General features: G+C 36.0%; 3 protein-coding genes across 10 annotated transcripts in view; 1 reads left to right on the top strand and 2 right to left on the bottom strand.

Annotated features, from left to right (window-relative positions):
• The first annotated feature begins 1102 nt into the window (after nucleotides 1-1102).
• LOC310936018 (zinc finger protein 706) lies at nucleotides 1103-31647 on the top strand. Its single transcript, XM_083900039.1, has 4 exons — nucleotides 1103-1157; nucleotides 2779-2928; nucleotides 3911-4037; nucleotides 30835-31647. Exons 2-3 carry the CDS (start codon nucleotides 2794-2796, stop codon nucleotides 4004-4006), a joined length of 231 nt encoding a protein of 76 aa, XP_083756165.1. The 5' UTR covers nucleotides 1103-1157; nucleotides 2779-2793; the 3' UTR covers nucleotides 4007-4037; nucleotides 30835-31647.
• Nucleotides 31648-32230: 583 nt separating this feature from the next.
• bmp8a (bone morphogenetic protein 8a) lies at nucleotides 32231-40814 on the bottom strand (the record flags this gene model as incomplete). Its single annotated transcript, XM_083899573.1, has 7 exons — nucleotides 32231-32380; nucleotides 32471-32581; nucleotides 33210-33289; nucleotides 33473-33652; nucleotides 33814-33962; nucleotides 34755-34947; nucleotides 40292-40814. 7 exons carry the CDS (start codon nucleotides 40812-40814, stop codon nucleotides 32231-32233), a joined length of 1386 nt encoding a protein of 461 aa, XP_083755699.1.
• A 4719-nt stretch (nucleotides 40815-45533) lies between these two features.
• The window catches only part of macf1a (microtubule actin crosslinking factor 1a), a gene marked incomplete at its 5' end in the record, with an annotated part of 197578 nt that continues 182163 nt past the window's right edge, over nucleotides 45534-60948 (bottom strand). For 5 of the 8 annotated variants that reach the window (XM_083899806.1, XM_083899807.1, XM_083899810.1 and 2 more), the window contains 21 exons: nucleotides 45534-47574; nucleotides 47908-48016; nucleotides 50172-50389; nucleotides 52807-52839; nucleotides 53251-53313; nucleotides 54012-54129; nucleotides 54802-54819; nucleotides 56083-56157; nucleotides 56271-56425; nucleotides 56530-56692; nucleotides 57132-57482; nucleotides 57582-57770; nucleotides 57858-58130; nucleotides 58214-58408; nucleotides 58632-58791; nucleotides 58876-59045; nucleotides 59140-59259; nucleotides 59387-59593; nucleotides 59677-59832; nucleotides 60144-60326; nucleotides 60659-60787. In XM_083899806.1, coding sequence (XP_083755932.1) covers nucleotides 47336-47574; nucleotides 47908-48016; nucleotides 50172-50389; nucleotides 52807-52839; nucleotides 53251-53313; nucleotides 54012-54129; nucleotides 54802-54819; nucleotides 56083-56157; nucleotides 56271-56425; nucleotides 56530-56692; nucleotides 57132-57482; nucleotides 57582-57770; nucleotides 57858-58130; nucleotides 58214-58408; nucleotides 58632-58791; nucleotides 58876-59045; nucleotides 59140-59259; nucleotides 59387-59593; nucleotides 59677-59832; nucleotides 60144-60326; nucleotides 60659-60787 — 3324 coding nt within the window. In that variant the 3' untranslated portion in view covers nucleotides 45534-47335. The remainder of the gene's footprint in view (nucleotides 47575-47907; nucleotides 48017-50171; nucleotides 50390-52806; nucleotides 52840-53250; nucleotides 53314-54011; nucleotides 54130-54801; nucleotides 54820-56082; nucleotides 56158-56270; nucleotides 56426-56529; nucleotides 56693-57131; nucleotides 57483-57581; nucleotides 57771-57857; nucleotides 58131-58213; nucleotides 58409-58631; nucleotides 58792-58875; nucleotides 59046-59139; nucleotides 59260-59386; nucleotides 59594-59676; nucleotides 59833-60143; nucleotides 60327-60658; nucleotides 60788-60948) is intronic. The other 3 variants (XM_083899808.1, XM_083899809.1, XM_083899812.1) reach the window with 3 other exon arrangements.

Here is a 60948-nt window from a genome sequence, read left to right as displayed (position 1 = left end):
ATCATGAGCAGCGTGATCTGAGCTTTAAAATAGAGACTGTTTCGCTGACATCTTGCATTTCGCAGACACAGAATCTTAAACCTGTATTAACTCACAGATATCTACAAAATGTCTCTTTTGATTCATTTTGCCACAGCAGCTCAATTGGCAATGTCTTAAGGATGGATTCATGCACAATACTGTGTTAGAATCTGATCCTAATAACTCTTGGTGTCTTGTAATATTAGGAATTACATTTAATGCACTTTTCCTTGTGCTTTTATACTTTTTTTTTCACTAGTTGTTCTTTTCTGCCTCTAGGTGGCGCATGTGAGACTTGGAAGTTCAAGGCCAAAGCAGCAGGTGTATGTTTTTGAAACAATACTTTCTGTTGTTGTTGTCGTTGTTGTCGTTGTCGTCGTCGTTCTTGTCGTCGTCGTCACTCAGCTGCAGAGGTCGCTGGTGTCCTCAGATTGAGTGTGACCTTTGACCTGAGTGATGTCAGTCATGTAATGTTTGTGACATGCAGAATTTAAATGAAATGCACTGTGAACGCAGGTGTGTGTGTGTGTGTGTGTGTGTGTGTGTGTGAATGTGTTCAAGTGTCATAAATTGTATTTTTGTTTTTAAATAACTGAATGACGTCACTTCTTTATGTCATTTTTAATTAAAAACATTTTTGTACTCTGATGCTGTTGACCTCGGTGAACTCGTGTGAGTCAGTTAACGGAGAGATTTTTTTTTAAGGAGAAAGAGAGAAAGGAACGCAAACCTGTCTGTCTCTTCTGTGTGTGTGTGTGTGTGTGTGTGTGTACGATTATGGACACATATAATGTAATAAAGTGATGAAACTGTGTTCACATTGTGTTCTCTTTGCGTTAAAGGTTACTTCAGCTTTATTTATAGTCCTGTAAATTTCAGCTGACAATAGTTTCAAGTGTTTATATACTGTATATGTATATGTATAAATATATATAATAGAAAGTGTGAAATAATATCTCAAAGTTGTGATAAAATGAACAGAAAACAAATGCGATTGACCATTGGCTGCAGTATTCCAGTCCAGCGGGGGGCGCTGTTCGTTCCACTGTCAGATTTTATGGTTTTGGAGTTTCCTCTGCATGTAAAAAAAGAAAAAAAATACATCGGCAAAAGCGTGAGAGTGTGAAACCTCGAAGGTAAATCTTCCTGAAATTATGTGTTGTTGTCATTAGTTACCAGCTTTTTCCTCAACGCGGTGTCAGATAACGATGGTTTATACGCGAAACTGTTCTCTTTATCCCGCGACAACATTTAAACGCGTAGTATCTCGGCCACATGTAATCTTAGCTCACGGCTAACAACGTTAGCAAGGCGGCGCCGGTTGGCGAAAGGCCTGTTTGGGAAAGCGTTGATGTTTTTAATTTAACTGCCCTTTACTATGAATCATATTTACGTGTTTGTATATATTTTATAGAGAAAAGGGGTTAAAGTTAATGTTACGTATTTAAATGTTTTAAACGTCACCATCACAGCGAATCACTAACAAATACTTGGGTCCAACAGGCTTTTAAAAGTTAAAATACGTTTGCTTTAAATCACAGTTAATACGAAGTCCTCTAGTTTGTAATTATACTTGTACAAATATATAAAGCAGTCGACTGTGGTCAGCAATGTTGTTATTTCCCTGATATAGCGATGCCTGGCAGAATTGTAGCTGAAGCCACAGTTGATATAATTTCGTCAGATTTGTTTTATAGTAGTTGTTTATGATGAGTTTGTTGTGTTAGTTCATGTTGAGATGTTAATTGTCAACTATTTATAATATGATTAAACAGAATATATTTCTGGGCTTTTTGTTTTGATCTGAAATCACACAGTTTTACTACACTTAATAGAGCTGCAACTGACGATGATTTGATTCTATAAAATCTTTTTGTAAAACATTTTACAGACATTATTTGATGAGTTTTTCCAATGTAAACTGAATTAATCATGAAAGTTTGACTAATTAGAAAATACTGGTATTTGCACTTAACACTCATGAAAATGTTTCTCTTTACAAAAAAGTAACTTTTCTGTAAAGTGTCAGAAAATGTTGATCATTGTTTTTGAAACCTGGAAATGATGGTCACGTTTTGTACACAAACTAGAATAAATATTTTAGAAGGTGAAAAACCTTGAAAATGTGTTAATTTTGTTAAAATAAACAAAATAAAAAAAACACACAAACAAACTGGTCTTCTGGTTTCTTTGCTCCATATGACAACGAAATCTATAAAAGTAAATCCTTTTGGTTTTTGGACAAAACAAGGCATTTGAAAATATCATTTCCAGGTTTGAGAAACACTGATCAATATTTTCTGACATTTTATGGACAATTATGAAAATTATCATTAGTTGCAGCCCTGGTTGATATTATTTAACTCTATGATGTTGGGATTATTTTAGTCTGCACTGTATCCAGATTTCAAGGTTTGTGTGTTCAAATCCTTTTTTTTGACAGTATATGTGTTGTGGAACTAATGGAAAGTTGTAAAAAAGTTATCTGCCTGCACACAAAGAAATTTCCAGTTAACACCTCAAACTTCAAGTCTTTTTTGTGCTGTGGCATAGTTAATAATGTTTTGAGTAATTGTTGACTTGACATCCGTCAGTGGTCAGTCAACAGATTTGTTTATTAACTACACCGACATTTAGTTCCAGTCCTGCATATTAGTCGTTACAAGAGGAAAACAGCTTTGGTAGTAGATTTTCCTCATGGGAAATATGCAGCGATTATTCTTTGTCCTTTTATTTATTTACTTTTTGTTCCTGCAGGTAAAGTGGAGGGCCATGGCTCGTGGGCAGCAGAAGATTCAGTCCCAGCAAAAGAATGCAAAAAAGGCAGCAGATAAGAAGAAAGGTCAAGGGGCCGACCAGAAGACGGCAGCTAAAGCTGCTCTGGTCCACACCTGTCCTATCTGCCGGGTAAGAACCAGCATAGCACACATTTAAGCAATGTTTCTAAAGAGGGATGTTTTGTTTCAGGCTTTTAGCTAGGAGGGCGTCCGGGCGTCCTGGGGACACCCTGTACTGAAAATAATAAGAAATTAGCCGCCCTATTTTTTCCTCCCGTTTCCCCGGTAACCACCGAAACGTTGTTGTGATGATGCACGGTTATAGACAGGCACGTGCTGGCCGCGCATGTCTATACCCGCTTAGTCTGTCCAAGATCAGTTTGGAACACCAATAAAACAATTCCAACAACATGTGAGGACACTGTGGAACAGCACCTATTAAATGCTGCAAAGTCTCTTTGCGCCAAAGCGAAACTTGCCTGCAGTGCAAATTATGAACTTCCCGCGATAGAACTCTCTTCTCTCTCTCTTTGAGCAGTTAACTAAAGAAATCAGCTCACCTGATGCATCTGTTATTCCCTTAATTGCAGCACTAAAGCGTCTACTATACAAAGATTAAGACCACGGAGTGAAAACAATGAAAAGTGCGCTCTTGAGAATCTGTCAATATATTTTACTAAGATCTACTTGGATCCCCTGTATTTCTTCGCGACTCGACCCTCGCCATGAAGATCATTATTTATGTGTCATATATGGATGTGTGGATAAACCTGTGAATAGAGAAATTATCCATTCTGCGTTGGATAGGGAGCCCCAGCTTGTTGCTGCGCACAATGCAGGAGAGGGAGAAGAACAGTCAGCAGAAAAAAAGGCCCGCACCAGATGAGGGGCACCCTCTATAATTGCAATGCTTGACTTTAGTGAGGCAAGTACACACAGTCCCAGCCATGGTCATGGACCATGTATCTCGTATTGTGAAGTTCCTTGTCGTTCCCGTCTCTAGTCTTGAAGTCCAGTGCATTAAACATATTATTAAACATCACATAGTTTGTCACTTCCAGTTGAGAGAGCTCTTGTTGCCACGTGACGAAAAGCTTTTCTTTTTCTTTCAGACTCAGATGCCTGACCCCAAGACTTTCAAACAGCACTTTGAGAGCAAACACCCAAAGTCCCCCATGCCTCCTGAGCTGGAAGATGTTCAGGCATAAAAACAACAGGCTGGAGTGGACCTGAACCTCGGTAAGAGCAAGACAAGACAGTTTCTCTACTACCATGACATTTTTGTGACATTCTGGAGGCCTTATTGTACTAAGACATTTTGGTCACATTTTGGAAGACAAACTATACTATGACGTTTTTGGTCAAATTTTGGACAACATACTATACTATGATGTTTTTGACGACAAACTATACTGTGACGTTTTTGACCAATTTTTACCATTTTTGGACGACATACTATACGATGACGTTTTTGACCATTTTTGGACCATATACTATACTTTGATGTTTTTGACCATTTTTGGACGTCATACTATACTAAGTCGTCCAAAACTGAAAAAAAAAATGTTTTTTTTTAGCCAAAAGTGTTACCAATACGTCATACTATACTATGTCGTAGATCTCTATGTCATACTACACTATTTCATCCAAAATTTGACAATTTTTTCAAAAAAATAATATGGTCCAAAATTTGACAAAAAGGTCATACTATACTATGTCGTCCAAAATTGAAAAACAAAATTATTATTTTTAGCCTAAAGTGTTACCAATACGTCATACTATACTATGTCGTCGATCTCAATGTCATACTACACTATTTCATCCAAAATCTGACCATTTTTTTGAGAAAAAAATTTAGGTCCAAAATTTGACAAAAAGGTCATACTATACTATGTCGTCCAAAATTGAAAAACATTTTTTTTATTTTTTCCGCCTAAAGTGTTACCAATACGTCATACTATACTACGTCGTTGATCTCAATGTCATACTACACTATTTCATTCAAAATCTGACCATTTTTCTGAAAAAAAAATTGGGTCCAAAATTTGACAAAAAGGTCATACTATACTATGTCGTCCAAAATTGAAAAAAAATAATTATCTTCTTTTTTTAGCCTAAAGTGTTACCAATACGTCATACTATACTATGTCGTCGATCTCAATGTCATACTACACTATTTCATTCAAAATTTGACAATTTTTCTGAAAAATAATTGGGGTCCAAAATTTGAGAAAAAGGTCATACTATACTATGTCGTCCAAAATTGAAAAAAATTAATTATCTTCTTTTTTTAGCCCAAAGTGTTACCAATACATCATACTCTACTATGTCGTCGATCTCAATGTCATACTACACTATTTCATTCAAAATCTGACAATTTTTCAGAAAAATAATTTGGGTCCAAAATTTGACAAAAAGGTCATACTATACTATGTCGTCCAAAATTGAAAAAAAAAAGTATCTTCTTTTTTTAGCCTAAAGTGTCACCAATACGTCATACTACACTATTTCATTCAAAATCTGACCATTTTTCTGAAAAATAATTTGGGTCCAAAATTTGACAAAAAGGTCATACTATACTATGTCGTCCAAAATTGAAGAAAAAAAAAATCTTCTTTTTTTAGCCTAAAGTGTCACCAATATGTCATACTACACTATTTCATTCAAAATCTGACCATTTTTCTGAAAAATAATTTGGGTCCAAAATTTGACAAAAAGGTCATACTATACTATGTCGTCCAAAATTGAAGAAAAAAAAAATCTTCTTTTTTTAGCCTAAAGTGTTACCAATACGTCATACTATACTATGTCGTCGATCTCAATGTCATACTACACTATTTCATTCAAAATTTGACAATTTTTCTGAAAAATAATTTGGGTCCAAAATTTGAGAAAAAGGTCATACTATACTATGTCGTCCAAAATTGAAAAAAATTAATTATCTTCTTTTTTTAGCCCAAAGTGTTACCAATACATCATACTCTACTATGTCGTCGATCTCAATGTCATATTACACTATTTCATTCAAAATTTGACCATTTTTCTGAAAAAAAAATTGGGTCCAAAATTTGACAAAAAGGTCATACTATACTATGTCGTCCAAAATTGAAAAAAAAAAGTATCTTCTTTTTTTAGCCTAAAGTGTCACCAATACGTCATACTACACTATTTCATTCAAAATCTGACCATTTTTCTGAAAAATAATTTGGGTCCAAAATTTGACAAAAAGGTCATACTATACTATGTCGTCCAAAATTGAAGAAAAAAAAAATTTTTTTTAGCCTTAAGTGTTACCAATACGTCATACTATACTATGTCGTCGATCTCAATGTCATACTACACTATCTCATTCAAAATTTGACCATTTTTATGGAAAAAAATTTGGGTCCAAAATTTGACAAAAAGGTCATACTATACTATGTCGTCCAAAATTGAAAAAAAAAATTATCTTCTTTTTTTAGCCTAAAGTGTTACCAATACGTCATACTATACTATGTCGTCGATCTCAATGTCATACTACACTATTTCATTCAAAATTTGACCATTTTTCTGAAAAATAATTTGGGTCCAAAATTTGACAAAAAGGTCATACTATACTATCGTCAAAAATTGAAAAAAAAAGTATCTTCTTTTTTTAGCTTAAAGTGTTACCAATACGTCATACTATACTATGTCGTCGATCTCAATGTCATACTACACTATTTCATTCAAAATTTGACCATTTTTCTGGAAAAAAAATTGGGTCCAAAATTTGACAAAAAGGTCATACTATACTATGTCGTCCAAAATTGAAGAAAAAAATCTTCTTTTTTTAGCCTAAAGTGTTACCAATACGTCATGCTATACTATGTCGTCGATCTCAATGTCATACTACACTATCTCATTCAAAATTTGACCATTTTTATGGAAAAAAATTTGGGTCCAAAATTTGACAAAAAGGTCATACTATACTATGTCGTCCAAAATTGAAAAAAATAAATTATCTTCTTTTTTTAGCCTAAAGTGTTACCAATACATCATACTATACTATGTCGTCGATCTCAATGTCATACTACACTATTTCATTCAAAATTTGACCATTTTCTGAAAAAAAAATTGGGTCCAAAATTTGACAAAAAGGTCATACTATACTATGTCGTCCAAAATTGAAAAAAAAAAAGTATCTTCTTTTTTTAGACTAAAGTGTTACCAATACGTCATACTATACTATGTCGTCGATCTCAATGTCATACTACACTATTACATTCAAAATTTGACAATTTTTCTGAAAAAAAAATTGGGTCCAAAATTTGACAAAAAGGTCATACTAAACTATGTCGTCCAAAATTGAAAAAAAAAAAGTATCTTCTTTTTTTAGACTAAAGTGTTACCAATACGTCATGCTATACTATGTCGTCGATCTCAATGTCATACTACACTATTTCATTCAAAATCTGACCATTTTTCTGAAAAATAATTTGGGTCCAAAATTTGACAAAAAGGTCAGGTCATACTGTATATACTATGTCGTCCAAAATTGAAGAAAAAAAAAATCTTCTTTTTTTAGCCTAAAGTGTTACCAATACGTCATACTATACTATGTCGTCGATCTCAATGTAATACTACACTATTTCATTCAAAATTTGACCATTTTTATGGAAAAAATATTGGGTCCAAAATTTGACGAAAAGGTCATACTATACTATGTCGTCCAAAATTGGAAAAAATGAATTATCTTCTTTTTTTAGCCTAAAGTGTTACCAATACGTCATACTATACTATGTCGTCAATCTCAATGTCATACTACACTATTTCATTCAAAATCTGACCATTTTTCTGAAAAATAATTGGGGTCCAAAATTTGACAAGAAGGTCATACTATACTATGTCGTCCAAAATTGAAAAAAAAAATTATCTTCTTTTTTTAGCCTAAAGTGTGACCAATACGTCATACTATACTATGTCGTCGATCTCAATGTCATACTACACTATTTCATTCAAAATTTGACAATTTTTCTGAAAAATAACTTGGGTCCAAAATTTGACAAAAAGGTCATACTATACTATGTCGTCCAAAATTGGAAAAAAAAAATTATCTTCTTTTTTTAGCCTAAAGTGTTACCAATACGTCATACTATACTATGTCGTCGATCTCAATGTCATACTACACTATTTCATTCAAAATTTGACAATTTTTCTGAAAAATAATTTGGGTCCAAAATTTGACAAAAAGGTCATACTATACTATGTCGTCCAAAATTGGAAAAAATAAATTATCTTCTTTTTTTAGCCTAAAGTGTTACCAATACGTCATTCTATACTATGTCGTCGATCTCAATGTCATACTACACTATTTCATTCAAAATTTGACCATTTTTCTGAAAAATAATTTGGGTCCAAAATTTGACAAAAAGGTCATACTATACTATGTCGTCCAAAATAAAAAAAAAAAAAAGATCTTCTTTTTTTAGCCGAAAGTGTTACCAATACGTCATACTATACTATGTCGTCAATCTCAATGTCATACTACACTATTTCATTCAAAATTTGACCATTTTTCTGAAAAATAATTTGGGTCCAAAATTTGACAAAAAGGTCATACTATACTATGTCGTCCAAAATTAAAAAAAAAAGTATCTTCTTTTTTTAGACTAAAGTGTTACCAATACGTCATACTATACTATGTCGTCGATCTCAATGTCATACTACACTATTACATTCAAAATTTGACAATTTTTCTGAAAAAAAAATTGGGTCCAAAATTTGACAAAAAGGTCATACTAAACTATGTCGTCCAAAATTGAAAAAAAAAAAGTATCTTCTTTTTTTAGACTAAAGTGTTACCAATACGTCATGCTATACTATGTCGTCGATCTCAATGTCATACTACACTATTTCATTCAAAATCTGACCATTTTTCTGAAAAATAATTTGGGTCCAAAATTTGACAAAAAGGTCATACTGTATATACTATGTCGTCCAAAATTGAAGAAAAAAAAAATCTTCTTTTTTTAGCCTAAAGTGTTACCAATACGTCATACTATACTATGTCGTCGATCTCAATGTAATACTACACTATTTCATTCAAAATTTGACCATTTTTATGGAAAAAATATTGGGTCCAAAATTTGACAAAAAGGTCATACTATACTATGTCGTCCAAAATTGGAAAAAATTAATTATCTTCTTTTTTTAGCCTAAAGTGTTACCAATACGTCATACTATACTATGTCGTCGATCTCAATGTCATACTACACTATTTCATTCAAAATCTGACAATTTTTCTGAAAAATAATTGGGGTCCAAAATTTGACAAGAAGGTCATACTATACTATGTCGTCCAAAATTGAAAAAAAAAATTATCTTCTTTTTTTAGCCTAAAGTGTTACCAATACGTCATACTATACTATGTCGTCGATCTCAATGTCATACTACACTATTTCATTCAAAATTTGACAATTTTTCTGAAAAATAACTTGGGTCCAAAATTTGACAAAAAGGTCATACTATACTATGTCGTCCAAAATTGGAAAAAAAAAATTATCTTCTTTTTTTAGCCTAAAGTGTTACCAATACGTCATACTATACTATGTCGTCGATCTCAATGTCATACTACACTATTTCATTCAAAATTTGACCATTTTTCTGAAAAATAATTTGGGTCCAAAATTTGACAAAAAGGTCATACTATACTATGTCGTCCAAAATTAAAAAAAAAATTATCTTCTTTTTTTAGCCTAAAGTGTTACCAATACGTCATACTATACTATGTCGTCGATCTCAATGTCATACTACACTATTTCATTCAAAATTTGACAATTTTTCTGAAAAATAATTTGGGTCCAAAATTTGACAAAAAGGTCATACTATACTATGTCGTCCAAAATTGAAAAAAAAAAAAGTATCTTCTTTTTTAAGCCTAAAGTGTTACCAATACGTCATACTATACTATGTCGTCGATCTCAATGTCATACTACACTATTTCATTCAAAATCTGACAATTTTTCTGAAAAATAATTTGGGTCCAAAATTTGACAAAAAGGTCATACTATACTGTCGTCCAAAATTGAAAAAAAAAATTATCTTCTTTTTTTAGCCTAAAGTGTTACCAATACGTCATACTATACTATGTCGTCGATCTCAATGTCATACTACACTATTTCATTCAAAATTTGACCATTTTTCTGAAAAATAATTTGGTTCCAAAATTTGACAAAAAGGTCATACTATACTATGTCGTCCAAAATTGAAGAAAAAAAACAACTTCTTTTTTTAGCCTAAAGTGTTACCAATACGTCATACTATACTATGTCGTCGATCTCAATGTCATACTACAGTATTTCATTCAAAATCTGACAATTTTTCTGAAAAATAATTTGGCTCCAAAATTTGACAAAAAGGTCAAACTATATATACTATGTCGTCCAAAATTGAAAAAAAAAATTATCTTCTTTTTTTAGCCTAAAGTGTTACCAATACGTCATACTATACTATGTCGTCGATCTCAATGTCATACTACACTATTTCATTCAAAATCTGACCATTTTTCTGAAAAATAATTGGGGTCCAAAATTTGACAAAAAGGTCATACTATACTATGTCGTCCAAAATTGGAAAAAATAAATTATCTTCTTTATTTAGCCTAAAGTGTTACCAATACGTCATACTATACTATGTCGTTGATCTCAATGTCATACTACACTATTTCATTCAAAATTTGACAATTTTTCTGAAAAAAAATTGGGTCCAAAATTTGATAAAAAGGTCATACTATACTGTCGTCCAAAATTGAAAAAAAAAAGTATCTTCTTTTTTAAGCCTAAAGTGTTACCAATACGTCATACTATACTATGTCGTCGATCTCAATGTCATACTACACTATTTCATTCAAAATTTGACCATTTTTCTGAAAAATAATTGGGGTCCAAAATTTGACAAAAAGGTCATACTAAACTATGTCGTTCAAAATTGAAAAAAAAAAGTATCTTCTTTTTTTAGCCTAAAGTGTTACCAATACGTCATACTATACTATGTCGTCGATCTCAATGTCATACTACACTATTTCATTCAAAATTTGACCATTTTTCTGAAAAATAATTTGGGTCCAAAATTTGACAAAAAGGTCATACTATACTATGTCGTCCAAAATTGAAAAAAAAAATGATCTTCTTTTTTTAGCCTGAAGTGTTACCAATACGTCATACTATACTATGTCGTTGATCTCAATGTCATACTACACTATTTCATTCAAAATCTGACCATTTTTCTGAAAAATAATTGGGGTCCAAAATTTGACAAAAAGGTCATACTATACTATGTCGTCCAAAATTGGAAAAAATAAATTATCTTCTTTATTTAGCCTAAAGTGTTACCAATACGTCATACTATACTATGTCGTTGATCTCAATGTCATACTACACTATTTCATTCAAAATTTGACAATTTTTCTGAAAAAAAATTGGGTCCAAAATTTGATAAAAAGGTCATACTATACTATGTCGTCCAAAATTGAAAAAAAAAAAGTATCTTCTTTTTTAAGCCTAAAGTGTTACCAATACGTCATACTATACTATGTCGTCGATCTCAATGTCATACTACACTATTTCATTCAAAATTTGACAATTTTTCTGAAAAATAATTGGGGTCCAAAATTTGACAAAAAGGTCATACTAAACTATGTCGTTCAAAATTGAAAAAAAAAAGTATCTTCTTTTTTTAGCCTAAAGTGTTACCAATACGTCATACTATACTATGTCGTCGATCTCAATGTCATACTACACTATTTCATTCAAAATCTGACCATTTTTCTGAAAAATAATTTGGGTCCAAAATTTGACAAAAAGGTCATACTATACTATGTCGTCCAAAATTGAAAAAAAATTATCTTCTTTTTTTAGCCTAAAGTGTTACCAATACGTCATACTATACTATGTCGTCGATCTCAATGTCATACTACACTATTTCATTCAAAATTTGACCATTTTTCTGAAAAATAATTTGGGTCCAAAATTTGACAAAAAGGTCATACTATACTATGTCGTCCAAAATTGAAAAAAAAATTATCTTCTTTTTTTAGCCTAAAGTGTTAACAATACGTCATACTATACTATGTCGTCGATCTCAATGTCATACTACACTATTTCATTCAAAATCTGACAATTTTTCTGAAAAAAAAATTGGGTCCAAAATTTGACAAAAAGGTCATACTATACTATGTCGTCCAAAATTGAAAAAAAAAATATCTTCTTTTTTTAGCCTTAAGTGTTACCAATACGTCATACTATACTATGTCGTCGATCTCAATGTCATACTACACTATTTCATTCAAAATCTGACCATTTTTCTGAAAAATAATTTGGGTCCAAAATTTGACAAAAAGGTCATACTATACTATGTCGTCCAAAATTTAAAAAAAAAAAGATCTTCTTTTTTTAGCCTAAAGTGTTACTAATACATCATACTATACTATGTCGTTGATCTCAATGTCATACTACACTATTTCATTCAAAATCTGACCATTTTTCTGAAAAATAATTGGGGTCCAAAATTTGACAAAGTCATACTATACTATGTCGTCCAAAATTGAAGAAAAAAAAATCTTCTTTTTTTAGCCTAAAGTGTTACCAATACGTCATACTATACTATGTCGTCGATCTCAATGTCATACTACACTATTTCATTCAAAATTTGACAATTTTTCTGAAAAATAATTTGGGTCCAAAATTTGACAAAAAGGTCATACTATACTATGTCGTCCAAAATTGGAAAAAATAAATTATCTTCTTTTTTTAGCCTAAAGTGTTACCAATACGTCATACTATACTATGTCGTCGATCTCAATGTCATACTACACTATTTCATTCAAAATCTGACAATTTTTCTGAAAAAAAAATTGGGTCCAAAATTTGACAAAAAGGTCATACTATACTATGTCGTCCAAAATTGAAAAAAAAAAGTATCTTCTTTTTTTAGCCTAAAGTGTTACCAATACGTCATACTATACTATGTCGTCGATCTCAATGTCATACTACACTATTTCATTCAAAATCTGACCATTTTTCTGAAAAAAAAATTGGGTCCAAAATTTGACAAAAAGGTCATACTATACTATGTCGTCCAAAATTGAAAAAAAAAATATCTTCTTTTTTTAGCCTTAAGTGTTACCAATACGTCATACTATACTATGTCGTCGATCTCAATGTCATACTACACTATTTCATTCAAAATCTGACCATTTTTCTGAAAAATAATTTGGGTCCAAAATTTGACAAAAAGGTCATACTATACTATGTCGTCCAAAATTTTAAAAAAAAAGATCTTCTTTTTTTAGCCTAAAGTGTTACTAATACATCATACTATACTATGTCGTTGATCTCAATGTCATACTACACTATTTCATTCAAAATCTGACCATTTTTCTGAAAAATAATTGGGGTCCAAAATTTGACAAAGTCATACTATACTATGTCGTCCAAAATTGAAGAAAAAAAAATCTTCTTTTTTTAGCCTAAAGTGTTACCAATACGTCATACTATACTATGTCGTCGATCTCAATGTCATACTACACAATTTCATTCAAAATTTGACAATTTTTCTGAAAAATAATTTGGGTCCAAAATTTGACAAAAAGGTCATACTATACTATGTCGTCCAAAATTGGAAAAAATAAATTATCTTCTTTTTTTAGCCTAAAGTGTTACCAATACGTCATACTATACTATGTCGTCGATCTCAATGTCATACTACACTATTTCATTCAAAATCTGACAATTTTTCTGAAAAAAAAATTGGGTCCAAAATTTGACAAAAAGGTCATACTATACTATGTCGTCCAAAATTGAAAAAAAAAAGTATCTTCTTTTTTTAGCCTAAAGTGTTACCAATACGTCATACTATACTATGTCGTCGATCTCAATGTCATACTACACTATTTCATTCAAAATCTGACCATTTTTCTGAAAAAAAATTGGGTCCAAAATTTGACAAAAAGGTCATACTATACTATGTCGTCCAAAATTGAAAAAAAAAAGTATCTTCTTTTTTTAGCCTAAAGTGTTACCAATACGTCATACTATACTATGTCGTCGATCTCAATGTCAGACTACACTATTTCATTCAAAATTTGACCATTTTTCTGAAAAATAATTTGGGTCCAAAATTTGACAAAAAGGTCATACTATACTATGTCGTCCAAAATTGAAGAAAAAAAAATCTTCTTTTTTAAGCCTAAAGTGTTACCAATACGTCATACTATACTATGTCGTCGATCTCAATGTCATACTACACTATTTCATTCAAAATCTGACAATTTTTCTGAAAAATAATTTGGGTCCAAAATTTGACAAAAAGGTCATACTATACTATGTCGTCCAAAATTGGAAAAAATAATTATCTTCTTTTTTTAGCCTAAAGTGTTACCAATACGTCATACTATACTATGTCGTCGATCTCAATGTCATACTACACTATTTCATTCAAAATTTGACAATTTTTCTGAAAAAAAATTGGGTCCAAAATTTGACAAAAAGGTCATACTATACTATGTCGTCCAAAATTGAAAAAAAAAATTATCTTCTTTTTTTAGCCTAAAGTGTTACCAATACGTTATACTATACTATGTCGTCGATCTCAATGTCATACTACACAATTTCATTCAAAATTTGACAATTTTTCTGAAATATAATTTGGGTCCAAAATTTGACAAAAAGGTCATACAATACTATGTTGTCCAAAATTGGAAAAAATAAATTATCTTCTTTTTTTAGCCTAAAGTGTTACCAATACGTCATACTATACTATGTCATCGATCTCAATGTCATACTACACTATTTCATTCAAAATTTGACCATTTTTCTGAAAAATAATTTGGTTCCAAAATTTGACAAAAAGGTCATACTATACTATGTCGTCCAAAATTGAAGAAAAAAAACAACTTCTTTTTTTAGCCTAAAGTGTTACCAATACGTCATACTATACTATGTCGTCGATCTCAATGTCATACTACAGTATTTCATTCAAAATCTGACCATTTTTCTGAAAAATAATTTGGCTCCAAAATTTGACAAAAAGGTCAAACTATATATACTATGTCGTCCAAAATTGAAAAAAAAAATTATCTTCTTTTTTTAGCCTAAAGTGTTACCAATACGTCATACTATACTATGTCGTCGATCTCAATGTCATACTACACTATTTCATTCAAAATCTGACCATTTTTCTGAAAAATAATTGGGGTCCAAAATTTGACAAAAAGGTCATACTATACTATGTCGTCCAAAATTGGAAAAAATAAATTATCTTCTTTATTTAGCCTAAAGTGTTACCAATACGTCATACTATACTATGTCGTTGATCTCAATGTCATACTACACTATTTCATTCAAAATTTGACAATTTTTCTGAAAAAAAATTGGGTCCAAAATTTGATAAAAAGGTCATACTATACTGTCGTCCAAAATTGAAAAAAAAAAAGTATCTTCTTTTTTAAGCCTAAAGTGTTACCAATACGTCATACTATACTATGTCGTCGATCTCAATGTCATACTACACTATTTCATTCAAAATTTGACCATTTTTCTGAAAAATAATTGGGGTCCAAAATTTGACAAAAAGGTCATACTAAACTATGTCGTTCAAAATTGAAAAAAAAAAGTATCTTCTTTTTTTAGCCTAAAGTGTTACCAATACGTCATACTATACTATGTCGTCGATCTCAATGTCATACTACACTATTTCATTCAAAATTTGACCATTTTTCTGAAAAATAATTTGGGTCCAAAATTTGACAAAAAGGTCATACTATACTATGTCGTCCAAAATTGAAAAAAAAAATGATCTTCTTTTTTTAGCCTGAAGTGTTACCAATACGTCATACTATACTATGTCGTTGATCTCAATGTCATACTACACTATTTCATTCAAAATCTGACCATTTTTCTGAAAAATAATTGGGGTCCAAAATTTGACAAAAAGGTCATACTATACTATGTCGTCCAAAATTGGAAAAAATAAATTATCTTCTTTATTTAGCCTAAAGTGTTACCAATACGTCATACTATACTATGTCGTTGATCTCAATGTCATACTACACTATTTCATTCAAAATCTGACAATTTTTCTGAAAAAAAATTGGGTCCAAAATTTGATAAAAAGGTCATACTATACTATGTCGTCCAAAATTGAAAAAAAAAAAGTATCTTCTTTTTTAAGCCTAAAGTGTTACCAATACGTCATACTATACTATGTCGTCGATCTCAATGTCATACTACACTATTTCATTCAAAATCTGACCATTTTTCTGAAAAATAATTTGGGTCCAAAATTTGACAAAAAGGTCATACTATACTATGTCGTCCAAAATTGAAAAAAAATTATCTTCTTTTTTTAGCCTAAAGTGTTACCAATACGTCATACTATACTATGTCGTCAATCTCAATGTCATACTACACTATTTCATTCAAAATCTGACCATTTTTCTGAAAAATAATTTGGGTCCAAAATTTGACAAAAAGGTCATACTATACTATGTCGTCCAAAATTGAAAAAAAATTATCTTCTTTTTTTAGCCTAAAGTGTTACCAATACGTCATACTATACTATGTCGTTGATCTCAATGTCATACTACACTATTTCATTCAAAATTTGACCATTTTTCTGAAAAATAATTTGGGTCCAAAATTTGACAAAAAGGTCATACTATACTATGTCGTCCAAAATTGAAAAAAAAATTATCTTCTTTTTTTTGCCTAAAGTGTTAACAATACGTCATACTATACTATGTCGTCGATCTCAATGTCATACTACACTATTTCATTCAAAATTTGACCATTTTTCTGAAAAATAATTGGGGTCCAAAATTTGACAAAAAGGTCATACTAAACTATGTCGTTCAAAATTGAAAAAAAAAAGTATCTTCTTTTTTTAGCCTAAAGTGTTACCAATACGTCATACTATACTATGTCGTCGATCTCAATGTCATACTACACTATTTCATTCAAAATTTGACCATTTTTCTGAAAAATAATTTGGGTCCAAAATTTGACAAAAAGGTCATACTATACTATGTCGTCCAAAATTGAAAAAAAAAATGATCTTCTTTTTTTAGCCTGAAGTGTTACCAATACGTCATACTATACTATGTCGTTGATCTCAATGTCATACTACACTATTTCATTCAAAATCTGACCATTTTTCTGAAAAATAATTGGGGTCCAAAATTTGACAAAAAGGTCATACTATACTATGTCATCCAAAATTGGAAAAAATAAATTATCTTATTTATTTAGCCTAAAGTGTTACCAATACGTCATACTATACTATGTCGTTGATCTCAATGTCATACTACACTATTTCATTCAAAATTTGACAATTTTTCTGAAAAAAAATTGGGTCCAAAATTTGATAAAAAGGTCATACTATACTATGTCGTCCAAAATTGGAAAAAAAAAAAGTATCTTCTTTTTTAAGCCTAAAGTGTTACCAATACGTCATACTATACTATGTCGTCGATCTCAATGTCATACTACACTATTTCATTCAAAATTTGACAATTTTTCTGAAAAATAATTGGGGTCCAAAATTTGACAAAAAGGTCATACTAAACTATGTCGTTCAAAATTGAAAAAAAAAAGTATCTTCTTTTTTTAGCCTAAAGTGTTACCAATACGTCATACTATACTATGTCGTCGATCTCAATGTCATACTACACTATTTCATTCAAAATCTGACCATTTTTCTGAAAAATAATTTGGGTCCAAAATTTGACAAAAAGGTCATACTATACTATGTCGTCCAAAATTGAAAAAAAATTATCTTCTTTTTTTAGCCTAAAGTGTTACCAATACGTCATACTATACTATGTCGTCGATCTCAATGTCATACTACACTATTTCATTCAAAATTTGACCATTTTTCTGAAAAATAATTTGGGTCCAAAATTTGACAAAAAGGTCATACTATACTATGTCGTCCAAAATTGAAAAAAAAATTATCTTCTTTTTTTAGCCTAAAGTGTTAACAATACGTCATACTATACTATGTCGTCGATCTCAATGTCATACTACACTATTTCATTCAAAATCTGACAATTTTTCTGAAAAAAAAATTGGGTCCAAAATTTGACAAAAAGGTCATACTATACTATGTCGTCCAAAATTGAAAAAAAAAAATATCTTCTTTTTTTAGCCTTAAGTGTTACCAATACGTCATACTATACTATGTCGTCGATCTCAATGTCATACTACACTATTTCATTCAAAATCTGACCATTTTTCTGAAAAATAATTTGGGTCCAAAATTTGACAAAAAGGTCATACTATACTATGTCGTCCAAAATTTAAAAAAAAAAAGATCTTCTTTTTTTAGCCTAAAGTGTTACTAATACATCATACTATACTATGTCGTTGATCTCAATGTCATACTACACTATTTCATTCAAAATCTGACCATTTTTCTGAAAAATAATTGGGGTCCAAAATTTGACAAAGTCATACTATACTATGTCGTCCAAAATTGAAGAAAAAAAAATCTTCTTTTTTTAGCCTAAAGTGTTACCAATACGTCATACTATACTATGTCGTCGATCTCAATGTCATACTACACTATTTCATTCAAAATTTGACAATTTTTCTGAAAAATAATTTGGGTCCAAAATTTGACAAAAAGGTCATACTATACTATGTCGTCCAAAATTGGAAAAGATAAATTATCTTCTTTTTTTTAGCCTAAAGTGTTACCAATACGTCATACTATACTATGTCGTCGATCTCAATGTCATACTACACTATTTCATTCAAAATCTGACAATTTTTCTGAAAAAAAAATTGGGTCCAAAATTTGACAAAAAGGTCATACTATACTATGTCGTCCAAAATTGAAAAAAAAAAGTATCTTCTTTTTTTAGCCTAAAGTGTTACCAATACGTCATACTATACTATGTCGTCGATCTCAATGTCATACTACACTATTTCATTCAAAATCTGACCATTTTTCTGAAAAAAAATTGGGTCCAAAATTTGACAAAAAGGTCATACTATACTATGTCGTCCAAAATTGAAAAAAAAAAGTATCTTCTTTTTTTAGCCTTAAGTGTTACCAATACGTCATACTATACTATGTCGTCGATCTCAATGTCATACTACACTATTTCATTCAAAATTTGACCATTTTTCTGAAAAATAATTTGGGTCCAAAATTTGACAAAAAGGTCATACTATACTATGTCGTCCAAAATTGAAGAAAAAAAAATCTTCTTTTTTAAGCCTAAAGTGTTACCAATACGTCATACTATACTATGTCGTCGATCTCAATGTCATACTACACTATTTCATTCAAAATCTGACAATTTTTCTGAAAAATAATTTGGGTCCAAAATTTGACAAAAAGGTCATACTATACTATGTCGTCCAAAATTGGAAAAAATAATTATCTTCTTTTTTTAGCCTAAAGTGTTACCAATACGTCATACTATACTATGTCGTCGATCTCAATGTCATACTACACTATTTCATTCAAAATTTGACAATTTTTCTGAAAAAAAATTGGGTCCAAAATTTGACAAAAAGGTCATACTATACTATGTCGTCCAAAATTGAAAAAAAAATTATCTTCTTTTTTTAGCCTAAAGTGTTACCAATACGTTATACTATACTATGTCGTCGATCTCAATGTCATACTACACAATTTCATTCAAAATTTGACAATTTTTCTGAAATATAATTTGGGTCCAAAATTTGACAAAAAGGTCATACAATACTATGTCGTCCAAAATTGGAAAAAATAAATTATCTTCTTTTTTTAGCCTAAAGTGTTACCAATACGTCATACTATACTATGTCATCGATCTCAATGTCATACTACACTATTTCATTCAAAATTTGACCATTTTTCTGAAAAATAATTTGGTTCCAAAATTTGACAAAAAGGTCATACTATACTATGTCGTCCAAAATTGAAGAAAAAAAACAACTTCTTTTTTTAGCCTAAAGTGTTACCAATACGTCATACTATACTATGTCGTCGATCTCAATGTCATACTACAGTATTTCATTCAAAATCTGACCATTTTTCTGAAAAATAATTTGGCTCCAAAATTTGACAAAAAGGTCAAACTATATATACTATGTCGTCCAAAATTGAAAAAAAAAATTATCTTCTTTTTTTAGCCTAAAGTGTTACCAATACGTCATACTATACTATGTCGTCGATCTCAATGTCATACTACACTATTTCATTCAAAATCTGACCATTTTTCTGAAAAATAATTGGGGTCCAAAATTTGACAAAAAGGTCATACTATACTATGTCGTCCAAAATTGGAAAAAATAAATTATCTTCTTTATTTAGCCTAAAGTGTTACCAATACGTCATACTATACTATGTCGTTGATCTCAATGTCATACTACACTATTTCATTCAAAATTTGACAATTTTTCTGAAAAAAAATTGGGTCCAAAATTTGATAAAAAGGTCATACTATACTGTCGTCCAAAATTGAAAAAAAAAAAGTATCTTCTTTTTTAAGCCTAAAGTGTTACCAATACGTCATACTATACTATGTCGTCGATCTCAATGTCATACTACACTATTTCATTCAAAATTTGACCATTTTTCTGAAAAATAATTGGGGTCCAAAATTTGACAAAAAGGTCATACTAAACTATGTCGTTCAAAATTGAAAAAAAAAAGTATCTTCTTTTTTTAGCCTAAAGTGTTACCAATACGTCATACTATACTATGTCGTCGATCTCAATGTCATACTACACTATTTCATTCAAAATTTGACCATTTTTCTGAAAAATAATTTGGGTCCAAAATTTGACAAAAAGGTCATACTATATATGTCGTCCAAAATTGAAAAAAAAAATGATCTTCTTTTTTTAGCCTGAAGTGTTACCAATACGTCATACTATACTATGTCGTTGATCTCAATGTCATACTACACTATTTCATTCAAAATCTGACCATTTTTCTGAAAAATAATTGGGGTCCAAAATTTGACAAAAAGGTCATACTATACTATGTCGTCCAAAATTGGAAAAAATAAATTATCTTCTTTATTTAGCCTAAAGTGTTACCAATACGTCATACTATACTATGTCGTTGATCTCAATGTCATACTACACTATTTCATTCAAAATTTGACCATTTTTCTGAAAAAAAATTGGGTCCAAAATTTGATAAAAAGGTCATACTATACTATGTCGTCCAAAATTGAAAAAAAAAAAGTATCTTCTTTTTTAAGCCTAAAGTGTTACCAATACGTCATACTATACTATGTCGTCGATCTCAATGTCATACTACACTATTTCATTCAAAATTTGACAATTTTTCTGAAAAATAATTGGGGTCCAAAATTTGACAAAAAGGTCATACTAAACTATGTCGTTCAAAATTGAAAAAAAAAAGTATCTTCTTTTTTTAGCCTAAAGTGTTACCAATACGTCATACTATACTATGTCGTCGATCTCAATGTCATACTACACTATTTCATTCAAAATCTGACCATTTTTCTGAAAAATAATTTGGGTCCAAAATTTGACAAAAAGGTCATACTATACTATGTCGTCCAAAATTGAAAAAAAATTATCTTCTTTTTTTAGCCTAAAGTGTTACCAATACGTCATACTATACTATGTCGTCGATCTCAATGTCATACTACACTATTTCATTCAAAATTTGACCATTTTTCTGAAAAATAATTTGGGTCCAAAATTTGACAAAAAGGTCATACTATACTATGTCGTCCAAAATTGAAAAAAAAATTATCTTCTTTTTTTAGCCTAAAGTGTTAACAATACGTCATACTATACTATGTCGTCGATCTCAATGTCATACTACACTATTTCATTCAAAATCTGACAATTTTTCTGAAAAAAAAATTGGGTCCAAAATTTGACAAAAAGGTCATACTATACTATGTCGTCCAAAATTGAAAAAAAAAAATATCTTCTTTTTTTAGCCTTAAGTGTTACCAATACGTCATACTATACTATGTCGTCGATCTCAATGTCATACTACACTATTTCATTCAAAATCTGACCATTTTTCTGAAAAATAATTTGGGTCCAAAATTTGACAAAAAGGTCATACTATACTATGTCGTCCAAAATTTAAAAAAAAAAAGATCTTCTTTTTTTAGCCTAAAGTGTTACTAATACATCATACTATACTATGTCGTTGATCTCAATGTCATACTACACTATTTCATTCAAAATCTGACCATTTTTCTGAAAAATAATTGGGGTCCAAAATTTGACAAAGTCATACTATACTATGTCGTCCAAAATTGAAGAAAAAAAAATCTTCTTTTTTTAGCCTAAAGTGTTACCAATACGTCATACTATACTATGTCGTCGATCTCAATGTCATACTACACTATTTCATTCAAAATTTGACAATTTTTCTGAAAAATAATTTGGGTCCAAAATTTGACAAAAAGGTCATACTATACTATGTCGTCCAAAATTGGAAAAAATAAATTATCTTCTTTTTTTTAGCCTAAAGTGTTACCAATACGTCATACTATACTATGTCGTCGATCTCAATGTCATACTACACTATTTCATTCAAAATCTGACAATTTTTCTGAAAAAAAAATTGGGTCCAAAATTTGACAAAAAGGTCATACTATACTATGTCGTCCAAAATTGAAAAAAAAAAGTATCTTCTTTTTTTAGCCTAAAGTGTTACCAATACGTCATACTATACTATGTCGTCGATCTCAATGTCATACTACACTATTTCATTCAAAATCTGACCATTTTTCTGAAAAAAAATTGGGTCCAAAATTTGACAAAAAGGTCATACTATACTATGTCGTCCAAAATTGAAAAAAAAAAGTATCTTCTTTTTTTAGCCTAAAGTGTTACCAATACGTCATACTATACTATGTCGTCGATCTCAATGTCATACTACACTATTTCATTCAAAATTTGACCATTTTTCTGAAAAATAATTTGGGTCCAAAATTTGACAAAAAGGTCATACTATACTATGTCGTCCAAAATTGAAGAAAAAAAAATCTTCTTTTTTAAGCCTAAAGTGTTACCAATACGTCATACTATACTATGTCGTCGATCTCAATGTCATACTACACTATTTCATTCAAAATCTGACAATTTTTCTGAAAAATAATTTGGGTCCAAAATTTGACAAAAAGGTCATACTATACTATGTCGTCCAAAATTGGAAAAAATAATTATCTTCTTTTTTTAGCCTAAAGTGTTACCAATACGTCATACTATACTATGTCGTCGATCTCAATGTCATACTACACTATTTCATTCAAAATCTGACCATTTTTCTGAAAAATAATTTGGGTCCAAAATTTGACAAAAAGGTCATACTATACTATGTCGTCCAAAATTGAAAAAAAAAATTATCTTCTTTTTTTAGCCTAAAGTGTTACCAATACGTCATACTATACTATGTCGTCGATCTCAATGTCATACTACACTATTTCATTCAAAATTTGACCATTTTTCTGAAAAAAAATTGGGTCCAAAATTTGACAAAAACGTCATACTATACTATGTCGTCCAAAATTGAAAAAAAAAAGTATCTTCTTTTTTTAGCCTTAAGTGTTACCAATACGTCATACTATACTATGTCGTCGATCTCAATGTCATACTACACTATTTCATTCAAAATCTGACCATTTTTCTGAAAAAAAATTGGGTCCAAAATTTGACAAAAAGGTCATACTATACTATGTCGTCCAAAATTGAAAAAAAAAAGTATCTTCTTTTTTTAGCCTAAAGTGTTACCAATACGTCATACTATACTATGTCGTCGATCTCAATGTCATACTACACTATTTCATTCAAAATTTGACCATTTTTCTGAAAAATAATTTGGGTCCAAAATTTGACAAAAAGGTCATACTATACTATGTCGTCCAAAATTGAAGAAAAAAAAATCTTCTTTTTTAAGCCTAAAGTGTTACCAATACGTCATACTATACTATGTCGTCGATCTCAATGTCATACTACACTATTTCATTCAAAATCTGACAATTTTTCTGAAAAATAATTTGGGTCCAAAATTTGACAAAAAGGTCATACTATACTATGTCGTCCAAAATTGGAAAAAATAATTATCTTCTTTTTTTAGCCTAAAGTGTTACCAATACGTCATACTATACTATGTCGTCGATCTCAATGTCATACTACACTATTTCATTCAAAATCTGACCATTTTTCTGAAAAAAAATTTGGGTCCAAAATTTGACAAAAAGGTCATACTATACTATGTCGTCCAAAATTGAAAAAAAAAATTATCTTCTTTTTTTAGCCTAAAGTGTTACCAATACGTCATACTATACTATGTCATCGATCTCAATGTCATACTACACTATTTCATTCAAAATTTGACCATTTTTCTGAAAAATAATTTGGTTCCAAAATTTGACAAAAAGGTCATACTATACTATGTCGTCCAAAATTGAAGAAAAAAAACAACTTCTTTTTTTAGCCTAAAGTGTTACCAATACGTCATACTATACTATGTCGTCGATCTCAATGTCATACTACAGTATTTCATTCAAAATCTGACCATTTTTCTGAAAAATAATTTGGCTCCAAAATTTGACAAAAAGGTCAAACTATATATACTATGTCGTCCAAAATTGAAAAAAATAATTATCTTCTTTTTTTAGCCTAAAGTGTTACCAATACGTCATACTATACTATGTCGTCGATCTCAATGTCATACTACACTATTTCATTCAAAATCTGACCATTTTTCTGAAAAATAATTGGGGTCCAAAATTTGACAAAAAGGTCATACTATACTATGTCGTCCAAAATTGGAAAAAATAAATTATCTTCTTTATTTAGCCTAAAGTGTTACCAATACGTCATACTATACTATGTCGTTGATCTCAATGTCATACTACACTATTTCATTCAAAATTTGACAATTTTTCTGAAAAAAAATTGGGTCCAAAATTTGATAAAAAGGTCATACTATACTATGTCGTCCAAAATTGAAAAAAAAAAAGTATCTTCTTTTTTAAGCCTAAAGTGTTACCAATACGTCATACTATACTATGTCGTCGATCTCAATGTCATACTACACTATTTCATTCAAAATTTGACCATTTTTCTGAAAAATAATTGGGGTCCAAAATTTGACAAAAAGGTCATACTAAACTATGTCGTTCAAAATTGAAAAAAAAAAGTATCTTCTTTTTTTAGCCTAAAGTGTTACCAATACGTCATACTATACTATGTCGTCGATCTCAATGTCATACTACACTATTTCATTCAAAATCTGACCATTTTTCTGAAAAATAATTTGGGTCCAAAATTTGACAAAAAGGTCATACTATACTATGTCGTCCAAAATTGAAAAAAAATTATCTTCTTTTTTTAGCCTAAAGTGTTACCAATACGTCATACTATACTATGTCGTCGATCTCAATGTCATACTACACTATTTCATTCAAAATTTGACCATTTTTCTGAAAAATAATTTGGGTCCAAAATTTGACAAAAAGGTCATACTATACTATGTCGTCCAAAATTGAAAAAAAAATTATCTTCTTTTTTTAGCCTAAAGTGTTAACAATACGTCATACTATACTATGTCGTCGATCTCAATGTCATACTACACTATTTCATTCAAAATCTGACAATTTTTCTGAAAAAAAAATTGGGTCCAAAATTTGACAAAAAGGTCATACTATACTATGTCGTCCAAAATTGAAAAAAAAAAATATCTTCTTTTTTTAGCCTTAAGTGTTACCAATACGTCATACTATACTATGTCGTCGATCTCAATGTCATACTACACTATTTCATTCAAAATCTGACCATTTTTCTGAAAAATAATTTGGGTCCAAAATTTGACAAAAAGGTCATACTATACTATGTCGTCCAAAATTTAAAAAAAAAAAGATCTTCTTTTTTTAGCCTAAATTGTTACTAATACATCATACTATACTATGTCGTTGATCTCAATGTCATACTACACTATTTCATTCAAAATCTGACCATTTTTCTGAAAAATAATTGGGGTCCAAAATTTGACAAAGTCATACTATACTATGTCGTCCAAAATTGAAGAAAAAAAAATCTTCTTTTTTTAGCCTAAAGTGTTACCAATACGTCATACTATACTATGTCGTCGATCTCAATGTCATACTACACTATTTCATTCAAAATTTGACAATTTTTCTGAAAAATAATTTGGGTCCAAAATTTGACAAAAAGGTCATACTATACTATGTCGTCCAAAATTGGAAAAAATAAATTATCTTCTTTTTTTTAGCCTAAAGTGTTACCAATACGTCATACTATACTATGTCGTCGATCTCAATGTCATACTACACTATTTCATTCAAAATCTGACAATTTTTCTGAAAAAAAAATTGGGTCCAAAATTTGACAAAAAGGTCATACTATACTATGTCGTCCAAAATTGAAAAAAAAAAGTATCTTCTTTTTTTAGCCTAAAGTGTTACCAATACGTCATACTATACTATGTCGTCGATCTCAATGTCATACTACACTATTTCATTCAAAATCTGACCATTTTTCTGAAAAAAAATTGGGTCCAAAATTTGACAAAAAGGTCATACTATACTATGTCGTCCAAAATTGAAAAAAAAAAGTATCTTCTTTTTTTAGCCTAAAGTGTTACCAATACGTCATACTATACTATGTCGTCGATCTCAATGTCATACTACACTATTTCATTCAAAATTTGACCATTTTTCTGAAAAATAATTTGGGTCCAAAATTTGACAAAAAGGTCATACTATACTATGTCGTCCAAAATTGAAGAAAAAAAAATCTTCTTTTTTAAGCCTAAAGTGTTACCAATACGTCATACTATACTATGTCGTCGATCTCAATGTCATACTACACTATTTCATTCAAAATCTGACAATTTTTCTGAAAAATAATTTGGGTCCAAAATTTGACAAAAAGGTCATACTATACTATGTCGTCCAAAATTGGAAAAAATAATTATCTTCTTTTTTTAGCCTAAAGTGTTACCAATACGTCATACTATACTATGTCGTCGATCTCAATGTCATACTACACTATTTCATTCAAAATCTGACCATTTTTCTGAAAAATAATTTGGGTCCAAAATTTGACAAAAAGGTCATACTATACTATGTCGTCCAAAATTGAAAAAAAAAATTATCTTCTTTTTTTAGCCTAAAGTGTTACCAATACGTCATACTATACTATGTCGTCGATCTCAATGTCATACTACACTATTTCATTCAAAATTTGACCATTTTTCTGAAAAAAAATTGGGTCCAAAATTTGACAAAAAGGTCATACTATACTATGTCGTCCAAAATTGAAAAAAAAAAGTATCTTCTTTTTTTAGCCTAAAGTGTTACCAATACGTCATACTATACTATGTCGTCGATCTCAATGTCATACTACACTATTTCATTCAAAATCTGACCATTTTTCTGAAAAAAAATTGGGTCCAAAATTTGACAAAAAGGTCATACTATACTATGTCGTCCAAAATTGAAAAAAAAAAGTATCTTCTTTTTTTAGCCTAAAGTGTTACCAATACGTCATACTATACTATGTCGTCGATCTCAATGTCATACTACACTATTTCATTCAAAATTTGACCATTTTTCTGAAAAATAATTTGGGTCCAAAATTTGACAAAAAGGTCATACTATACTATGTCGTCCAAAATTGAAGAAAAAAAAATCTTCTTTTTTAAGCCTAAAGTGTTACCAATACGTCATACTATACTATGTCGTCGATCTCAATGTCATACTACACTATTTCATTCAAAATCTGACAATTTTTCTGAAAAATAATTTGGGTCCAAAATTTGACAAAAAGGTCATACTATACTATGTCGTCCAAAATTGGAAAAAATAATTATCTTCTTTTTTTAGCCTAAAGTGTTACCAATACGTCATACTATACTATGTCGTCGATCTCAATGTCATACTACACTATTTCATTCAAAATCTGACCATTTTTCTGAAAAATAATTTGGGTCCAAAATTTGACAAAAAGGTCATACTATACTATGTCGTCCAAAATTGAAAAAAAAAATTATCTTCTTTTTTTAGCCTAAAGTGTTACCAATACGTCATACTATACTATGTCGTCGATCTCAATGTCATACTACACTATTTCATTCAAAATTTGACCATTTTTCTGAAAAAAAATTGGGTCCAAAATTTGACAAAAAGGTCATACTATACTATGTCGTCCAAAATTGAAAAAAAAAATTATATTCTTTTTTTAGCCTAAAGTGTTACCAATACGTCATACTATACTATGTCGTCGATCTCAATGTCATACTACACAATTTCATTCAAAATTTGACAATTTTTCTGAAATATAATTTGGGTCCAAAATTTGACAAAAAGGTCATACAATACTATGTCGTCCAAAATTGGAAAAAATAAATTATCTTCTTTTTTTAGCCTAAAGTGTTACCAATACGTCATACTATACTATGTCATCGATCTCAATGTCATACTACACTATTTCATTCAAAATTTGACAATTTTTCTGATAAAAAATTGGGTCCCAAATTTGACAAAAAGGTCATACTATACTATGTCGTCATAAATTGAAAAAAAAAAGTATCTTCTTTTTTAAGCCTAAAGTGTTACCAATACGTCATACTATACTATGTCGTCGATCTCAATGTCATACTACACTATTTCATTCAAAATCTGACAATTTTTCTGAAAAATAATTTGGGTCCAAAATTTGACAAAAAGGTCATACTATACTATGTCGTCCAAAATTGAAAAAAAAATGATCTTCTTTTTTTAGCCCAAAGTGTTACCAATACGTCATACTATACTATGTCGTCGATCTCAATGTCATACTACACTATTTCATTCAAAATCTGATCATTTTTCTGAAAAATAATTTGGGTCCAAAATTTGACAAAAAGGTCATACTATACTATGTCGTCCAAAATTGGAAAAAATAAATTATCTTCTTTTTTTAGCCTAAAGTGTTACCAATACGTCATACTATACTATGTCGTCGATCTCAATGTCATACTACACTATTTCATTCAAAATCTGACCATTTTTCTGAAAAATAATTTGGGTCCAAAATTTGACAAAAAGGTTATACTATACTATGTCGTCCAAAATTGAAAAAAAAAAATATCTTCTTTTTTTAGCCCAAAGTGTTACCAATACGTCATACTATACTATGTCGTCGATCTCAATGTCATACTACACTATTTCATTCAAAATCTGATCATTTTTCTGAAAAATAATTTGGGTCCAAAATTTGACAAAAAGGTCATACTATACTATGTCGTCCAAAATTGGAAAAAATAAATTATCTTCTTTTTTTAGCCTAAAGTGTTACCAATACGTCATACTATACTATGTCGTCGATCTCAATGTCATACTACACTATTTCATTCAAAATCTGACCATTTTTCTGAAAAATAATTTGGGTCCAAAATTTGACAAAAAGGTCATACTATACTATGTCGTCCAAAATTGAAAAAAAAAATTATCTTCTTTTTTTAGCCTAAAGTGTTACCAATACGTCATACTATACTATGTCGTCGATCTCAATGTCATACTACACTATTTCATTCAAAATTTGACCATTTTTCTGAAATATAATTTGGGTCCAAAATTTGACAAAAAGGTCATACTATACTATGTCGTCCAAAATTGGAAAAAATAAATTATCTTCTTTTTTTAGCCTAAAGTGTTACCAATACGTCATACTATACTATGTCATCGATCTCAATGTCATACTACACTATTTCATTCAAAATTTGACAATTTTTCTGAAAAAAAATTGGGTCCAAAATTTGACAAAAAGGTCATACTATACTATGTCGTCCAAAATTGAAAAAAAAATTATCTTCTTTTTTTAGCCTAAAGTGTTACCAATACGTCATACTATACTATGTCGTCGATCTCAATGTCATACTACACTATTTCATTCAAAATCTGACAATTTTTCTGAAAAATAATTTGGGTCCAAAATTTGACAAAAAGCTCATACTATACTATGTCGTCCAAAATTGAAAAAAAAATTATCTTCTTTTTTTAGCCCAAAGTGTTACCAATACGTCATACTATACTATGTCGTCGATCTCAATGTCATACTACACTATTTCATTCAAAATCTGATCATTTTTCTGAAAAATAATTTGGGTCCAAAATTTGACAAAAAGGTCATACTATACTATGTCGTCCAAAATTGAAAAAAAAAAATATCTTCTTTTTTTAGCCTAAAGTGTTACCAATACGTCATACTATACTATGTCGTCGATCTCAATGTCATACTACACTATTTCATTCAAAATTTGACAATTTTTCTGAAAAATAATTTGGGTCCAAAATTTGACAAAAAGGTCATACTAAACTATGTCGTTCAAAATTGAAAAAAAAAAGTATCTTCTTTTTTTAGCCTAAAGTGTTACCAATACGTCATACTATACTATGTCGTCGATCTCAATGTCATACTACACTATTTCATTCAAAATTTGACAATTTTTCTGAAAAATAATTTGGGTCCAAAATTTGACAAAAAGGTCATACTATACTATGTCGTCCAAAATTGGAAAAAATAAATTATCTTCTTTTTTTAGCCTAAAGTGTTACCAATACGTCATACTATACTATGTCGTCGATCTCAGTGTCATACTACACTATTTCATTCAAAATTTGACCATTTTTCTGAAATATAATTTGGGTCCAAAATTTGACAAAAAGGTCATACTATACTATGTCGTCCAAAATTGAAGAAAAAAAAATCTTCTTTTTTTAGCCTAAAGTGTTACCAATACGTCATACTATACTATGTCGTCGATCTCAATGTCATACTACACTATTTCGTCCAAAATGTGACCTTTTTTTTAGCCCAAAAATAGTATAGAAAATACTATAGAATATTGTCCAAAATTGGTCAAAAACGTCGTACATGACATTCTTAACTATGATTGACTTTTTTATAAATAAATGCATTCTATATTACCTAATATGTCTTTTTCTTAAATTGTCATTGCTGATATTTTCAAACTAATTACACACCACTAAAAACAGTAACATTGTTGTTTACAGATAAACGATGACCACGGACTAAACGTTGAGTTGCGGCACCTGAAGTAGATGAAGAACACTGGGACCCGTCAGTATTCATGGACAGAGGGTTGGGATGTGTACGTCGCATAGATGTTTGTTTGTCTAAGAGAAGACGGTAATGACGGGGCACTCGTACAACACCAGCCCATGTTTTTATATTTATTTTGTTCAACTGCCTTGCAATTCCAGATTTCGGGGTAGAACCAGCAACATTTCCTGCAAACACTGAATAAATTGTGATTATTGATGTGAGTGCCGACAAGAGCACTAAATTTACAGATTCTTCACTTGTCTACAGTTGGCTGTTTGGATTAAAATTATAATTTGCCTCTTAAACTTAATTATATCACCTTGTCAAATTGCAGAATCTGAATCTGTTTTTGGAGATCTATGGTTAACATCCCAGTAAAAAAATGTTGACAGCTTTTCATGATCTGTGCTGCTGCTGCTCCACAGGTGTCCTCATTCACTAACACCTCACAACAGTAACCTCACCTTATTTTACCACAAACTATTCTACTTCTGTTGTTTTCAGTGTCCTCAAATGCGTTTGTTTCAGGCTGCATCCACACAACTCTGTTTGAATTGATATTGCGTTCGTGGTACGGGTGTAGTCCTTAAATCTCTGCAATAACAAACCAGTAACAAGATTAGTTTTAAATCTTAAGTCGATGAAAAGGACTAAAAACATTTGCTTTGATTCCATAACTGCCAAAAATAATTCCCTCTTCTTTCTGTTCAAAAGTAGACAAAGTTTACTTCTTTTTTTTTACCCTTTCCAATAAATTGAACAATGTATTTAATGTGGTGGATCTTTATTGTTCTGTGCTGCTCGGCTACTTTGATCTTCTTACATTTACTGTTAATGGGTAGTTTCACCAAGAATAATACAATTCAAATTTTTGGCGTTTTTTTTATTTATTTACTTGTTAAAAGCATAAATACATAGACAAAAACCAACAATGAAAAATAGAAGAGTCAAATAAAAGGCCAACTTTTTGAACTTGCAACTTTACAAATGTTTGACAGCTTTACCACATTCTTACTGTTTGGTATCACAAGTCAAGATAATGTAAATTTTTTTTAATTAATTGAGTACTTAAGTCTCATTTAGATTTACAGAGAACAAAAACAGGCATCATTAACGGCATGTCCTGCCATCCAGTGTCATTTGCCATTGTCTGTAATAACTACAAAGATCCAAACTTTCCTAGTTCATTAGAAAAGACGATCAAGCATTAGTTCTGCTTCAGCTCCTTGTTATCAACTTATCATTTTAAAAAAACGTATAAATTCTTGATTTTTTTTTATAGTAAAAAATAATCTGAACATAAACAAATATCTGTGTGTTTGTGTAGAAAATAGCTAGTCAACATCATAAACAACCACAGGTTTTAACCACCATGTTGCGATGTTTTTTGAGGATGACGTTGTTGTTGTCGTCGTAGAAGAGAACAGAGATGGGGCTGAGCTTGGTCGGCGCACAACATGCCTTAGGAACCTCGTCAGGCTTCAGGAGGTGAACCTGAGAGGAGGATTTTACAATTTAACCCATGTGGAAACACAGTGAGTGAGGTGTCGGTGTCACATGATGTGCGTTGTCATGGTTACTGACCACTTGCTGGATGAGGGCGTGGTTGGTGGCGTTCATGCAGGAGCCCAGAGGATAAAAACACTCTCCGTCGCAGTAATAAGCTGAATAACCGTTGGGGGCCAAAACCCAGTCCTGAACATCAACAACAACGCAGAATATATAGATTTTAGATTATTATCATCAGGCGCAACAGGCCAAATAAACAGCTGAGGTTTCTAATCTGATTTAAAAGTTACATTGTGTGTGTATTTATCGAGAGACAAGAGTGATACAAGTCACTTAAACTTAATTTGAGTCAATTCAGTGAAAGTTTTAGTGAAATAACACCGGCAAAGGTTTTAAAAACTGGTTCAAAAGTACAAAAGTATAAATACAAAAGTAGTATCATCAAGAATATTGTGTTTTGGTTGGTTTTCTACCGACACACTATTATTATTAGTATTTGTGAGTAATATTATATTAAATAGCTAGAATTCTAGCTTTCATTACAGCTCATTTACACACAGTCTAAACATTCTTCAGTGTAATTTATATATATATATATATATATATATAAAAATAATAATGTGAACCTTAGTTTTTCTCCAGTCCCTTAGCAGTAACACAAAAAGTTGAACACATGATGAGACTGAAGTTTTATCTCTAAATTGTAAGATTGAAGTTAGTTTATTCATTTTAATAAACAAGTATAAATCAAATGATAATCTAATAAATGACTGTAGCTAATGTAGAAAGCTTTGACAATGATAAATTCTCTCACCTTCCATCCCAGGTCACTGAAGCTGACGTAGAGTTCATGTTTTTTACACGGCAGAGCTCCGTTGTTTACAGGACTGCGATCTGTCAACAAACGAGAGAAAAGTTTGAGTGTGAAAAACAGGTCAAAGAAAAAGGTTCTAAACATCATGGCTTCACTTGGATAATCAACATCAACAAGGTTTGACTTTACATAGTAAGAACATTTCAAAATCAAACAAAGCAAAGTGACAGAAGCATGACATCATGAGACAACTGGACGCTCACTGTGAATGCTGGGAACTGGGAGGTCGTATTTTGGTTTCCTCCTGCGAGGATGAGTTTTTACAGCCCGAGGCGGTCGACACGGGATCTGACTCTCTCTGAAGAAGATCACCATGAAGGGCTGTTTGGAGCGAGGACCTCGACGACCCACCAACCCGATCCAGCCTGCAGACAGGGAGCGGTCTGCAACACACACAATAAATCTTAACTTTTTCCATGTTCTCAGCCTCACAACTGTATATAACATCATGTGTGAAGAAGAGACACTGTTTTAGCTGAGAATGAAAGTGTCTCATAAACAAACAGTAGAGGGCGCTGCAGCGTAGCTCAGGCCTGAACCTCACCCTCCTCAGTCTCCACATAGAGACGGATGCCCAGGTTGCTGCGAGGATGAAGGAGCCAGTGGTTTGAGGCTGAGGTGACGTCAAAGGCGAGCCATCCTTCCTGACCTGCAGGCACCGACTGCATGTCCAGCAGCACCAGCTCTGGCTCTCTGAACACACAATACACGACAATTAAACATAAACACAAGGTCTGAGTACAGTTGTGTCTGTGCAGAGAGGCATCGGTGAGAACTTTGTGCGTTCTTAGGTCGATCTGTTGTTTTCTCTTCTAAATGTTTACACAGACACTGAACATCAATAAACAGAATCTTCTGTCTCAATCTAAAGCCTGAATTTAAATGAATCATCAAACATATCATTAAATGTGACATTAATCATAACAATTTGAGGCAAATATCTGAACAACAGTGAGAAAAAGGTTATAAAAACACACATTTTTTGTGTATATTTTTGTGAGCACTAACATTTTTCTTTTTTTTTTAAAAAAGACGAATAATTTAAATTTCAGGCAAAGTTTATGCATAAACAGAGGTTTAAAAAAATATATAATACTATTTGCTCTCATAATTAGGTCTCAGGCCTAAATTATCTGCAAAAATCCTCTAAATTTGGGGCAAATATCTGAAAATCCAGATAGAAATAAAACAACAAAAATATTATGTATATTTATGAGAACTTATCATTAAATGTCTTTAATTTGATGCAAAGTTTAAGCTCAGACAAGACATTAATAATAATAATAAGAAGAAGATATATAATAATATATACGTTGTCTCAAGTTTAAAACCTGAATCTGAATGAATCATCAAACTTATCATTAAATTACTCATTTAAGGCAAATATCTGAAAAACCACAAACATAACAGAAAAAAAACCAATAAAATAATTTCTGTCTAAATCAAAAGTTTAAAGCATTGATTTTCTAAACACTGGAGTCAAACCTGTGTCTGTTCTCTCTCTTGATGACGTAGACAGAGATGTGCAGCGTTCTGTTGGCTCTCTGACCCACAGTCAGAGTTTTATAGATGCGGAACTCGGCCGCCGTCACCGTCTCTCCCTGAGGCAGCGGCGTCAGGTCGAAGCGAAACTCCTTCCAGTACGGACGAGGCTGCAGAAGGTCACGCTCCTGCTCCACTGTCACAACACACAAAACACAGAGAGGCGTCACACACTGAAGCAGCTCAGACACAAACAAACAAACACGTCAGGTCACACTTTACATTAGCAACTTCAAACCGAGGTTATAATAGTTAAAGAAAAATAAAATAAAAATGAACTAGACAAAAAACCCATAACTAACCGAAGCTGAATTATGTGTTTATAAAACCAACTAAAATTGTAGCAAAAATGTGCTTAGTTTGCTTTAAACTCCCTGTTTTGTTTGACTTTTACAACAACACAGATGTTAAAGCAGAGGCGATTCTAGATTCTGTAGGCGCCCTAAGCAAAAACTCCCAGGGGGCCCTTCCAAACAGTGTTCATCACCATTATGTTATAAATAATCTGACATCAACGAAAAATGTATGAGTTAAAAATATTTTTTTTTTCCCGAAATGAATGAAATAACATGGAAAAACCTTGTTTTTAAAAAGTATGTGAAAATACAAATGTAAAGAACAATAAAATACTGAAAAAAGCTTTTAAAAAACTGCATTCCAAATCGGCCATTGTTTTTTAAGGGGGACGGGGAGGCGGCTGGTCACTGCACATTTCAGTAAAAACAGCCCTCAGGCTCCAAGTGTCAGGGGCCCCCTATCGGCTTGGGGCCCCAAGCAGTTGCCTGCCTCGCCTGTTCACAAACTGCGCCTCTGTGTTAAAGGTCTCCAGGATGAGGAGCATAAACAGGTAAGAGAAGAGTTTCCTCTCAGTTAAAGTCATCACAACACATCTGCTGCTTCCTCTTACGTTCATTAAGCTTCTTCTAATTCTCAGTTCTCGAGTCCAGTGTTCCACTACAGTCACTATTTCAGTCTCCACAAAAGACATTGTCTTCATCTCGTCAAAAAACCCTTTGTCACTCATATATAACAGATTTACATTTGTAAATAAATCACATAGTGGTCAAAATCACTGTACCAGATATTGGACGATTTAAAAAAGTGCAAAACTCACATACAAAATAATATTTATCGCATGATTCACTGTGTACAGACTGTAAAAAAAATATAGAAATAAAAATCAGCAATGTCATTTTAGACAGAGTCATGTTTTTAAAAATGACTAGGCACAATATGTTAACAGTTTCATACGTTTATAGATGGTCTAAAATGACTGTAGAACTATATATAGTATATACTGCAGTTCACCAGAAATGTTGTACAACCAACTAAGTTCTTATTAACAAAGTTAAGATTACGGTATAAAAGATATTATTTTAATTAAAGACAAAATGCCAGAGTCAATATTTTAACTCCTACCATTCACTCAATGTTACAGGTGCGCTCACTCTGCTCTGCAGCGTTAGACACAAAATGGCCGCCGCGCGGGAAAACGCGACAACTTTTCACTCCGATCACGAGTAAACAAAGTGCCTCAAACAAACGCGATCTTTCCCAAAAAAAACACTCTGCTTGACAACATAACTATTCACGGTTCATTTCGTGTTTACTGACCTGTGTTGCGCATGTAAGAGAAGAAACACGACGCGTCCAGTTACCTGCCATGATTGCCTCTGAGGAAACGGAATTTGGTACACCCTTACAGGTCCCCGGAACAACAAGAGTATTAAAAACATACGTTCCGCCCCTCCCGCTGCGCTCAACACGAACACGACACATGACCCGGCAAAATTATAAGTTTAATAAAACATTCTAATTTAACCACATTAATGTGGTCACCATGTTGTAGTTTATCGGCGACATTTAGCTGGTAAAGTATAAATAGGTTAGAGCAGTGTTTACACTATCGTGATTACCCTGCTCCAACACACCTGGTTCTAATAGTTAGCTTAGCTCGTCATCAAGATCTGCAACAACAACTCACTCATACTCAGACGTGGTAAGTAATAAATGGCATTTTCTACTTTATTAGAGTAATTTCAAATGTGTATATATACATATATATGTTATTTTACTTTTACATAAGTATGTTTTTGAAGTATCGTATTTCGCTACGTTTTAAATCGTTACACGACGCTGAAGTTAGCCTCCGATTCGACAGCTTTCGGGACATAAGGGAAAACTGAATAAAAAATATTGGTCTGAATTTAAAACAAACAAACAAGAAAATAAATAAATAATTCACCTGAAACTTTGGCAGTGAATGATGAGGACATGTGAATTGACGCTAATTGAGGTCCCTGAGTGACATTTGTGACATGTTGACCAAAACATTATGTTTACATATTTTATTTTGTCAGCACTTTAGTTTGTAAAGGTTTGCCTTTAATTAACTATTATATGTGGATATACCGGTATGTAAAAATGTATACACAATTATTAAAATGCAGGAAGTGGGTAAACTCAAACTAAACGTACAACTGTGTTCTTTATTCACCCAGTCTCGTTCACTCTGCCTTGCTCAAGGACACATCGGCAGCAAACGCTTACACATCACGTTCCACTTCCACCGCTGCTTTTGAAACCACAACCAACAAGAGAAGTGGAGGGAATCGACAGAACGTGAACACATCACGACATGAATGAACAACATGTAAATGAAGGTGAATACACAAAAACACGCGCACACACACACACTCCACACACTACGTTACACAGGTGTGTAGGTGTGTGTGTCCTTGAAGAACCTCACAAGGACATGAAACAGCTCTGGTCATCAGGGTTTGGTACACACACACACACACACACACAGTAATTAGAGACACTTAGTGCTCTGAACCGCAGCAGCTGCTCAGCTCACTCACCACTAATTGCAGCTCAGTCTGGTATTTTTAGCGTCGTTCCTCCACACACACCAGTATTTTCATCTCCTCGGACGTTTGCTGACTTTTTTTTTTCACTGTACCAGTGGGGCCTTTAATTCTAACCAGCTGTGTCGTCCCATTACATATGCGTAAAAGGAACACACACCCATGTGTGTTTGATTCCACTGACATGAACGACACACACACACACTGATTAGATTAGTCTCTGAATAGAAGCTTTTACATTCAAGACCAATTTGGGGGTTTTCATTAAACGAACGCAGCCAATATGTGATTTATTTTTTCCTTCATCTGATAAAATAAGAACAGTTTAATAAAAAACACATGATGCACAAAATTAACTTAACTCTCAGAAGTGGATTCTTCAGCTCAAAAAACCCAACAAAAAACTGGTGGGGTTTTTTTCAGTTTGACTAGATAAACGCTTCTTGTCGCCACCCGCCTCTGCTCTGCTACTGTATACACACAAACGCTCCCTCAGTCGGCGGTATGTAACAACAAATGTTACATTGTTTCTGTTCATGGATACTAAACCGATGCATAATAATAATATTTAAAAAATACAAATAGTCTGATATGCGGGGGGGGGGGGGGGGCTACAATTATTACTTGTTAATGAGATCACAAATATTTTTCTTCGTCTCATCACTTATTTGGACGTTACAGATTCTAATTAGCAGTCAGAGAGAGCAGCAGTCAGCAGCAGAGCCTTAATGTCCCAGAGAAGGAGACGTGAGCAGAGACACACTCTGTCATTACTATATAATATCAGTGTACCAATAATCTGCAAAATGCCTAATGTCAGTCCCTGATAATCTGCAAATAATGGATCAAAATCCAGCGTATAGTTAATTTAATTTTAATGTTGTCTTGATCTTTTCTCAGTAAAACGTCTGCACTGCAGCTTCACAGTTTGTTTACATTTGGTTTGGAGGAGGAAACACTGTGTGTGTGTGTGTGTGTGTGTGTTTACTTTGTTGACTGATAAATTTCAAGTTGGTTCGTTTTCTTCTCCTGAACAGAGAAGAAGAATTTTCCACATGAAACATTTGATGTGAGATCATTAAAGAGTCTGAGCTGAGAGAAGGAGCCGGTGTTTCCCACCAAGATCATCATCATCATCAGCTCATCCAGGAGGAAGGAAGGAAGCCATCGAGACCAGGATGATGACAGATTAACATCAGTCGCACGCTGTATGTACTGTACACACACACACACACACACACACACACACACACACACACACACAGACTCAACAAAACCTTTATCCCTAAAATTAACCATAACCACAACTCAAATCTTAGTCCTAATCTTAACCAGCTCCTCAGAAAATGAGGACCAGGTTTTGGTCTACGTGGGGAAATGTCCTCAAGAGGTAACAAATACAAGAACACACACAATATCAAAATCCATAATCCATATAGTGTATTTTGAGCTTTAGTAAAATCTCAGTGAGTCTCTCACAGTCTCAGAGAGTCGGTGCGTTCAGGAACGCTGGGACAAAATGAAAGTGTACAAATATAGTCAGGCCGCACTCACATGGCTCTCCATTCTGACTGTGGGGGGAAAAAGAAACTAGAAAGACAGCAGAGACATGTCACATGTCAGTGTCCTCAAGGTCACGTCGAGTCCTGCGTCCAAACCGCGCTGAGAGAGAATAACTGCTGAGTCATCAAAACTTAGGAGGATTTTTTTCTGTCTCTGCTAAACGTTAAAGAGAAACGTCAGACATTTGTGAAAACAGAAAGTCCAGATCACTGGACCTAAAAACTGTGAGAAGGTAAAACCACAGATTATAGCACTTTGTTTCCATGGAAACCACACTGATGGACACTGAGTCACTTCCTGTGTCTCTCATTGATCATTTACTTACACCCAGGTGAATGGAAAATAAGATTTTAGCCCCATAACAAACAGTTCACCTAAAAAAAAAAATCTGTTTGAGTCTACGATATCTTAAGCACGCATCTGCTGCTTTATCTCGCTGATAGTCAGACGTTTTCTGAGCTTTGTAAACCACTCGCTCTCGTGCACCAAAGTCCATTGACAACATCAGTATTTTTACCTCAGGGAAACACAGGAGCTGCTGCGTTTGTGTCACTGTGGTGAATCTGATTAAAGGATCTCCAACACTGAATTCACAAGGATTTGGCATGTGTTCATCTCATTAACGTTACTCCTAGACCGTTTGTGACAACGAGAAAATTCAAAAACTATGGACTGTCGATCTGTCCAGGGTGTGACTTCCAAGGAAAGACCGTCCAATCACAGACGAGATTCACCAGTGCCGTAACTGCCAGATATTGAAAGTGAAAGTAATCTTGGAAAAAGGAGCAGAAGAACTCACTCATTTAACTTTTTTTGACAATTCTACAGCCATAAAATTTAAATAAATCCAGGCGGCCCTAAACCAGTTCTTTTTGCAGCCAGTGGAGTCGCCCCCTAGTGGCTAACTGCCACTTCCTACCTTTTTCAACCCAGAATGCTGCATACATTTTTTCATGTGATGAACTCTTACAACCACACCTGGACTATCCCTATAGTCCAGGTGTGTCCACTATAAAGAGGCTCATGCAGAAGGACGTCTCTACTCACCCAGGTTGACGAAGCTCATGACGGTGTCGGCCTCGCTCACTACTGTACCCAGTGGCGGTGAGTGAGTGCTGAGTGTGGGCAGAGCGGCGTGGTTGACCTGTGCTAACCTCTCCACTCCTCCAAACCTGCCCATGCCAGGACCGCTCACGATGATCTCGTTGCCCTCGTCCTCCCCGTCCGCAGACATGGCGTGGTACAGGTCCAGCATGAAGAGCGGCGCGGAGGACGGAGGCCTCAGCGGGGGGTGAGGTCTGGGACGACCCGGCAGACCCAGGATGGACAGGATCTCCTTCTGCATCTCCTTCTTCTCGCGCCCGCTCAGCCTCTTGAAGCTGGAGTGGACCACGGCCTCGGCCTGCTGGCTCCACATGGAGAGGAAGAGGAGGAGGAGCAGGGGCAGGAGGAGCAGGGTCCTGGGCTGGAGGAGAGGCCGCTGGAGCCTGGCGGAGGACGAGCTCCTGCTCGACTGTTTCATGTTGGTGCAGAGACAGGAGAAGACGTTTGAAGTGTCCTCCGGTTTCATCTTCACTCACTGTCTCCCAGAGACACTTTCAGGTCCAGTTTGTCCTCAGTGTCCACAGACAAATGTAGTGTTGATTTACGTCGGATGTGTTTAGAGGAGAGATTGTGGACGTGTTTACAGCCTCAGACGGACTGTGTTTATGTTTCCCGCCCCTCTTTCCTCCCTCTCTAATCTTGAAGGGGAAAATAAAGCACCTCCCTCTCTTTCAGCTGAAAGCTGTGCAGCTCAATAAACAGAGATAATCAGAGAGAGGACGTGATGATGATGATGATGATGATGATGGTGCAGCAGAAGTCCTCAGACCTGCAGGATGGACACAGAGTCTCTCAGGGACGAGCAGGTGTTGCAGATGTTGTGGAGGATCTGAAGACGTTCACACCTGCAGTGAGTGGACCATCGCGCAGACCTCAGAGCCTCAGAGGAGAAACCGCTGCTGGACGCTCTTTAATCCACCCATTCATTCATCCACTCATTCATCCACTCACCCACTCTCTGTGACTCCAGATGTTCCTCTCAATCCAGTTTATATAAAAAGAACAGAAAACAAAAAAGCAAAGGTTAACTCCAGGAAACTGTTCCCAGATCGTCGTCCTCCAGAGAAGAAACTGATTTTTCCTTCTTTAGATCAGAGCAGTGTGTGTGTGTGTGTGTGTGTGTGTTTCCTCAGTGTGTTCCTGACCAGGAGGGAGTTTCCCTCCGAGCCTCGGCCTCTCCTCCTCTTTCAAGTCTTCAAACCTCTCTCTCTTTCTCTGACATCTCTTCATCACCCCTCCCAGTGGTCTCCCTCTCTCTCTTCCATACCTCCACCCATCTATCTTCTCATCTCCTCATGACTGCTTCCTTTCATGGATTAATCAAATCTCAGGTGGCAAATTTGTCACATGGAAACATCTCTTTTCACAATAAGACTGAAGAAAGGTTCACACATTAAAAGCTCATTTAGTTTACTTTAATTTATTAATGGTGCTTTATGTGACTGAATTTGTGTATATATATATATCGAAACTGTTTTAAAACAATTCACAGCATCAGATATGAGGGAGAGAATAATATAACTTTAAACAGATTCTGCATCATTGCTAAAACTGAATCATGTCTTTCTTGGGTCATTAAACTAAATTTCATTGAAAACAGAAACATCACCTCATTGGAGAATGAAATTATACTATTTAATAAGCTAGAAGAGTTACATAACAATGTATAATCAATAATAATAGTAATATTTTTCCACAAAATACAGTCCAGTCATGGACAGAAATATCCATGACACAAAATAATATATTAAAAATGGATTTTTAATTGATATTTTCTCCAACTCCTGGTCTGAGCACAAATTTAAAATATTGATTTATTTCCACTATTTTAACACTTTAAATGCCGATTTCATCACAACTCCACAATCGTCTTTGGAGGATAACCCTGGGATAATTATATGTATTATATAGATGTGTTATTCTGGGGCTAAACATTAATATATTGTCATCAGTTATGGATAATTTTTATCCATAAGTTTGTTTCTGCAGGTCACGTTTCAGAAGTGACTCCTTTAAAGATTCACTTCACTGATAAAATAAAGACTAATTAATATAAATAACAAGGGTTTAGAACAAATACTGGTTCACAGTGACCACAAACATTTCAAATTGAATTGTGAGCTTTAAATATGAAAAATCTTAATTGGTAACAAATTAAAAGTTTATTATTTTCATCTCAACTCCAACTCAATTTAAATTTTAAAATGATTATCATTTAAGTGGAGTTTTTAAAACATTAGTTATAGTTTTTATTTATTACTGACGTTGATATTTCTGACTTGGTTGTTTTCTACGTTTTGTGACTTTTAAATAAATTCTTTTGCCATCTTTTCCAACATTAAAATTCAGCCTCATGCTCACAGTTGCAGACTTGTGTGAAGTGTCGGGTTGTTTTGCGCTACGCTGCGTAACAACATTTCCCGTTGAGACGTTCATTAGCGTGACGACCAGCTCACTTTGTTTCAGACCCAACACAAATACGTGTGAGTCTCAAGTCCACAGAAGAAATGAGTCAAATCTGGTGGTGAAGCTCAGGCCTGCAGAGGCTGCAGAGGCTGAAGAGCCAGCTCCTGTTTGTCTACTCTCCTCTTCAAAGCCGCCGGGTTCTTGTGGTCACTTTGAAAGGCATGAATAACACTGACCAAACCAAAGTGACCACGGCTCAGTCTGTCCTGGCTCACAGGGCGAGTCCCAAATGCCAGGAATTAACGCTCGGACCATTTTTGTTTTCCTGTTTCTCTGCACATCTGTCTGCTCTGAGAGACGGAGAGGGGGAGAGATAACAGGGAGAGGAGGAGGAGGGAGGAGATGCAGGAGGAGAAGGAAAAGAAGAAGATGGTGGTGGAGGAGGAGAAGATGGAGCAGGAGAAGAAGAAGAAGGCGAAGGAGGAAAAGAAGAAGATGGTGGTGGTGGTGGTGGTGGAGGAGGAGAAGAAGATGGAGCAGGAGAAGAAGAACAAGTAGGAGAAGAAGGCAAAGGAGGAAAAGAAGAACATGGAGGAGGAGAAGGAGAAGAAGATGGGGAAAATGTGAAGGAGGAAAAGAACATGGAGAAGAGGAAGAAGACGGATGAGTAGAAGGAGAAGAAGGATAAGAAGATGGGGAAAAGGCGAAGGAGGAAAAGAATGAACATGGAGAAGAGGAAGAAGGAGGAAAAGAAAAACATGGAGGAAGATGAAGAGGTAAAAGAAGAACATGGACAAGGAGAGGAGCAGTAGAACAAGTAGGAGAAGGTGAAGAAGGAAAAGAAGAACATGGAGGAGGAGAAGATGTAGAAGATGAAGGAGAGGAGAACAAGTATGAGAAGAAGGCGAAGGAGGAAAAGAACATTGAGGAGGGGAAGAAGAAGGAGAACATGGAGGAGGAGTAGAAGGAGAAGAAGATGGGGAGAAGAAGGCGAAGGAGGAACAGTAGAACATGGAGGGGAAGAGAAGAAGGAGAACATGGAGGAGTAGAAGGAGAAGAAGGCGAGGGAGGAAAAGAAGAACATGGAGGGGAAGAGAAGAAGGAGAACCTGGAGGAGGAGAAGAAAATAGAGCAGCAGAAGAACAAGTAGGAGAAAAATAAGGAGGAAGAGAAGTAGGAGAACATGGAGGAGTAGAAGGAGAAGAAGGCGAAGGAGGAACAGGAGAACATGGAAGAGGAAGAGAAGGAGAACATGGAGGAGGAGGAGAATAAGATGGAGCAGGAGTAGAAGAAAATGGAGTAGTAGAAGATGAACAAGTAGGAGAAAAAGGAGGAGAAAAATAAGGAGGAATAAGGAGCCAACGTCCTTGAAACCACGTGGAAAAAAAAGTGGCATTCCAGAGAGCCAGACGTGGTGGAACAGAGTGAAGACTGTCATCACACAGAGGAGCTGAGATGACAGATGGACGACAGGGAGGACAGATGAAGATGGATGGAGAGTGGACAGAAAATGACTGTGTGTGTGTGTGTACACACAGCTGCAGAGGGTGGACGCAGCAGAACCTCATCATCTCCGGTGAAACCACTGAATAAACAAGTTATTTTCAAATCCGCCATCTTTGTCTCAAACTGGGACTGAGACGAAGAAACTGACAAAAATAGAAAAATAAATAATTAATACGACGTTAGACGACAAACACCACCTTCTCCTTACTACCCACAGAGGAGAGGATCCAGGCGGGCGTGTCCTTATCTCCTGCAGGATAATTATGTAGAAACGTCCGGTCACTGCCTCTGAGTCTGTGGTCAGATGTGCACACACACACACAAGAGACAGGAAACTAATTTACATCTGTTTATCAACAACAATTTAACTTCTAATAATTCTGGAAAAAAAAGAAAAGAAAATTGTGCACAGTGAAAACAGAAAAACATGTAACCAACAATCTGCAAAGAATAACACAAGTGAAGTCATAACAGTGAAAAAAACAGCAAAAGTTAAATGAAAACAAATGTGTTAACTTAAGACTGTAACCACACTCTCCTGCACCAAATCCCAGAGAGAAAATCTGTGTTTTTATCTCACAGAGACACAGGAGCTGCAGGTCGACTGCTGCCTCGTGTGGTTAAGTTTATGTCACTTGGTAAAGTCTAAAGAAAAGTTTTCAAACACCGAAATGACAAAATAACACGTGTGAACAGACTGACGGACGCAGCAGTGGAGCGACAACTCCTCTGTGCTGTGACGAGAGCGAGAGGTTAACAAAACCTTAGTTTCTTGGCTGAGAAAAAGCAGATATCGACTTAAAGGTCGACTTAAGGTGTAGATTTTATTAGGTTAAAGTTAAAGTGGCACCAAAGTCCCTAGTGAAAATCTGTGTTTTTTTCTGTGTTTGCTCTCGAGGCTCCGTCAAGCCGTTCATTTGGACATTCCTCGTTTCCTGTGTGCGTTACATGAACATGAGTTGAGCGTCAGAGCTGAAATCACTTGTCAAGAGATGAAGTGACAGAATAATGTTTACATTTCCCTCTGGAAAAGTGCCAAAATTCTCATGAAACCTGTAAAATGTTGGACTACATTTGAACTAGGGCTGCAACTAATGATCATTTAAGCGAAGTAAAAAGAGTTTTCAGCTACGATTCACGACTCCATGAATGAAAAGACGAGAGACCGTTTTACTGCAAGCATATTTTAATACAAAAACAGAACAAAAAAAGTTTAGAATTTTAGTTTTTCGTTTAACTTTTACACAACTGACTCTTAGTAACAGCCCCCCCCCCCAATGTTCTCATCATCACACAAGCACAGCATCAAAAAGTGGTGACTCTCCTCCTTCACCCTGACTCTCCTCCTCCTCTTCTTCAGAGAGACAATAAATAAATAAAAATCACCTTAAGATGTTTTCTTTCGGACTATAATTTGTTTTTTTTATAAACTTCATCTCTTACACTGAGAAAAACACGGGTCAGACACTCAGGGCCCCGTCATCGACGGGACATTTGAAAAAAGCCTAGAAGAAGAGACGCAGGCGCCGTGGGGGAGTGGGGGAGGAGCATGAGGCAGGGGAAGCCCTGCTCTCATTGGTCGGCTCCGCCCCCAGGACGCCTGTCATTCATAGTTGTAGTTCTCTCAACACGTGAAGGGCAAACCCCTTTGGTCATGATCTGGGAATAATAACAAAAAAACGAATAAACAAAAGAAAAACAAGGCGAGCGGGTGAGAGAGAGCGGCGTCATGTGACAGACACACGCTAAAACAAACAAACAAAAAAATCATGATTTCTTTGACCACGAGTCGCCGTCGACGTTGATATGACATGAAAAATAAATACTTTTTTGTTTTTATCCAAGCTAAAGAACAAACTGGATTATAAATTAACCAGAAAAAAATTGACATTCGCAAAGTAAAATGTTTGCATACAGTGACTCAAGTCAATGACCTTTAGTTATTATTTATTTAACACACACACGCACACTTCCTGTATGTATATGTGTGTGTGTGTCTGGTTGCTAAGGGCAACGCAGTGTAGACGTTAAGGTGGAGCTGCAGAGAACGAGACGATCTGAGTGCATGCTGGTAGTTACAACTCTGCGGGTTACACTGACGTGTGTGACTGTTAGTCGCCATAGCAACAGTCTCGTTGTGGTGTCGTCGTGTGTGTTTAGATTGTTACGGCGGCGTGCGACGGGGGCGGCAAAGACAACAACGCCGTCCCCATTTTTTCCCGTTTGAAAAACGCTCAAAGACGAAGAAGACGATGTTAAAGTTTCCAGCGTTTCTGTCCTCGGCTGCAGTCGCCGCCGTCCGTCTTCGGAGTCTGAGGTCGGCCGGGTGTGTGTGTGTGTGTGTTTCCCGCCTCCTGAGTTCCCCACATGTGGCGTCTGTCCCTGCAAATCTGCTGAGGTGAACCCTTTTTCTTGCTCCTCACAAACCAGTCCAGAGGAAGCGACATGGCAGTCGTTGCATATTTTCTTTTTTAACTCATCGTTGAGGCATGTGCCCCACAAGCCAAAATAATTACCCACAATTCTTCTCTTTTTTTTTTTTTTTTTTTCCTGAAAGTCATTTGAGCCTCTTTTTTTTCTCCCCTCCTTTTCGTTTGTGTTTTTATATCCGTGGTGGAGGCGGCAGCAGCGGCGGAGGCGGTGGTGGTGATGGTGGTTGTGGTGGTGGTGTTGTGTCCCACTCCCTTTCACCGCCTCACTGTGTGTGTGTGTGTGTGTTATAAAGCAGTTTAACGACGTTGTGCATCGTTTGCGTCTGATCACGACAGACGTGTGTAACACTAAATAAGGCAGCATCAAGTCCAGTCCGTGGATGGTTTTGGTTCCTCACCGGTGTGGGGAACAGTTGACAGAGGAAGCAGGAGACTGGAAGGCAAACTGGCTTCACTTCTTGGAGAGGACACGTCGGGGTTTTTGTCCTGGTCAAGACAAAACCACAACTCCTCTCCTTTTTACTGTTTCAGTCAAGAACAGGGAAAGAGTGAGGAGGAGATTCGACTCATCGTTCCACCTCCTTCTTTCCCTGATGAACATCAGTCAAAACTTCAGCTCTCAACCCAAAATGGCCGTCGGCTGTTATTTCTTCGCAGACCCCGGAGTCTTCGGGCTCGGAGCCTTCTTAGAGATGGTGGGGATTTTGGATGGTTTGGCTCCGCCCCCCGGTCGTCTGGGCGTGTCCGAGGTGTCGGAGCAGACGGAGCGAGAGTCCTGGAGCTCAGACGCGTCCGAGGCGTCGCTGCCACGGCGACTGCTGGCTCTGCTGCCAGCCTGGCTGCCGGCGCGACTGGTCGCACCGCTCGCTCCTCGCTTTGGTTCTGACAGGAAGAAGAAGAAGAAAAAAAGTCAAATACAGAATATAAGTAACTTTATTTAAAACTTTGGTTTGATCCATCTGGAAATTCAAATTTCTAGAAAACGTCCTAGTGAGTCCGATGTATCTGAGTGAGTGGGTGTGTCTTAGCACAGACTCCGCCCCTCTCACGCATTAGCAAAGTCCAGCTCAAATCAGCAGGTCAAAGTTTTCACACAAACCTGTGAATATTGATTCACAAGAGCCTTCTAGTGCCAACATTAGATAGATTATTATAAATATTTAGCGCGCCTGATAAATTAGCTTCAAAGCTAAAACTGGTTTCATTCCGTCTCACCGCTCCGTCCTGATTTGCTCGTGGGCGTCGTTCCTCCGTTCTCTCCGGTCAAAGATCCTCGACTGGAGTGAAAGGTCGGCCTCTTTAGTTTGGAGCCCGACGCCGCCCCCTGCAGGAACACACGGGTAACATCAGCTGAGCGTAACTCCACTGTGGAGCTAATGTGTCAACGCTAGCAACAGATAAACAGCTCCTCACACTGACAACAATACATGAATAGAACACACAAAAATAGACACAAACACAAATTATACAGTAAATATGAATTATTTACATAATGAATTCATCTTTTGTTCCATAAAATGGTGTCCAGGACGTCATCTTTTTAAAACTAGACTGATATAAATGTTTCCTTTTGTCTGATAGACATAAAAAACTACTTTATTCTTTCTGCCAATCAAGTAATTGATCAGTTAAATCGTTGATTCAGCACCAAAAACAAACAAAAAAAAGATGTAAAGTAAAAGTAAAATGTTGATTTGCAAATAAACCCAAACAAAACATACGATAAATTTTATCACCATGCTGTTTCTAAGTGGATTTTAAATGAAAACGAGGAAAAATAAAAATAAAAACCGTGAAATTTTCAAACTGGCGTTTTGAAGTTTTCACTCGACTGCAGCAAAAGTAAAAGTGAGGACATGGTGTGAGAACCCGAGAGTGTGCGTTAGTGCATTAGCGCGTTCAGTGGGGGTGGGGGCGGGGACAGGGGACAGGGGAGGTGGGTGGGGTTTGTTGAGGGGTGAGTGTGTTACCTCGTGCCCAGGAGTGATGTGGCTCTGACCGAGATCTGGGCAGCACTGGCACTTGGTTGACGTTGGAGTTTTACTGTGTGCCAGCCAGGGTTTGGCATAGTCACGAGAGTGAGTATGGGAGGACTGAAGGAAGGGAAGGAAGGTAAGGAAGCAAGGAAGGAAGGATAGGGAGGAGGGCATAGCAGCGTAGGAGACAAGCAGGTGAAGGGAGGGAGGAATTGATGGAGGTAGTGGTTTGATAGCGAGGAGGATGTTTTTGTGAGAGCGGATGATTTGTTTATACATGTTTTTTTTTAATTCCAGTGAATTCAAGAGTGCAGGAGGAACGATGTGAAGCAGGAACGACAGGAACAAGAGGAAAAAAGACGACAAGGTGAAAGAAAAAAACAAAAGGAACAAAAAAAACAGAAATCACAGTTAAGGATGATGTGGTGATTTCTGACAACAAGTAAACAAGGTGGATGACAACAAGTAAACAAGATATAAACACACACACACACAGACACTAACGTCATGCTTTTAAAGACTGTAACAAAGTGTCCAATGAAACACATCAGATGAAGAACAACAGTAATGATCTGACTGACACCACAGTGATTTCTCCTGACACTTTTAAACACACCATGAGTTTGAACTGGTTCAGCTGCTTCCTCTCTGTTTAGGTTAAGTTAAGTTTTTCTGCAGCTGCTCACGGTGACGTAAACAAACACCAGACAAGATCATTTACAAACAACTGTGAGTTTGATGCATTTGAAAAGCTGCAGGCGCTGAGGGTCGCACATTAGTGTGTGTGTGTGTGAGAACGTTAATGTCCACAAAAGTCGCTCTGAACGTTTTATTGTGATGACACAAACTGATAAGTTTCAGTAAAACTTAAATTATCTTTAATAATCTCAGTATTATATTTATACATATTTTAATGTCCTATTTATCTTTTACAGTTTTATTTGTCATGTTTAATTTTACCATCTGATTTCAGTAAGAAACACATCAATTATGTCATATAAAATAATCTGAGATTGTTTTTAAAAATTCTAAAATATACATTGAATTGTGGTTAAATAACTCTTTAATAAAACTGCTTAGGGCTACACACTAAATTAGTATTATAAAGTATTTTTCTATAATTAAACAGTTTTCAGCTTCTAAAATGTGAATATTTTATGGTTTCCATGCTCCATATAACAAATAAATAGTTAAAATTCATTCTAAAATTCATTATCTCACTGATCAACATTTGTCAACATTTTATGGACAAAATACTTACTGGATTAATCAAAAAATAATAACAGATTACTCCATTATGAAAAAAGTAAAAGAAAACGTAATACAAAAACTGCTGAGATTCATTATTACTGAATCTGTTCTACATTACAAGTAAAACTGAGACGCACAGAAACATTATTACATAATAAAAAAAACGGAACATAAACCACATTTAACACATAATTATTCCCTTGCAGGTAAAACAAATGATTAATTATCCAGAAATCAGCTCTCAGCTCTTACCCTGGATGATGCAGAGGCTGTTGGTGTGGCAGGGGCGGAGGGAGCAGAGGGTAGCGAGGCACCGCTGTGGGAGGCCGAGGAGGACGATCGGGTGGGGGAGGCGTTTCTGGAGCCAGGTTTGGAGCGTCGTCCCCGGGAGCGGAACGCGGCCAGGCCTGTAGTCGCTCCTTCAGGAAGGATGAACTTCTCCCTCAACTCCAGGTTTGTGCGACCACGAGCTGAAGACAGAAACAGAGGCATTTCAGAGGGTTTTGTCTGACGTCGCCTCACAGTTCTCCTCCAGCAGGGGGCGGCAGAGGTAGCGAGCAGCGGTGAGGGAGAGAGTCAGTGCTTCCTTGGCTGCAAACATCAGAGCACGTGCATGTTTTTTGTGCGAGGAGCGGATGTTTGGGGGGGGAGTGGAGTTCTGAAATAAGTGCATCACAGTCCAGTTTTTTTTTTTTTGAGTGAGTGAGTTTCTGTGCAAAAGTAGAGATAAATTAGTGAATCTGATACGCAACGAAAGTCAGCAGGTTGAATAAATAAAAATAAAATAAACTAAGTGTAAACATTTTTGACAAATTTATTTAAATCTAGAAATTACTTTTCTGACTAGAGTTCGATGAGAGGATTTTAACCACCCTCTTACTCTGAGTTAAGTTTGATGCTGGAGCTGGGAGACATTTAGCCTAGCTTAGCATAAAGACTTAACACAGTGGAAAACTGCTAGCCTGCTAGTCTTTGTTCGGGTACATTCCAGTTGTTTTATATCCGTAATGACAATTAGGTGTTCCAGTTTCACCAGAACTTCATACGCTAGTCATTTTGTGGTTAAAACTAATGTTAGCTAACTAGCTAGCAAACTTGATAAACACATTATGAAGTATTTCATACATAAAAGCGCTTTAGAATGTTGTTGACTTTCATTGCGTATTTGCTTTAAAAAATATCTGACAGTAGCCTCTCTTCTTGCGTATTCTTTTAAACATGCGCTCCCATTTGAGGTCCTTTTTTTTGCCGTGAAGGAGCATACACAGTTCAGCGTAGCGTATACACAGTATGTGTATAAAAACACTGTCATGCCTGGTTTATGTTTATGTTGATCAGGAGAAGGAGTTTCTCCCGTGTCTTTAAAAGACACTCTGCAGCATTCTCGCACAGGAAGTAGTGCAGCAGCGCTAGCAGACAACAAAAAAGGCGGGAAAAGCTAGATAGATAGATAGATAGATAGATAGATAGATAGATAGATAGATAGATAGATAGATAGATAGATAGATAGATAGATAGATAGATAGATGGAAGTAAAACAAGATGGAAAACTGATTTTTTAAAACAAGAAGAAAAAGAGTGCTGCAGCTAGCTGTAGCAGCAGTGCAACTCTTAGCCACCGTCCTTAGCAACTAAACAGCAAGGCCATTCAATTAAATGGGTGCACCCTGCAATTACGTCCCCCTCAACGCCTGCCAGCCAGTCAGCCAGGTGCACCCTGTAATTGTGCGTCCCACCAACCAGCCATCACATTTAAAGGAGCTGCGTTGGAAGCCAGCTTTATTAGAAACCCAGGCTGGCCACGCCCAGGTCTTACACACACTCACTGACTCTTTACAGTTACACAGAACAGCGAACTGTGTTTCTGAGAGAGGTCAATGTCGGAAAAAATTTAAAGTGATAGTTCAGGTTTTTTTGTATGAGGCACCATCTTCGCCAATGATGGTCACTTTCACTGAAAACACAGCTGCTAGCAAGCAAAGAAAATAATTTTAGCTACCTCAAGAAGGCTTACTTTTTAAAATATACACATGCTCAAGTATATAATATCTTAACAATATGTGTGTTCCTTTATATTGCCGCTGACGAGCCTTTGCTTGCTCTCCTGCACCAAAACCCATAAAGAAAATCACTCATTTTACATGACAGCACAGAGGAGTTGTTTATCCACTGCTGCCTCCATCAGTACATTCAAATGTGTTATTTTGTGACTTTAATGTTTGAAAACCTTTCTTAGGATTTACTTAAGTGACACAAATCCACTAAATCAGGCAGCAGTAGACCAGCAGAGCCTGTGTCCCTGTGAGCTAAAAACACTCATATTCTCTATGGAATTTGGTGTGAGAATGTAGGAGTACATTTACAGTTAGGAACAGCAGAAAATATATTTTATGATACTGTAAACTGTAAACAGACATTGATTTGATTAGATTAGCTGTTTGATAAGTGGCTAAAATGAGTGTTTCTCATTGGCAGCCATGTTTTCAGTGTCCCAGGCTAGGTCCTGGTGAAATCAATGCTGTGCCTCATACAAACACACCAGAACTATGACTTAAATTGAATTTTTTTAAAAACAGTTGCAGTGTCAGATAGTCTAGAAAATAGTATGTTGAATTAAAATTACATAGAAAGACCAGGGTTTGGCCAAATCCTGCTTTTGTTGTGAGTGAGGAAAGCATGATGCAAACATGGCACACAGACAAAAGTGATGTCAGTGCCTATGCACAAAAACCTGACCACAGTTATACAGACACACACAAACATATATATAAACACATAGAAGACAGCTGTGATTAACGATGGGGAGTGACAGCTGGATGAAAATGGATGAATGAAGAGCGAAAGAGTTGGAAAAATGGAGTGAGACACAGAGACGAAGTGTAGATACCTCGGCAGCAGAAATAGCCAGGAGTGACTGTCACTGAGAGACACAAGAGACAATGTGAAATAACTGCAGCATGCTCATGGTGGGATGAAGAAAGTCACACACACACACACACACACACACTCAGGTGTGATAAGTATCACTGAATCCTGTTTAAAAATCATGAACATGTCAGTATTTCAGAGCTTGGGCGAGTTTGACAGCCAGGGAGGAGGGAGGTCAGGAGGAGAGGGGAGGAGCACAACAGTGAGGACACATTACATTAGTCAGGTGATCATCGTCAGCGAGGCACAGCAACACGGCCAAACCAACAAAACAAAAGATACAGAGAGTAAAGAGAAGAATCTCAAAGAGAGAGAGGGAGAGTCCAGGAGCAACATGAACACAGCAGATGATGAAAACTCGAGCGGTTAGAAGAGGGTGAAAGAGATAGATGAGAAGTCCAACCTATACGAGATGAGATGGAGCTACTGGAGTCGGAGCGGAGAATCTTAAGTCCTGGATATTGCACTGGGGAAAGAGAAAAAGGAAAGAGAAGGGAAGGGAGGAAGAGGGGAGAGAACCAAGGATCATGCACCATGCAATACTACTACTGTTATATTTATATAAGAGGAAATGTGAAGAAAAAATAAAAAGAGGACAGGACGGAGACTGAAGAGAGAAGAGGCCGTGAATATACAGAGATAACAGGTGATGAGTTTCTCCAGGGTCGACAGAGGACAGGACAGACTGAGAGAGAGAGACACCGACTGACTGGAGTCACTGGAAACAAACACTGGAGGGAAAAAGTGAGACCGTTTCCTGCTTCACCTGCTGACAAACTGCAGGTGGTTTCGTGTTTGTATGTCTGGTTTAAGTGTGTAAACGCACAAAGAACTCATTTTCTAAAATGAAGTGTGATATTTGTTTTGTCACATTTCCATTATGTTTGAGTTAGTTATTATTCATATTTTTACTTTATTATCATGATTATTTTGTCATCATAAATGTTGTGAATGCCACCTAACAAACCACTATGGATATATATTAAATTAAATATTCAATTGGTTTTGTCTGTTTGTCCGATCTAATAAATGTAGGATATGTAACAAAAAAGAGAGTGTGACAGAGGAGAAGAAAGAGGATGTGCTTGTATGTTTGTGTGTGTGCGAGAACATGTCAATAACTAAATGTGTGTGTGTGTGTGTGTGTGTGAAAACATCACTCACCTCTGCATGGATCGTTTTTCACCAGGAACTCGTCCAGAGCCATCCAGCCGCCTCCGACTCTCACCATCACCGTGCTGCGCAGAATCCTCACCAGACGAAGCTGCTGCGAGTCGCCGAACTGAGGAGGAGGAGGAGAAAGGAGGAGAGGATGGAGAGAACCAGAGAAAGACGAGGAGAAAGTCTGTGAGTAAAAACCACAGCTGATTTCCCAGAGTCACACCAAACAGGACGGATAATCTCCTCTACTTCATGCATTAAAAAAAATAAACATGCAATCTGCTGATTGTCAGCCCAGGTCACCCAGCCGCCAAAAATATGATCATCTACAGTCACAGTTTTGCAAGATTTTAAATTGAAAAATGACAACATTTCAAACAGCAAAAGCACAAGTCCAAAGCAACACCAGCACACAAGGAATTCTCTGAATCTCTCTCTCCAAGCAGCTTGATTTGCTCTCCAGCCTCAGTCCAAAGCACGCTATATATCACCCAACCACTAATTACCACTGCAGCCATGTCGCTGTCGCCTGCCGCACATTGTGCAATTTGTCACTTACAACACCAAACAAATCACAGTAAGAACACGAGTCAGGACGGTGAAACCTGCTCCTCCTCTGTCTCCTTCTTCTTTTGAGATTTAAACATGACTATGATAGAATTACTGTGTGTTTTTTTGTGTGTGTGTGTGTGTGTGTGAGAGAGGAGGGAGAGCACAGCACTCCACTGGTGAGTGAAGTGTGGAGCAGATTTCACACGTCCACGTTCATGAGCAGCGTCACTTGTCACTTTACCTGGTTCCCGAGGAAGAACTACAATAAATCCAGCAGACGCGGAGCAGAGGAACACGAGGAGAAAGAAAGACACAGAAGAAAGAGTGAAACATCATGTACAACTGAGGTTTTCTCATGTACTAACAGCTGAGTGTGTGTGTGTTCTTGGGCATTAGTGGTGTAAACAGAACAGATGCAGTGGATGATACGAGTGTGCTGCTGCTGCTGCTGCTGTAAGTGAGATGGGAGGTGAAGACAGGGAGGTGTGAAGTTAGAAAAGTGAAGTTAAAACACACACAGAAAGCGGGAGGAGCTGTACATTCATCCTGACCAGTGTCCAGTGTCCTGCACTTTGACACCAGAGCTCATTATCCACTGGATAATGACAGAGTGGACACACACACACACACACAGAGGTATGGTCAATAGGTGAAGGTGATGGTCCATCCAGGAGAAGCTGCTGAAATTGTGAGGGTTAATGACACAGATACACACTGACTGCTGGGCTTAAACATCAAGTTTATATATTATTTTTGATGCTTGCGTCATAGTATTTAATATTTAAAGGTCAAATATGTAACACATTTAAAATACTACTCATAAGTAAGTTTGTATAAGTGTAGAATCGTTTAAAAACGGTGGCCATAAACGAGGGCCTGATATTTCACGACCTGTAGATGAGATTCCACAATCAACTAATTTTAAACTAAGCAAAGAAAACGTTGACTTTTCTTCACTTTTTTGTGTTTGATTTCTTTATGTTTGCAGATTTATTAAAGAGGCACTACTTCTTTCTACTTCTTCTGGTGTCAAAGGTCCATCAAAGTTATTAAATTTGGAGCTGCAGCTCTTTGATACCCAGCAGTCAGTTGTGAATCCACGCAGTCACATGAACACATGAATGTTAATGTTGTGGTGATGACAAAGACAGATCAGCTGAATCAGTCCAGGAGTTCTGTGAGAGGGTTCATTCAAGTGTTAAAAATCCTGTTTGATGTTACGGTGACTTGTTAGGATTCAGACGATGAATTCACAGGATGACATCATGACGTGACATGAAGACATGATAAAGTGCTGTGAGGTTAAAGTTGAGGAGTGTGTGAGCGGTTCACTGCTGCGTGATGAACACATGAACAAACACAGTCAAGTTACAGATTCATGTGTGTTAATAAATGTAGCTATCTTAGCAGAAATTAAAACAATCATACATCAAATAATTATTATAAATGTCTATATTCTTTTGTAACAGTGTATTTACCTTAAAAATATGTTTATTTTCTATAAATAATGAACTAAACTTACCCGGTACTTGTTCTCTCCTATCTGCTCCACCTGGAACCTCTTGGCACATTTGCACTGAGCCACCTGTCGCGTCACCTGCACAACAAACAAACAACAACCTTTAGACTCTCATTCTATAACCGTGACATTCCTCGTACACTTCAGCTAACTCTGACTGTGTCGTGTGTTTATTTATTTATTTATTTTACCTCATCCTCTATCTTGTCAGCATCAGTGGTCGGTCTGTACGCGTCCTTGTTGGGGTGAAGCGCAGCGACAAATTCGTAGTAGTCGATGTAACCGTCTCCATCTCTGTCAAAGATGTCCGCCACCGCCGTCATCTCCAGTTTACTGGTGGGAAACTCTGCAACAAAGAGGAAAATAAAAGACTGATATGTAATCTGGACTAGATTTATAAATATTCCTTTTGTTTGTTTGTTTTTTAAAACTGTAACTTATATGACTTACTTGAGGCCAAGATGCCGTCGATGAACTCCTGCCGCGTGATCTTCCCGTCTTGGTCCTTGTCGATGCGTCTGAAGAAATCCATGACGCGGGACTTCTTGTGGTTCATCCAGCGCATGTACTTCTTCCTCCACACGTCAAAGTCAAAGTTGGCAAACTCTCTGAGCTAAAAGTAGAACAAGTGCGTTACGTTTCAAGTCAGAGTGATAAAATGCTAAGGTAAATACAGCTTTGATTGGCCAGGAATGTAGCTTAAAGCTACAGTGCGTAACTTTTGTTTATTTTTTTGGTTGTTGTCGTAGTTGTTGATGTTGTTATTCTGCCTTTGTTTGGTCAGAAATGAAGTTAAACTATTTGTTTGCCATTTCCTTCATCTGAAAACAGTCTCTGTCAAGCAAAACTATCAGATCTGACTGAGGGAGCGTTTGTACATATACAGCAGCAGCGCAGGGGCGGGTGGAGACGAGAAGCTTCTGAATAACTGGGTTTTTGAGCAGTAGAATTCACTTCTGATACCCTCTGTGGACATTTCTTTGCGTTTTTCAGTCAAACTCTAACCTGAAGTTATTTGACTCAAATTTATGGTATAAATATAAAAAAAATACCTCCTCGAGTCTGTCCAGAGCGTCGTTGAGTTTGCGTTGGCGGTCGAGAGCGAGCAGCCACACTTGCTGCCAGCGCGCACACAGCTGGTTGAGACGTGGGTTTCCTCCGGAGAGCTGCATGGCTGCCTGCTGATGCTGCTGCTGTTTTCCTGTAGATTTAAATGTGAGTGAGAGTGAGCCAAAAAGTGGGAGATCATAATATTTGTGCGTGAAAAGGCAAACACAGGTGGACTCACGAGCTCCTCTCCTCTCTGACAGGCTGCTGCTGGAAGCCTCTGCTGGTTTCCTCTTGTACGTCTTGGTCACCTTGTCCACGTCGGGCTGTTTCCTCGTCATCTCCTCCATAAACATCTGAGAACAACAAACACAGACCGTGATAAATACAACTGGTAATGAATAACACTAACAAAATACTTCCCTGTGGGATATATATGTGAAATATAAACCCACCTGGTGATCAGTGATGAGTGTTTTGAGTTGAGGGATGTCCTGAGGAAGCGGCTCAGCGTCGCTCTGGACCAGAGTGGTCTCAGCGAACTGTAACCATGACAACAGCTCCTCCAGCAGGTTGGCGTTGTTGAGCACCTCGGTCAGAGCTGTTTCCAGACGCTGCTCGTGCTGCTTCGCCCACGTCAGCACCTGCAGAGTGAAGGCGTTGATTAACAGGAGGTAAACCTGTAAAAACACTGCTTCACCAAACCCTTCCTAACTCCGTCTCTCTCTTACTTCTTCAAAGCGGGCTCTGATGATGGTGATCCAGTGTTTGATGGTGGTGATGGAGTCCGGGTGACACAGCGTCAGGATTCCCTCTCCCATGCCTGCGGCTTTGTTGACGTCCGTCCTCTTCTCCTCCACCGTGCCCATGAAGTCGCGGTGCGTGTGCAGCAGCGCCTGCAGAGTCTCGGCCTCCTCGGGGAGGACGCCACGGAAACGAAGCGTCTGCTCCGCCTCCGAGAGCCACTCCAGGATCACCTGCACCGAGGTGCGAAACTCCTCCGCCTGATGATGGAGAGAAGGTAACGTTAGAGAAGAAAAAGAAGAAACAAAGCAGTGTGTCTGATCTGTGCAGCGTCTTCTCTGACCTGTTTGAGAGCGTGCTGCAGGCGTGTCTGCTTGGTGACGGACAGAGCGCACACCATCTCCCAGCGGTTAGTGAGCTCCTGGAGCTGAACTTTGACCCAGGCGGTGTCGTCGCGGCCGGTCTCCAACAGCTCCCGAGCTGAGCGCTTCAGAGCCTGAATGCTGCTGGTTCTCTTTCCCAGCTCTTTTTGGAAAGCCTGTGGGTTTAGATGTCAGACATTTAAATGAGGACTATGACTAAAGGCTTTGACCAATCACAGGCAGTTCAGTGAGAGAAATGATGGCGAAGAGGTTTAAAGAGTCTCAAAAGTAGACTCTAAATGAGATTTGGACATTGAACACAATCAAATATGTGTCAAGATCATAGACTCTGAGAGCTGTGATCCCAAAACATCTCTGAAGTCTGTCACGTTCACACACCTTATGCGAGTCCATGAGGTTGGACACCAGATCCAGGTCTCCGTGGACGGGCTGATCTTCAGCGAGCTGAGGTTCTACACGGTACAACCAATCGACGAGAGCCTGAAGAGCCTCTGCAAACTGTCCTGATAACAGCAGAGCCTCCTCCAGCTTGTGTTGTCTGGACAGACGAGAGAACAGAGGTTTTAAATCACTTTTTTTCATATAAAAGTTCAGTTCGTTATAATGACAGTTATATCCTCACCTCTCCACGCTCTTGCCACACACGGTGTCCCACTTGTCACGGACTTCACCGACCAGGTGATCCAGTTTCTGTGTGTCTGCAGGAAGCTGAGCCTTGTCCCTCATGGCTTTCCCAGACCTGACAGTGGTGTCGTACACCGGCTGCTTTGAACCCAGTGCTTTCTGAAACTCCTGTGTGTGTGCAGACAAACAGAGATGAGGATGCAGACTCTGTAGATAAAGAAATCATACAAATAAATTCATAAATAGAATCGGGATAGAGTACCTTGTGTTTGGTCAGCTGTGTTTTGATCTTGTCCGGCTCGTTGGAAATCTCCAGCTCTGAGTCCAGTCTTTTCTCTGCTTCTTCCAGCCAGTCTGTCAGCTTCCTCCAGGCCTCGTGGAACTAAAGAGAACGTGAATGTAAAGAAATGTGATATTCTGATACTGTAACATGTATTCAGTTTGAGTCATTTAGGAAAGACTATTATCAAAAGAGACCATCGTTGTTGGTGTAATTCTTTGTTAAATACCTGTTTGGCTCGTTTCCGAGCTTCATCCAGGTGTCGGCCTCGGTCCAGTGACCTTTGGACCAGCTTGTCCCAGCGAGCCTGGACGCTGAGCAGCAGGTTTTTGATGAGAACCACGTCCTGCTTCAGGCTGGCAAAGCGAAGCTGAGAGCCGGCCTTTTCCAGAGCCAGGACCTGCTCCCTGTGGGTGTTCACCTCATTCACAAACACCTGAACACACACACACACAGAAGTTATAGTTATAGGAATCTTCAGTTTCAGAGTGTGTGACCGTGTTTTTAATAATAAACCACCTTGTGTTCATCGATCTGGAAGAGGACGGTGTCCAGGATGAGGCTGGGCGGCTGCGCCATGTTCAGGGTCTGCTCAGCCTGGGTCAGCCAGTTGATGGTGTCCTGCAGAGACGTCTGGAAGCCTGTCGCCAAGGAAACAGCCTCGTCCAGTTTTGCCTGTCAAACACAGTCGAAATGAAAGCGGTCACCATCTCAGCTGTAAAAACAGAAACTGATCTGATGCTTCTGACCTGCAGTTCAAAATGAATCGTGACCTTAAATCTAAAATAAATGTATTTTATTGGCTGTTCTTCTGCATCTACCCTGGAGTCAGGACCTTGTACGGAGCTGCAGTACCAACAAAAACATCCTACGCTGCAAAGAAACAGTCACTCTACATCATCTGACACAAAGATCACATACAGGACATGACGAAAAAGCAGAATATAGGAGATGAAGTGAGAGAAGAAAAGGAGCGAGAGTCTCACCCTGCGGTCGTCCATCTTGCCGTTGAGGCTGGCCCACTTGTTCTGCAGCATGGCCAGGTTCTGCTGGGTCTGGGTTGTACCGAGTCCTGCGTCCTCTCCTCCTCGAGCCAGGAGCATGGACTCTCCCTGGTCCAGCAGACGATGGTACTGGTCTGCTCTCTGAGTCAGCTGAGCCTGAAGCTCCTGCAGACGCAGCAGAGACGACAGACGTTAACTCGGTGTAAACGCTGAGGGTTTCACTTTACAACGATGGATGTGATTAAACTTTCATAGCCACCGTAAGCCAAGTGTCTCTGTGTATAAACACACGTGTAAGATTATACTCTGAGAAACCTTTGCAAGTGAAGTTTATTTGCTCTTAAAATTCAGTTTATGAGGAACTGTTTCTTTTTACAGGAGGAAACTTCACTGAGTCATTATTTTCTCCCCAAATATTAAATTCAAGGTTAACGTGTTTCAACAGGTTTGGTGTGAATCGTTCACGTGTAAACAGGTGTAACACGACTCTCTGTTACCATGTGCTGCTGGAGCTGCTCTCGGGCTGTTTCTGGGAGACCGCCTGTTGGTTTGGCGGCCGACAGCTGGCTCTCCGTCCTCCTCAGCCACTGGAGGAACTCCTCTAACTCACCATGGAAACCTTCAGCCTGCAGAGAAACAACACGGTACGCGAGTTCAGTCATTTAGCCACACATTAAGAACTTAATGAGGAGCTTTAATCACAATCAATAACTGCTGGTGCTGTTCGTACTGCTTTAAATCATACATATTAAGTATTAGATACAGAGTAATTATTATTTCAAGAAAA

This window comes from Microchirus variegatus (assembly GCF_963457635.1).
Source record: "Microchirus variegatus genome assembly, chromosome: 13".
In the NCBI taxonomy this organism is placed as follows: Eukaryota; Metazoa; Chordata; class Actinopteri; order Pleuronectiformes; family Soleidae; genus Microchirus; species Microchirus variegatus.
Note: the sequence above shows the minus strand (reverse complement) of the source record. Positions and strands in the feature narration are given on the sequence as shown.

Coding starts and splice junctions, on each gene's coding strand:
- LOC310936018 (XM_083900039.1), top strand. CDS start 2,794: ATGGCTCGTGGGCAGCAGAAGATTCAGTCCCAGCAAAAGAATGCAAAA. Junction 2,929..3,910: donor ACACCTGTCCTATCTGCCGG/GTAAGAACCAGC, acceptor TTTTTCTTTCAG/ACTCAGATGCCTGACCCCAA.